The sequence below is a fragment of the Labrus bergylta genome, chromosome 3 (genome assembly GCF_963930695.1).
Source record: "Labrus bergylta chromosome 3, fLabBer1.1, whole genome shotgun sequence".
In the NCBI taxonomy this organism is placed as follows: Eukaryota; Metazoa; Chordata; class Actinopteri; order Labriformes; family Labridae; genus Labrus; species Labrus bergylta.
The window spans coordinates 27,549,792-27,620,383 of record NC_089197.1 but is presented as its reverse complement, the minus strand read 5'-3'; the positions used below and the strand labels follow the sequence as shown (position 1 = coordinate 27,620,383).

The 70,592-nt window shown below is 39.0% G+C and overlaps 6 protein-coding genes and 1 long non-coding RNA gene across 8 annotated transcripts; 4 read left to right on the top strand and 3 right to left on the bottom strand.

Annotated features, from left to right (window-relative positions):
• Positions 1-24,799: 24,799 nt before the first annotated feature.
• styx (serine/threonine/tyrosine interacting protein) lies at positions 24,800-29,595 on the top strand. The gene is made up of 11 exons (XM_020642692.3): positions 24,800-25,002; positions 25,392-25,424; positions 25,852-25,905; positions 26,259-26,356; positions 26,459-26,519; positions 26,603-26,639; positions 26,730-26,769; positions 26,966-27,016; positions 27,239-27,311; positions 28,528-28,621; positions 29,014-29,595. Exons 1-11 carry the CDS (start codon positions 24,841-24,843, stop codon positions 29,085-29,087), a joined length of 777 nt encoding a protein of 258 aa, XP_020498348.1. The 5' UTR covers positions 24,800-24,840; the 3' UTR covers positions 29,088-29,595.
• Positions 29,596-29,601: 6 nt separating this feature from the next.
• On the bottom strand, positions 29,602-33,423 carry gnpnat1 (glucosamine-phosphate N-acetyltransferase 1). The gene is made up of 6 exons (XM_020642805.3): positions 33,254-33,423; positions 32,213-32,376; positions 31,928-31,990; positions 31,586-31,713; positions 31,259-31,320; positions 29,602-31,093 (listed from the first exon to the last, which is right to left on the bottom strand). The coding sequence occupies exons 2-6, from the start codon at positions 32,364-32,366 to the stop codon at positions 30,946-30,948; spliced, it is 555 nt and encodes a 184-aa protein (XP_020498461.1). The 5' UTR covers positions 32,367-32,376; positions 33,254-33,423; the 3' UTR covers positions 29,602-30,945.
• Positions 33,424-33,858: 435 nt separating this feature from the next.
• On the bottom strand, positions 33,859-42,235 carry LOC109993364 (E3 ubiquitin-protein ligase AMFR). The gene is made up of 14 exons (XM_020646348.3): positions 42,078-42,235; positions 41,574-41,874; positions 41,389-41,481; positions 41,127-41,291; positions 39,656-39,808; positions 38,991-39,031; positions 38,379-38,511; positions 38,146-38,279; positions 37,928-38,038; positions 37,411-37,601; positions 37,223-37,326; positions 36,474-36,608; positions 36,067-36,257; positions 33,859-35,701 (listed from the first exon to the last, which is right to left on the bottom strand). The coding sequence occupies exons 2-14, from the start codon at positions 41,826-41,828 to the stop codon at positions 35,545-35,547; spliced, it is 1,863 nt and encodes a 620-aa protein (XP_020502004.1). The 5' UTR covers positions 41,829-41,874; positions 42,078-42,235; the 3' UTR covers positions 33,859-35,544.
• A 278-nt stretch (positions 42,236-42,513) lies between these two features.
• Positions 42,514-44,480, top strand: LOC110001749 (leukotriene B4 receptor 1-like). The gene has a single exon (XM_020657290.3). The coding sequence runs from the start codon at positions 42,568-42,570 to the stop codon at positions 43,708-43,710; it is 1,143 nt and encodes a 380-aa protein (XP_020512946.3). The 5' UTR covers positions 42,514-42,567; the 3' UTR covers positions 43,711-44,480.
• A 139-nt stretch (positions 44,481-44,619) lies between these two features.
• On the top strand, positions 44,620-46,332 carry si:dkey-148a17.6 (uncharacterized protein LOC108190685 homolog). Its single transcript, XM_020651248.3, has one exon. The coding sequence runs from the start codon at positions 44,894-44,896 to the stop codon at positions 45,977-45,979; it is 1,086 nt and encodes a 361-aa protein (XP_020506904.1). The 5' UTR covers positions 44,620-44,893; the 3' UTR covers positions 45,980-46,332.
• A 3,239-nt stretch (positions 46,333-49,571) lies between these two features.
• On the top strand, positions 49,572-70,358 carry esrp2 (epithelial splicing regulatory protein 2). Of its 2 annotated transcripts, XM_020639798.3 has the most exons (17): positions 49,572-49,714; positions 49,890-50,042; positions 50,503-50,631; positions 58,167-58,280; positions 58,770-58,884; positions 59,092-59,187; positions 59,864-59,918; positions 60,412-60,522; positions 60,717-60,849; positions 61,154-61,196; positions 63,499-63,800; positions 64,452-64,685; positions 64,900-65,098; positions 66,266-66,497; positions 66,587-66,782; positions 68,522-68,622; positions 70,125-70,358. In XM_020639798.3, exons 2-16 carry the CDS (start codon positions 49,911-49,913, stop codon positions 68,606-68,608), a joined length of 2,178 nt encoding a protein of 725 aa, XP_020495454.1. In that variant the 5' UTR covers positions 49,572-49,714; positions 49,890-49,910; the 3' UTR covers positions 68,609-68,622; positions 70,125-70,358. The 2 variants fall into 2 exon arrangements, with proteins under 2 accessions (XP_020495454.1, XP_029135052.1); XM_029279219.2 differs by having other exon boundaries at positions 49,704-50,042; positions 60,415-60,522.
• On the bottom strand, positions 57,259-61,858 carry LOC114920790 (uncharacterized). Its single transcript, XR_003809096.2, has 3 exons — positions 61,589-61,858; positions 59,972-60,034; positions 57,259-58,315 (listed from the first exon to the last, which is right to left on the bottom strand). It is a non-coding gene; the product is annotated as an uncharacterized lncRNA (long non-coding RNA).
• Positions 70,359-70,592: the final 234 nt, after the last annotated feature.

The following is a 70,592-nucleotide window of genomic DNA, read 5'->3' as shown; positions in this document are numbered from 1 at the left end:
TTAACATTGCATTACATGTGTTAGGGTTTTATTTATGACTAACAAGCAGTTAACAAATCATGATTTCCTCCATGACTGAGTGTAATGTCGGCTCTCAGTGGAAATTCAGCTGAGTTACAGCAACTTGACAGCTGCATTTCATAACGACCCGGCTACGCAAAGCACAATAACGCTGATTTAAGTCCCTGTCTGAAGCAGCCAACACACACACTGCAGCACTGTATCACTTTATTACACCCTGTATCCATCTCCCACTACAACACAAAGCTGCGGAATAAGCACAATACGAGTTAAGTGGTGCTAAAGTTAAAGAGATGTTGATTTGTTGCCTGGCTGGCAGTTTGTGTCAAGGGAAGTAATAATGAATGAAAACAGTAGGAATGAGAAGGTTAGGGGAGAGATAGTTAGAGGAACAAAGAAAGATTGGGAATAAATAAAGTTTTTCAAAAAGTACAAAGGAGCACAAAGATGGAATAATAAAGGAAAAGAGCAAAGAGGCAGACAGAGGAGACAAAAAGACGCAAGCAGAGAATGCAAATTAGAGGGGAGAGGATCACGGAAATGATTGCCCCTATTACAATTATCATTAGCATGTGTTGTTGGCAATAAGTCGTCTCATTATGGTGGATCCTATCGTCATGCTAATTGTGGAGGATGTAAGGTTTTAGCATGCAGGGAGCTCTCTGTTACAACAAGCAGGGTTGACATGCTCATGGTAGGTTCAACTAAAAGACTGACAGACACAAGCAGAAGCTTACAAATTTTCTCCCATTTGGTAGTTACAAATTATGCATTTTCAGTTCTCAAAGACTACATCTTTGTCTGAAACTGTTTGTCGGACAGCTCTCTCAACCAGTCAGCTATTTGTTGAACGATCATATAGCTGGGAGCAGAATCCATATCTTTGGGGGATTGAAGTTGTAAGATTATGAATTTCCAGGCAAAGAATTCTTTTTCACTGTGTAGGTCATTGTTTACAGTCCGACCAGCAACTTCGGGGTCAAGAATGCACTTTGGGTCGAGAAACAATGTGCAGAGTGTTGGCTTCAGTTGCAAGCAAATGTCTGTTTAAACACTAAAATGTCATTAGATGGGCGTATAACAGCTGATGGGTTCCACTTCTGTTGTTCTATGGACTGTTATTCTGCATACAGTAAAGCCTGCAGAAATGCTAGTGCGCTTATCTCAGGATGTCTTTAAATAACATAAATTGAAATTTATTGATTATTTAATTGATTGATTGATTGGTTGGTTGGTTGGTTGGTTGGTTGGTTGATTGATTGATTGAATATACTTAGACTAAAAATAGAATCCAGAAAACTTCCAGTACCAGAAGTCGAATTGATTGGGTCAAAATAGAAATATTGTATCTCAAGAACTTTTTGAAGGACACTGTTAAATTATGACCTCTGATGGTACAAAAACATGAATCTTTGAGGCATTAATGATTACTTGATGTTTCCTTTCAAGCCATCAGCAGATTCAAGTTGGTAACATTTTTCCAATACTTTGGATTATGATTGATTATGATTCTGAAAGCTTTCCCATGTACAGCCTCATATAGCTGCTAGCATGGCTCTGATTGCTGTTTTAGATCATTATTTTGTCTTGTTTGTTTAAGGAGGCAATGTGCTGACAATGATCTTAACGCACAGCTATACCTTCCTGAATCTCTGTTGAAATGTTGGGGATACTCAGTCAATAATGAGTTGGAGAATTAGCAAAACAAAATGTTATTTAGGTCTTCCCTTCAATTCTAACTTCTCTTAAGCATCTAAATGCAAAATTATTAAGATTTTCCTCATTTTTTAAAATTTAAAATAGATTTTCAAATCTTGTTTTCCATTTTCTCAGCACATTAAAGCCATATATTTATTTTTGAACTTTGTGAACAGCAATGGTCCAGATAAAATATCAACCAAAACCTTTAAACACACAGACGGACGAACATGTTTTTTCTTAGCTTAAATTTACAGCCTATATTTCTTCCTCTGTAAAGAAATTGTTTGATTTAGTATGGGTGATGATTTTTTTAAAAACACCCATAGCGTCTAATTCATTTACTTGGATTCACATGTGAAAACTATCAAACAGCAGCAGGGTTCAGGGAGAGGGTAGTTCCTCGCCTAAAGCGGGCATCACACATGCATGCCTTCATTTAAGCACGTTTGCAGTGTGCTGCATTTACTTTTCTCTAAGGCAGTATGTGAAAGTTGTTTTGGGAAACTAACTTATTCCAGCCTTCTTGTTTAAGGCCTGAAAGTTCAGAAAGTAATTTGCCCAGTATCTCCCCAAGGAAGCAACAGAGCATACCTTAAATGTTGAGTTTTCCAGTAGTAGATACAGTAAATGCTGAAGCAACTTGCACCGGGGGATTTTACATCTTGATGAGTCTTAGCTCTTTAGCCTCTAGCTTTGGCTGAAAGTTGTTCATGTTCATTAATATTAATTGACCAAATTCAGACTCAAGGAATAACTCACAGTTTATTAAATGTGGTGCCATTGAACTAAGATTACAGCAGTTTAGGAGTAGCATTTCTACACTCTACTTGTAGTAGAGCAAAAAAGTGCAGGAAGAAAAAAGCTACATTTGAATATGGAGTGAAGAAGCAAATCTATGGGCTACGTACACCTTGATGATGTGAGAGGCTTCATCAACCAAACTGATCGAGATCTCTGACACGCTATCTTGTCAAGTATAGTTCAGACAGTAGACAAATTACATGATCTTTAAAGAAAAATGTTGAGATGTTTGAGTAATGCACATTCTCTTGATATGAGAAGAGTGTGCTCCACTGTGCACCCTGTCATACATGTAATGAACAATAACATTGACTTTTTGTGGTGTTTCTGAAGTATTTCGTCTTTGGGCTTATTTAAGCTGCAGGGTATCAGCTGGTTAGAGTAGCTTCATATTTAATATGAATATAAATCTGAAATTAATCTTAAAAATGTTGGACTGTCTCCTGCTGTTGCATAATTGTTTAATATTTAAAAGTTTTTGTTGTTAGTCCCCTGCCTCTAATTTCAGCAACAACCTTTTTCTTTCAATTAACAGACACAAAAATATTGAATGTGAAACTGATGTGCACACTGACACTAGTGAGGGATATGGAATAGTCCAAATTATTCATAGTGAAATGTGAAATCAAAGCACATAAATCATTCACATGGCATGCACAGCTCAACATATTAAGTTTACATGAAATTTATTTTTCATTCTCCATGACAGCAATGGCCTTAAAGTTCAAGAAATGGCTGCTTACAGTAAATATTGGTGAGAGATCTTACAATGTCACAGAGTGTAAGTACAGGGGACAGAGCCTTTTTTCCTCTGTGTTATTTTTTCCCTCCTTCACTGGGCCTATCCATCTTCTGCGCTCAAAGTTTTGACTCTCACTATGCCTGATGCCAGCTATCAATCAAGCTAATGATGCCTCGATTCATAGTTCACGAGAGGAGAACAAAAACAGCAGGAAGAGGTTCAATTTCCGTTGAAATGCTTTACATCCTTTTGTTTTCCTGTCTGATACCTTTCTTATAAGTATGTTCTGAGCACATATTCAAATTAATTGTGAGAAAAATACACTGGGAGAACACTGGCATGCATGTATTAAAATGATAAAGGAACTAATCAGGACTTTGCTTTGAATTTTACCCCAAATTACTACCCCAAATATTAGTTATTTTCTTCATTAAGATACAGTAATTGCTTCTGTAGCGCTGGTGGTTAGGTGGTTCACAGGCCCCATGTACAGGGGCTGTAGATCACACGGACTGGGTTTGAATCCAACCTGTGGCTCCTTTCCCACATGTCATTCCCAACTCTCTCTTGCCCCAAATTCCAACTCTATCCACTGCCCGTCTCTCCAATAAAGGCACAAAAAGCCAAAAAAGTCAATCATAAAAAAGAGAATTGGTTCATAAACTTGAGGGACTTTTAACTCCTTCAGGTTAAGAGGCTTGTTAAAAAGGAAATTATTGGGGAGGGCATGTATAGCATGTTTATAAGCCTGATCACACTGCAGGGTGTGCTGTTCTATTAAATATCAGCACAGATGAAATTCAGCTTTGATTATTCAAGACTATAACAACCTGGTCTATAGTTATCTTGAACCTGAAGGTTCTAGCCAATCACAGCAGCAGTTGATTCCCCAGATTTAGGCTACAAAGCTAAGAGAGAAATGAGCAAATTGTTATTAAATGAGTGGATTCTTCACACTTTTGACTTATTGACTCTAAGTGTGGAAGCCTCCTGTTGTTTGGTTCAGCAGCATTTAACAGCATCAAGGCAGATTTTACTTTCACAGCCAGAAATCTTTGGCATGAACTTGCACCACCCGTTTATATAATTCTATTACAGAACAACTTCACAGTGTGGGTTCAGATGTTATCTGTAGGGGGGAGAAGTCAGTATGACTCACTGTTAGAAATGTACAAAAATGTGGGCAGGTGCAGAAAGGAGTGGGTTTGTGTGTGCGCTCTGTGTTTGCGCACGTGGCCTATAGGTGCATTTAAATATATGATTGGAGTGTGAGTGGGCAGTCACACATCTCCCTTTGGAAGGAAGAAACTAAATTGATCAGAAACTCAGCAACATGTCTCCACACCCAACATTCAAGGCCATCAGTGTTGTAGTGCAATTAGCCTTTTGATTGCAGCTACTGAGGAGATGTTGATGATGGACGCAGCAGAGTACTATATCTCTGTTATCTGTTATGTGCTGTATTTTTTCAGTTAAAGTGCCTATGGTTACGCCTGTGTGTGTACAGAGTATTCCCATAATATTAAAGATCTCTCATCTCACCAGAAATTAAAAATGACATCTCCTAAAGGTGTATACTGCCTCTTATTGTGAGTCTGCATACATTATGTGTGTAGCTGGTAGTGGAGAATTACTGTACTTTTTTTTGCCCCTTAGATATGCCCTCATTTCACAGCACTGGACTAATGAAAGCCAGAAAGTAATTGTGAGACTATGGCCTCCTCCATTTCTCATTTTAAATCTTTCCGCAATCAAGAAAAATCTCAGGTGGCAGTGGATGGGTAGGCGACTGTAAATACAACACCCCCTTCTAATTAAGTCTTCAGGTCCCTGACTTTATTGTGCTGTTCAGACTGTGCAGTGCCAGCAATAATAATTAAAGCCAAGCCCTCTTCTTTGGATGTGTTTTGTTCCCTGATTTAATGACCTTTATTAATCAGAGGAAAGATATAGAAAATAAATCTTAAAGTGAGTGGAAATGCAGTACTGCTTACCTATTTGTTTTTAGCTCCCAGCTTTAGTGATATTGTAAATTGCTTTTGGTGGAATTTTATAGATGTGATAATTATACATAAAATACAAGATCGTTCTGAAACAACAAACATTACGCAGACAGAGTTTGCTGGTTTGGGATTTCTCAATGACCTTTCACCATTAATTACTTTAATTCCATCTTTGAAAAAAGCACAGCATATTAATCAACAATACCAGTAAAAGAAAAGATAAGCCAAACGCAGTGGCCAGTGTTTGAACCTGGTGCATAAAAGCGGAGCAGAGAGGTATGCTGGTACACAGGGAGTGTGTGTGTGTGTGTGTGTGTGTGTGTGGGGGGGGGGGGTTCTTTAACTCTCTCCTGTTGAAACAAACAGGACCACACAGCTTATAGTCATGCTATCAGACCATTATTCATGATGTGCCAACTCCAAACAATTTCATTTATGAGGAGAAAGAAAGAAAGAAGAAATAGAGAAGAACAGAGGAGTAACACAAGCATGACCCTCATACTGCACCTGCCAGTCAGAAATCTGCAGCAGTCGCTTGCAGGAAGCAGCCTGTCAATGAAATTACTCCAAACATCTCAACAGTTGACTGACAGTATAGTCTGAACCACAAGAAAAATATATAAATAGAAATATAAGGGACATGCAATTGGTATTAAAGTCACAATAATATGGAAAATACCAGCCTGTAACCCATTTTTATCATTCAACATTTTTGCAAGTATAAAATAAAATGAAAAATGTATAAAAGCTGTAATGGGAAACTTTGACTTTATGTTGATTTTGGTACCCCGCTTCAGGGGTCATGCACAAACGGCTCTTTTTGAACTCCATGTTAAATGGTAGACCATTATATCATCACAATTTAACTCAAGCAAAGAAATTCAAACAATGGAAAATTGACTTACATTGACAACTGTCAACAATGAGACACTGATTGCAATGACGTAAAGGTAAGCTTAAATTTAAACTAAGGTTGTTGAATGAAGACACCACAACAGCATGCAGACAATACACAGATTTTGTTGTTCATTTCTTATACGATATAGCCACGCCCCCTTCCAGTCATTTTAATTGTTTGGGATGTAAATTACAGACAGGTTACTATTATGTTAGTACTGAGATCATAGTAGATTAAGTAGCAGCAGCATGGTTAGAGATGCTATGTAAGGTCCCTAAGTCAAGCCCATTTGGACAATGATGAGTTTGTCAGGTTTTAACTTCTGAAATCAGACTCATATGTCGCCAGCTGTTTGACAGGCACATCTGTCACATATCATACAGATGTGGGTAATTGCCTATCAGCTTATATTCAAAACTGTCTGCATTTGATTTGCCTGCAGCTGTGTTGACTCTGACACATGCACTCTGCCTCCATACCAACCATGTGCATACTGCATCTATCAATCATGTAGCATTAATTTTTAAGGACGTGCGCAACCGGCAGCCATCATGTGCACAAAAATAAATAGTTAAAAGCATGTATATCTCTATAGGCTGAGAAGAAATGCACAAGTCAATTGCAGTGCATACACCTATGGGATTCTTACACTGAGTTAATCTATCTGCCCTCTAAAATGAACTACTGAAAACATTTTCACTTTATTTTAAACAAGTTCTCTGGTTTTATCACAGTGGTAGATTTTTCTCCTTATAGGTAGGTTCAGAAAAACAAAGTTGCCTGACATTAATATTAATGAGCAAGGGGGCAAAAGCTAAACCACAAACGATAAAATGATATTCTAGTAGTAATAGGTACTTCTGATTCTGTAATGCTATGTCTAGCTAGATTCTACCATATATAATGCAATGCAGTGCAATGTATAATATATAATACAGCTCAGGATAAGAAAGGTTTTACCCTTAATCCTAACCTTGAACCAGAACGGAAGTGATCAAATATAAAATGGTTTGCTGTCTCTTATAGCTAGTACAATGTATTCATCATCGCTGCTGCAATATGTTGAAAGAGTTAAAAGTGCATTGAATAAAAAACTAAAGTGATCACGACACCTGATGGATGACCTTTCTTTAAAGTGAACAATAATTGTGCCAGTTTCATGCAAGTATGACCTACAATCGTGTGAAATCAAAATCCAACAGGGACAAAAATGAGCTGAAAGGAAGAAGACAGTCGAGTGTAGTTTCTAAAGCCAATGGTCTCTTGTCATCATGTCGCCCGGGGGGAGTGAAAGGATGTATGACAGAGACTGAAGGAGTGCAGCTATTTCCTCTAGAGAGGTGAGAGACTGACTTGGCATGAAATACATCATCCTGAAAACATGTATACCACACCAACCTCAAATATTGAGCCAATGCGCATGTTTTGACTTCTTTCTGCTTGCATACATACACAAGTGCATTTATGTACTTGTAAATGTGCATATTAGAAAAACATGCTTCATGTGTGTGTTTACATTTGTATTTACAGTGGTTAAATGTGTGAATATGATAACTACTTAAACCCACAGGGTACTAAACAAGCAGAAAAGTCCTTTGGTAATCTGCAGAGAGACCAGAATCAAACCAGACCCAGGATGAGCTGATGGCTTATTAATGCACTGGGACCTGGTGTGCACCAGACACATTCTGATTGTGCATTTAGCTTCTTGCCCCATTACGGGCAATATTAAGCTGAGGGGTGCAGGACCCATTTCCAAAGAGCTGGCCTGTAATGAGAGATCAGAGGCGAGGTTTTATCATAGGCAATAAAACATGAGAACTGTGTGTCTGTTAATAAGACCCCAAGAGGATTGTAGAGGGGGGGTTGAAAGGCGTGGGAGCGCAGGATCAAAGAAAAGTCTGCCTGGAGGAGAGGAGAGGAGAGGAGAGGAGAGGAGAGGAGAGGAGAGGAGAGGAGAGAAGAGGAGAGGAGATTGATACATGTATGAAGGAACTGACTTTTACAGCTCTTTCCTTCATTAATGTGTTGTAAGCTTTCTACCAGCTTCTCTTTTATTATAATAGCAGCATGGTCTTTGTTCAGCTTAATAAGTGTGCAGCTCAAGTAGCTAAGAAGTTAACCTCTCCTGAATTAACCATCATTTAAAATGATTATCATGCCATTGTAAGGCTGGCTTTACACCTTGCATTGTTACCTTGCAGATACTTTAACTAACTTGTGCACAAAAATGGCCTTGCCAGTCAATGTTAGTTTTAGGTTATTCTTTTTCATCTTAGCAACAATTAGGTTCCAGCTGATCTAGGAAGAGATCTTCTATGTAGTGGTTGGTGGGATAACTGTAAGATTAAATCAATAGAAATACAATGTTTGTTCTAAGCTTATCATGTGTTTTGCATATTAATGACCATGTGCAAAGTAACAAGACACCAGAGCGCTTAAATAAATGGTGTTAAAAGGATACAATGACGTCCTAAAATGTCGGATACTATACAAACACTCAAGTTCAGTACAAGCGCCTCAAATCATAACAGTACATGCATCAATACTTTCAATCATATGATTTCTTTATAAATTTGAACATCAAGACCAGCATTTGTGTTCTCATTTCAACATATTCCTGCCTGTATTATTTTCAAATCAAACCTTTTGTGCAAACATAAGTAAAAACAAGCAGTGGCACTTAAATAAGGGAAAGACCTGCCTGAAGTCCTTTTTCATCTCTCTACAGGGAGGTCAGAAATGAAAACGTGACTGTGGAGCAGCTGCACTTAATGTGACAGGAGCCTTCCCAATTTATTTTGATTGGCCTTGCTTTATGCAAGCTCGGGGTAGATTTCCCATGCGGGGAACTTTGACTTCTCGCTGGGAGACTGGGAAATTCAAAAATGTGTGATGGCTACAAGCAGAAACCAGATATGAAAGCAAACGTATTATCAAACAAATATGTTGATTTTGTTGCAGCCAGTATTCAGGGGCTAGTATCTTTATTTCCTGCCCACTGAGTTTAACTTTAATCATGTTTACTGTGCTTCTGAGTACATTATGTTATTACAATAACATGAATGTAGTGAGGACATGTCAATGCTTGTGAGTTATCAATGATGTTTGCTCAGTGTATTTACACTGTACCGATACTTTAGTTACTGTCATGAAGGAAACTCCTCGATAACAACATCAAAATGTTTCAATTAATGTTTCTCTTGGTTTTAACAGACTAGTTTTAGAATTGAAACAATTAGATAGGAAAAAAATAGGTGAAGACACTTAAATATGTGTAAGCAAATCCCGAGAGAAAAAGTGTGTTATTAATCAAATCAAAATGATAATGGCTTAAACCCTCACAGCATGCACTGTGCGGAGGTGTGAAGCTCAGTGTGATCTTCATCTGCAGCCTCAGCGGCACCCTGCTGGCTGTGTCATAGGGAGTCTTGCTAGATGGTATCCACAAACCATCTGATCAGTATAAACTGTGTAAAGATGTAAAAACTGGGTTTTTTTCAGAGACCTTAAATCTCTACATTTCCATGGTTTATAATTTCTTACCACCTTCTATGATCAAATATCACACTGTAAACATATATAGACATTAGCTGTATATACGATTCTACATACTTAATGTCAGTCATAAGACATCTTCAAGGACCTTGCAGAGTGTATTTTGGCTGTTTTTTTTAATTAAATAAATAACCCAGTAACCAGAATGACATGAGTCTATTACCTAACTGTATATCTAAATAAAACTTCTTCAGTTACTGTTTTCTGCCCATGAAACATAAAAACGTTCAAATTTGAGATAAAAAAAATGATCCTGCATGCCATGTATGTCTGGGCAATTAGAAGAGTCAGACAAAGTCATGGAGCATCTCTTTCCCATGAAATTATACAAGTATAAATGTTTGATCACATTACCCTGCAACAGGTATACTTTCTGATTGAAATGGTTGCTATCTGGCAAAAGATGACCTTCCATTATTCAATGTTAAAGGTGTCATAAAGTAGCAGTCTCCACTTAAGCCTTCATACCTATACCACACCTCTACCTCTTAGATTAAAATAAACCCCATCAGATGACAGCTTTATAGAATAAAAATAATTTATTATTCAAGGTAGAGGATAAACCATGTTTTACTGCTGCCATCTAACCTGCATCCACACACTCAAACATGTAAATACACAAATGAATAAGAATAATTTAATTATCAGGAAAAGATGGTCTTATAATTAAAATTATCCATGCTTATAGTCTACTCGTTTCATATTTTTAAAAATCTGTCGAGAAGCTACGATATCTTTTTACATGATTGCTTTCCTGCATGCATCCTCCATCAGTGGGAATTTAAAATTCATTAACAGGGCTGACTCCTCAGCCCACGTCGCTGAGCTGGAAGGCAAAGTCTGTGTTCCTCTCACTTCCTATCCTGTGTGTCCTTAATGAAGCAGGATTGATGGCACGCCAGCGGAAACACGGCTCACCTCATCAACGACCAGCCAAGGGAGGGATGCTTTCCAATAAATAGTGCCGTAAACACACAATTAAGGGCCCACATATCACTGTTCCGTTATTACATCCTACCAATTAAGCATTGGGGGCAACCTCCTCATTTGAATCGCTTTACGCATGTAATCAGTAATTTAGTAATGATGTGCTGAGTCTCAGCTGCAGACTCAATAACCAGTGAGAGGCTCAAAGTGGGTGGTGTGTTTCTACTTCCTGTGGTGACAAAGTTTAGGAAGAAAGAGTTTGGGTTGTTGCTGTGTTAAATCAGTCCTTTTATTGGCCAGAAAATGTGTATACACTGTCATTTATTTCTTAATCTTATTATTTAAAAACCTCTGTTAATTCCAAGCAGCCATAAGCAAAAAATAAGTTGAACTAATTGTCTGTAATATAGGCCAACTAAAACAGAGCCAGCATTCTCATCTGCACTGACACACACTTCATTATTGATAATGTTTCAAGCTCCTGCTTTTTATTTATTTCTCATCAGGCTGTACTCCAGAGCCCTTAGGCTGCAGCACAGTGTCAGAATGAAAGGTGCACTGGAGCGAGTGAGCGTGCATTTCTGACCTGTTTTTAGGGCAATGTCTCAAGCAAAGAGATATTATCTCCAAACAAGCTTCCACCACCACCTGAAGTTCCCCTCCACGGATAGGGACATGGAGAACAAATGCCGCCGTCAGTGCTTCTTATGGCTGCTGAATAGTTATGTTGGACTGCCATCTAGTGTGAGAGGTTTGTAAGTCAGGTGAACTTTATATAAGGTATACAACTGAATGATATTACGTTCCTCAAAGACCATGTAGAGAGGTCCAGGTAGAGCAAATCAACAAAAGGTAAATAGCAGTAAATCTAGACTGCAAATTGTGTTGATGGTTTAAATTAGTTATAGAATATGGATGTTGTTTGATTAAAAATTAGTATGTAATTCAAACATGCACTGTCACTGGAATATTGCACAGTATGAACAAATTGGAAACGGACTAAGTAAATTGAAAATAAATAAGTGTATAAGTAATAAAAAATTAAATTAAATAAAAGGCACAGCTGTGATAGTTGTCCAGTGTAAAGTCCCAGTGCATGTCTGAATTCTACATTGAGAGTTGGAGTGTGTGAAAGGGAGACGGGCTGTAGAAGGGAGTCAGTTTGACATGGTGAGGGTTGTAAGGCAGCAGTGCGTTAAGGAGTCTCACATGCAGCTTGGTGGAAAAAGCAGTTGCGGAACCTTGTTGTGCTGGTCCAGACGTTGCGAAACATCCTGCCTGATGAAAGAGGGACAGCAGTCTGTGTGAGGGGGTGGGAGGGGTCCTTCATAATGGAAGAGGCTACAGAGTGTGACTAAAAGATGTCTTGGATAGAGGGAAGTGTCATGGGCAGGTGCTTATTTTTGATGAAGCAACAATGACAAGTAATATAACTACAGAGGGAAGTGATTTAATGGCCCCAGGTGTATAATTAAAATGCATGTTATTAATACAGTACTAATTAATACAAATGCATACAAAATGTATACAATTCTAATCAAAATATCAGACATCACTTAATTAATATGCGTTTTTACAAAATACTTCAGCTGTGAGCAATATTTCTTTACTACAGAAACAGTTACACGCATCCACTAACTAGAGAGTTACAATTTAATTTAGCATGTGCTTTTGTCCAAAGTGGCCTAATTTCTGTAGCAAGCATTAGCCTAAGGAATAGCATTTAGCAGCAATAGCTTACTTTTGGTTCAGGAATTTTACTAACAGTATTAATGCAGCTTGCTCAGGCAGTCACTGTGTTAAGGTATGGATTACAAACACTGTTACTCCAAATGGTAGAGGTGGTTTAGGGAGATTAAAAGAACTAAAAATCTCAACAGCCCAGGAATTTCTCTTAAATATTAGATATTAAAAAATTAACATTCAAAAAAGACTGGACAATACAATGGAAAATCACTCATTCACTAAGGGCCAGTGCTCTTCTTCTTTGGGTTTTAACAGTAGCTGTCATCCAAGAAGTTGCATTTCTGCTTTCTGCTGGATTTAACTACACTTCACATGCTTAGATGGTTCTCAGCGGACCTCTTCTCAATAGATAATCAAATAAGCATCTTCGACCTTTCCCTCTTTCACCACAGTCCAGAATTCCTTTTTCAGATCTCTGCTTATGAGTTCAGTTCTCTCCATTTCTAATTGTTGAACTGTTTATGCTCGATTGCAAACCTCACAGAGACCAAATGGATATTTACCTATGATATGTAGTACTATTTAAATTGCTTTGACCCATTCTTAACCTTGTAAATGTGTCCTCCTTGCTTCTGTTGCTCCCCCTATATTCTACTCTATCTATTTTCTGAATTGAATAAAACATGTCTAACTGGTTCTATTTCTGTGTGATTTTACTCCGTATGATTATTTTCCCCTCTGACTTAGAACATTTGATGTTAATAGAAAACCCTCTCCTTTATCACAGCTTCCTTTGCCAACCTGTCCACCTTTTCAGGCATGTCACGTCTGAGCCCTGCCTTACTACCTATGAATGTGAAAGTATTATTTCATACGGTAAGTCTTGGTGACTGCTAGATGATCCTGATTGAATACTGTATAAAGCACTCCCTTAGTCACTGCAAATCAGCACTTTGATTCCTTTGATTTGTTCCACCCTTTCAAAAGCTTCTAAAATGAGATACAGCTCTACCGTATTAATGTTCAGGAAATCTGACATTCTCTTTACTGCTTCAAAATGATAGTGTGGAATTAACACAGCTGATCGTGTTGCGTTTGTCATCAAGGTCTTTATCACTCTGTGTATACTTGATCTGAATATCTATGCTCTACGTGTTCATGAAATTCACTTACTAAATCAACATTTCTTTATTTTAAAAACAACACATCTGTTTCAGATGTCTCGAGTATCCACACTTGAACTGTTAGCAATAATACAGTTGGACTCGTGTCCTTGTCATGAACTCCCATAACTCTCACCACTCCATCCCCTATCCACCCAAGATTGGATTTTTGTGTTCTCTCCTTTTCCCAGCATGCCTTTAACTCGGTTGTTGTTGGGTGTCTGTCTGTATGCCCTTTCCCCATCAGGTTCAGCCAATAAATTGCTGACAGCTGGTTCCTCCTTAAACACAGTGGCATCTCTCCTCCCTCAAACTGAAGAGTACATGTCGGAGATGACTTAACTGCTCCAATACATATTGGAAGAGCCTGGGCCTGAATTATTTCTAACATTACAAGTATTGTTTTTACTGCAGATCCTTATACTACACTTCCACGCTCAGTCCTATAAATCTGATTAATGGCACATATATATAAGGCAGCAACATCTGCTCCCTATACTCCCACAAGACATCTCATCACATTTACTACTTTTTTTTTTTTACATGTATCATCAATAATATTGTTTGTATTTATTGTGTTCCTTCCATGTTAAGCTGGCATCAACATATGCCCCACAAAAATGGATTGAGTCTACTCGTTCTTGGTTGTTTCCGTTCAATGTCAAACCAATATTCACCCCAATTTTCTTTCTTGAGAAGAACATTATTTATGTCTTTTCTACTGAGAATTTATAATCACCACTTTGATCCCCATGTCTCAACGGAACTGATCCCTTCCTGCATTTTATTTACAACATAATTGATATTCTTTCCTTTTTCCACATCAGGGCTCCATCATCATCAAACAAGGATTTTCCCTTATCGACTGGAATATTATCAAAAATATCATTCATTATAATTTACAATAATACTGGACTCATTCCCTGTGGTGTCCCATTTTCTACAACAAACCTTTCAGATGTTTAGCTCCAATTTTAACTTGAATAGGTGTCTTGTTCTTAAAGTCCATTAGCCAACTGAAAATTCTTCCTTTGACTCCTATGAGATGTAACTTAATCACCAGTCCCTCTCTCCAAAGCATATCATATGTTATTTCAACATCCAAAAAATACTGCAACTACTGTTTCTTTGGTAACTTGATCTTTTCTCACATCTCAAAGCATACCACTATGGATCATACATTAGTTTCTCATCCTTTTCTAAATCCACTTTGGCATTTGGCCATCATACCACATTTCTCTAAAGTCTTTATTACCATGTTTACAAATAAGAAACTTTAAGGCAAATCACCCGTAGTTTGTTCCATTGCTCTGATCATTTTCCTGGTTTCTGTACGGGAACACTCACTGCCCCCTTCCAACTAACTGGCAACCTTCCATCCTCACATACCTTATTATATAACATTAACACTGTACTGAGTGCTTCTGTACTTAAATGCTATAACATTACACAGTGTACCTCATATTTCCCTGGAGCACACATTAGTTGTATTTTGTCAATTTTGTGAGCTCTTCCAAAGTAAATAGAACACTCAGCAAATCCTCCATATGATCCTCCTTTTTCAGTGCCTCCATATTTTAAGATTTAGTTTTGTCCCTGTACCTTATTGCATCCTCATTCAATTATAAGAACTGTGTACCATAACAAAGATTTTAACCAAATTATTTTGCTTTTTCTTTATTAGTTATTGCACTACCCTTTCCATCTTTTAAAACCAGTCCATCCCCTCTCACCATTCAAACCATTCCCAAACTTCTCCTACTGGGAAGCAATAGTTTATACTTAATGGTTTAAATCACAACTAGCCTACTAGAAAGGATTACACAGTCTGTTCAAGCTATTCAAATATTACCAATATAAAGATTTCCAAAAGTCTTGAAAAGACAGAATATTTCTAAAAATATATATATACACATTAAACTAAAGTTAATCTTTTTTTTACCTGTATTCAACAAAATACAAAAAGGAAAACATCATCCCCCATCCCAATCCCAATTTGGTACAGTCCAGACTGCTAACACCTTGTGGAGCATGGGCATTCATGTGAGTGCTTTCATGAGAGAATCTTCTTCAACCAGGAAGTTGAACTCAGAGAGAATGAGTAACAATCAAAGCAGCAGGATACAAGAAAGCAAATACTTAAATAAACATGTAGTAATCAATTAAATCATTGATAATAATATAGGCCTATCAAATAACAAAAACAAAGCTTCAACTACATAACAAGCAAAGGAGTTTTCACCTGATTGTTGAGGGAGTAAATGACACTCCCTCACTCACAGTTCTTCTCATTACCGTCATTATCCTTCATTTGTGGCTACACATATCTCCACAACATTAGCAATTAGCATCCTCAATGCTGGAATTCATCTGCAATCATGACAGCCAGATTGTAAACTTTCCCTTAGTTTGTTAAAGATAACAAACATAGTGTGATCCATTATCAAATGATTAGCACTGACTTATTGTACATATCAACAGAAAGATTCCAAATATATAACTCCAGACAAGAAACTGTTGGAAACTGCTGCAGAATGTTAATGTTCTCCATTACAGCCAATCTGACTGTGAGGAAGACAACCAGGAAAACAAACCCACCATCCAAATATTACAACAAACAAACAAGAACCAACATCAAATATAGAAGTGTTTCAGTTTGAGGAGTGAAACTATGGAACAACCTTAGTGATGAGTCACCTTTGTTAATGTCTTTGTTGTATTGCTGATATTCTTGGTTACATTAAGGATTGTATAGGATAGGCAGAAATAAGCCTTGGGCTTCAGCCTATTCCTTTTTTGTTCGTTGAGCAATATCACTTTATATAGCAATTTATATATAAATATTTTCATCATAACGTTATTGGGGATGGGGGTCCTTAAGCCTTGCTATAGACCCTTCCTGTTTAAAGCAGTTGCACTGATAAATGCATGTTCAGCTTTGGGACTCACTTTCCCAAGAAAAGTTTATCTTAACCGACGCTGAAGGCATTCAATAGTCCATGATGTAGATGTTTCTGTAGGGAGGAAGGAAGCTTTTATTAATCTCTGAGGACTCTCATTTTTCTCCCAGAGAGATATGATGGGATATGAATATGATTGATGAAAATTTTGCCACCCTAGAGGCTCCTCAAAGCAAAGTTTGAGTCAGATATTTAGGTTTTACTCTACCTTACTCTCGCTGAATTGCGGAAATGCTACTTCTGCCTCTGTTGGCTTCATTTATCATGTACAGTAGCTCAGGCTTCATCTCTGCTGTCAGCGTTTTTGAGCTGTTAAAGCATGATTCACATTCTACCAGATCTACCTTTGAAGATAGGTAAATAACAAAAGTATAGCTCAGGTAATGTTTTGATCTGATTAAAGCTTCAAGAAACATTGAACATTTCAATAACCGAATCGATCATTTTTTATTTATAAAGCATAAAATAACAAAAAAAAGTTTTCTTGTGACAATAAACATGCATCAGGTATTGATCATATTAGCTTTAAGCTAATATGATCAATATTATGGTTACAATCCACCATTCTAAAGAGCATTTGGGGCAAGCCCGCCGCCTTGATCTCTAAGAAAGTTGGATGGAGAGAGAGATAAAGAGAGAGAGAGAGAGAGAGAGAGAGAGACTTTTGATTGACTTCTTTGTAATAATTTCTTAGTCTGCTTTGTTTTTTGTTCATCAATGGATGATCTTTCTTTTAAAAAACACAATTTCTTAAACACAATATTTCCAGTGTTTTAATCTGCCAATATAAGTGACAAAGTACACAAGGTATGGGAGGAAAGAATGAAATAAAATGTCTGAAAAACTAAAAAAAGTAAATGAGAAGAGCATTTCTTTCAAAATATTTCATAAAGCGATTAAACAAATGACTTAACCAAACAAGTGTTTTCTGCTTCGATAATGTTTCATTTTACAAGGTGTCGTTGCTGCCTTCACTTTATAAATGAAACGTGTATTCACAAAGAATACACGTTTGTGGTGTTACTTTATATCTTCAAATAAGCAAAGTCGTATTCGGAGTGTTTTGCTATGATTTAATAACGCATTATTGAATAGGTTAATCTTGTTATCGCCCATCCACTATGTAGCCGACAGGCCCCAGGAGAATACAACTAAACACAGCGCATGACTGTCATTTAGGGACACGGATGAATAATGTGACCAGACTGAAAAAATTAAGTAGATCAGCAAAGTGCCTGAAAAAGATCCCAGCTAAAAATGAGCTCAGCAGATGAAAACCACTCAGAAGTTTGTGAAGTCATGAATAAATCATCAGGGTCATCCCTGCCAAATGACATTCTTGCATCCTTCTAATTACTAGCTTGAAGCCATAATACTGTATCCATGTTTTGGAGTAAAATCAAAGGTATTCTATTTCTCCTTTTTTTATACCAGCTATGTCTGAGCTGCGCTTAGCAGTATCATCCAGCAGACGAGCATCAATGAGGACATAGGAATGATTAAAGTGATCCTTTAGCTTTACAGATGATGGTAGGCACCTTGTAAACACCACATTTAAACTGGGCCCTTCTTACAAACGTCCACTGCAGGTTTAGTGTGTACGTTTACTGCTTGTACCTAATGCAAACTAACTGCTGGTGTTTGGCACCTGCCTGTCCAGCAGAAAGCAGGCCAACTCCTCTCCTCGTCCGCGAGTGAAAGCCAACCCAAGGTTCACCCTCATTTTGGAACAAGCTCTATCCGCTTGGAGTTACGCCTCACTATGACTATATTTCTATTTTTGCTGCTATGTCCACGTCTGTCATATTCCCATGTTTGAATCGAGTCCGACCACTGAATTGTATCCACTCCCCAAATCACCTGTGCGCTGTTATTGGCTGGGGGACAAACACACCCACTCCCCGCCCAGAAATATCCCAAGTCAAAACATGAAAATCCAGACAGAGGACAGGGTCTCTGCTTTTCAATTTAGCTTTATTATTTGAATTCTGATCACTAGTTGCTTCCATAGCCTATAAGTGATTGAGCATCATTACTTTAGTTTAAGTCTCTTTCTTTTTTAGGAAAAAGTTACTGACTCTATATTGTTAAGTGGGACATTGTTTTTTTATTTGAGGAGGTATGTCTTTTTAAATGCACAGCACTTTGAACTTGACTCAGTGTCAAGTATATCTAATTTTTTTAACGTGTGAAATAAGTGAAATAAACTTGGTTACCACCTCAAAGGAGGCAATAAAATACATGTACTGTGTATTTAAAGTATTCTTTTTGTGTGGGACACTACTTTAACCACCACATGGACAGACGTTTGTTGATGCAGCATCAAATAGTCAAACAGACAGAGAAGGTTTATACCTGTGAGGCAGTGAGTTTAAAAAGTAACTCACTGAAGATATATTATCCTCATTATATTCTATAATGCAATAGATTTCTTATTTAGTACACATTTAAATGTTGATTTACTGCTATTTCATGTTCATGGTGGAGGTGAAAGAATCCTCTAACTGTGTTTTGTAGTTTTATCGTCCTCCCCGTGTAATGATTAAATGATATAAAGTTGTGTTTACATTTTGCATGTAGTTAAACAAATTAAAATATTAATTATTTTAAGTGGCAGTCAACATCAATAGACTCAGATTGTTTTAATTATTGAACCCAGATAGCATAGTACATAGCAATGCATTATTTCATTTATTTAGCAGAAGCATTTGTACTTAATTAAGCTTAAGAAATGAAAACACTTGAATTCATTTGCAAGTAAATTCAAAACTGTGTTTAGCAAGAATACAGTCTACTGTTTGAATAAGCATAGAGATTTACAATGTCAGCAAATGATTTTGTGTCTCTCTCCTTCTCTTAACAAATGGGAGTATTTATGGGAGTGGGAGCAGCACTATCTCCACTACTTAAGGTTTAAACTTCATTCAGACACACAAACCTATTACCTGTCTCTTGACCATGAGGGACTCAGGGTTAGTAATATGGGTTTTTAGTTTCTATTTGTGCGGTGATTGATTGTGTCATTAAGGGATTTGGAGTGTCTTTTGAGTTTGGTTTGTTGTGCTGTTAATGGATTATTAATGTCCAAATTAATCCAAAAGCCATTAAATGACCCCTGACTGATTAGCTGAAATTACTTATTTAAAAATTAAAGGCAGGTTTGTTTTTCTACACTAGGTGAATTTAATTAAAGGCAATACATTTCATTTTATCTCAAGCGGCATTGACCACGAGGACTTAAAGGATAAGACGGGAAACAACCTATATTTTATTCTTAATTGTCGACATGCTCATGAACACACCAAATCCAACTATAAATTGTCGTGATTACAAGTTCCTTGTGCATAGTCAAGCCTAATATAGCCCTTTTCTCCATGTCACAAAGGTGCATAGCTGTCCAAAAACTGATTCACAATGCTCCACTGAGACATGTCTCTCTATAAAATGAGCATGGTAGTGGTTCATCTTAAACATATCTACTACATTTGTATTTACTTTTTTAGACCTTGTCAAGATGGGTTTCAATATTCAACCAGGTAGGTCCCAATGAGATTAAGTACCTCTATTCCCAGGGAGACCTGCATGGCCAAGACAGGCAGCAGCAAAATTACAAAGTTGCAGACACAATGACGATAGGAGAATGGCAACAAAAGTTGTTAAAAACACACCTACACCCACACACCATGTCCCAAAACCTCCGGTCCTCAGACACTTGCCATGTCCACACCTCACACCCGACTTGGCACCTATGAAGACAGGGCCTTCAGTCTCAGAGTCCCCACCCTTTGGATCACATGTTTAAATATTTTTTTCTCTATGAAACTTCTTCTGCTTGGCTTATTTACTGTACTGCACATGTGATTTTCTCGTGGTTACTTAGTGATTACTTAGTGGTTACTTAGTGATTACTTAGTGATTACTTAGTGGTAACTTAGTGGTTACTTAGTGATTACTTAGTGATTACTTAGTGATGACTTAGTGGTTACTTAGTGATTACTTAGTGATTACTTAGTGGTTACTTAGTGGTTACTTAGTGATTACTTAGTGGTTACTTAGTGGTTACTCAGTGATTACTTAGTGATTACTTAGTGGTTACCTAGTGGTTTCTTAGTGATTACTTAGTGATTACTTAGTGGTTACTTAGTGATGACTTAGTGGTTACTTAGTGATTACTTAGTGATTACTTAGCGGTTACTTAGTGATTACTTAGCGGTTACTTAGTGGTTACTTAGTGATGACTTAGTGGTTACTTAGTGATGACTTAGTGGTTTCTTAGTGATTACTTAGTGATTACTTAGCGGTTACTTAGTGATTACTTAGCGGTTACTTAGCGGTTACTTAGCGGTTACCTAGCGGTTACTCAGTGGTTACTCAGTGGTTACTTAGTGGTTACTTAGTGGTTACTTAGTGATTACTTAGTGGTTACTTAGTGGTTACTTAGTGGTTACCTAGTGGTTACTTAGCGGTTACTTAGCGGTTACCTAGCGGTTACTCAGCGGTTACTTAGTGGTTACTTAGTGGTTACCTAGTGGTTACTTAGCGGTTACTTAGTGGTTAGCTAGTGATTACCTATTGGTTACTTAGTGGTGACTTAGTGGTTACCTAGTGGTTACTTAGTGGTTACTAGTGGTTACTTAGTGGTTACTAGTGGTTACTTAATGGTTACTAGTGGTTACCTAGTGGTTACTTAGTGGTTACTGAGTGGTTACTAAGTGGTTACTTAGTGATTGCTTAGTGGTTGCTTAGTGGTTACTTAGTGACTACTTAGTGGTTACCTAGTGGTTACTTAGTGATTACCTAGTGGTTACTTAGCGGTTACTTAGCGGTTACTTAGCGATTACTTAGCGATTACTTAGCGGTTACTTAGCGGTTACTTAGTGTTTACTTGGTGGTTACTTAGTGGTTACTTAGTGATTACTTAGTGATTACTTAGTGGTTACTTAGTGTTTACTTAGTGATTACTTAGTGGTAACTTAGTGGTTACTTAGTGGTTACTTAGTGGTTACTTAGTAGTTACCTAGTGGTTACTTACTGGTTACTTAGTGGTTACTAGTGGTTACTTAGTAGTTACCTAGTGGTTACTTAGTGGTTACTTAGTGGTTGCTTAGTGGTTACTTAGTGACTACTTAGTGGTTACCTAGTGGTTACTTAGTGATTACCTAGTGGTTACTTAGCGGTTACTTAGTGGTTACTTAGTGATTACTTAGCGGTTACTTAGTGGTTACTTAGTGGTTACCTAGTGGTTACTTAGCGGTTACTTAGTGGTTAGCTAGTGATTACCTATTGGTTACTTAGTGGTGACTTAGTGGTTACCTAGTGGTTACTTAGTGGTTACTAGTGGTTACTTAGTGGTTACTAGTGGTTACTTAATGGTTACTAGTGGTTACCTAGTGGTTACTTAGTGGTTACTTAGTGGTTACTTAGTGGTTAGCTAGTGGTTACTTAGTGGTTACTGAGTGGTTACTAAGTGGTTACTTAGTGATTGCTTAGTGGTTGCTTAGTGGTTACTTAGTGACTACTTAGTGGTTACCTAGTGGTTACTTAGTGATTACCTAGTGGTTACTTAGCGGTTACTTAGCGGTTACTTAGCGATTACTTAGTGATTACTTAGCGGTTACTTAGTGGTTACTTAGTGTTTACTTGGTGGTTACTTAGTGGTTACTTAGTGATTACTTAGTGATTACTTAGTGGTTACTTAGTGTTTACTTAGTGATTACTTAGTGGATACTAGTGGTTACTTAGTGGTTACCCAGGGCTTACCTCGTGGTTACCAAGTAGTTAGTTTCCCATTCTTTCCCCACTAACTAATCATTTGCTACTCTAAAACATGTGATGAGGAAGTACTCACTATCTACCCATTACTAAGTGCCTACTTAGTGGTAAGTTTCCCATTTGTTTCTCACTAACTATGCAAAATATGTGTAACATAATAATAATAATATCTTGCTTCTTCATTCCACTCTTTTTATGTCACTCCAAAAACTCCTCGAATGACAATTATCTTCACCCCCCCCCCCCCCCGCCAAAGGAATCTGGCATGGCTGCTAATATCTGATTCTGCCCGAGACAACAGAATATCAAAGAGCTGTTGTCCCAAGGATGTGGACACTACAGGGAAAGCATCTCACAGGGAGTAAACAATGTTCTGATATTTTCTTAGGCACACAGTCAAGATGGAGAAAATAAAGGTGACAGAAGATAAAAGTAAGTGCATGTAATCGCCAGTCTTCAAAGACTTACTCTTTGATGGTGTGAGTGATTTTTGAAGAGCAGCAGTAGGGGATGTATCTGCCTCAGTCAGTGATAAAAAATAACCATAGGGACACCTTTCAAGCTGACCAGTAGTTCTGAAAAGTTATGTGATGTTTCTCAGTCACGATTACATATGCACTGATAGAAAAACATCACACACATAAAGGCATTTACCGACTGGAACTGTTTTGCTGTGAGATTACATCTCTCTCTCTGATCTTGGAAAAAAGTGGCGTCCACTCCCACGGGCCAGGCGGTAAATACAAATCACAAATGCTACACTGTCACACAACAACAAACAGATGATGCGTCTGAGAGCCCAAACAAGCATCTACAAATTCATGCTCTCTGTTTTTGATCAGTGATATTTTTTCTTTCATTATCAGTCATTGTTGAAGTGATTATAACGCAGGGATGGCTGGCAGAGAGGGATGAGGGCAGCAACTATACAAGATTGAAGGGCTGTTCAGAGATTTGAGGAAGGAGACAGGGATAATGATGATGATGGTAAAAGTGTGTGGGTTTATAATGAATGCAATCTGCATTTAGATGATATCAGGCTCTGCGGTCACCCCCTGATGTGAATTGACTATCTCTGGTTACAACACTGTTGTTTGGAGGATAGCTTCTAAGCAGTCGTTTGAGCCGAGATGAACACTGACATATTCATACCTGCACACATACCAGTCATTTTCTTCTGTCACATGTTCCTATTGATCCCTCATAATAGAAAAATATGGTAGGATATGTCTTAAAGGATGGTAGATAACAGAAGCTCATTCGGTTCTGCTTCATTTCTAGAAAATAAAAAAGAAAACTGAGTTTATGGCCAAGCAATACTCTGCTGATAACAAAGAGTAGGTTAGGTTGGTTTAGTGCAGACTCATAAAAATCAGACATCAAAAAATTATAAAGCCCTAGAAGATAAAATAGAAGATAATTTGACAAGTCAAGAAAATCACACTTTTGTAGAAGCTGTTGTAGAAGCCTGATGTGAAAACAAAAATAATTCATCTATGTATTTGTTTATTTTGCAGAAGAATGGGTCGTGTCTGAATTCAGTCACTTTGTCTCTCCGCCATATTCACCAGTAAAGTGAATTCTGTCTAAAGCTGGAACTCAAAAGCAAAATAAATAACATTGGCCAACAGGTAAGCCAAATGAATGAAGAGGTTTATGTTACAAATTAAGAGTAGAGTAGTCTACATTATCTCTGCAGTACTGTGTACTGCCTCTCTTCTCTGCTGTTTTACATTACTCGCTGCTATTTATCATAACAAGTCACTTTAATCATCACTTGTCACTTTATCTTGTAATTCTCTGCAAATACTGTCTCAATTCCATGCATAGTTAACTTCATCATTCATTTTGTACTTGTATATACCCCTTATTTATATTTTTATTTATCTTATCTATTCTGTTTAATGTGTATTTCGAGCTTACATGTCTGTGCTGCTGCAACGCCCGAATTTCCCCTCTGGGGATCAATAAAGTATTATCCTATCATATCCTATTATTGGAGTACAACAATGTATTTGTGCTATTTGAAAACTGATCCAGTCTCATTTGGACAAAGCAGATGAATGTTCAAAATGCATTTTGAGATGAGAGATGAGATTCAACTTTATTGTCATTACACATATACAAGTACAGAGTAACGAAATGAGGTTTGGCATCTCACCAGAAGTGCAATAAGCAGAAAGAATCTGTGCTGTGTACAAGTAATTACAAAATGTACAGATGTAGACGAAAAATGTGAATTATTGGGTATATATGGGTGGCTGGATTAATGGGATGCTATAAATATAAATAAATGCTATAAATATAAGTATATTTTTAGGATTATCATATACAGATTAAGGTGCAGTGAGCATGCTATACTAGATTACAGATAAAATACAGAATATGGACTTTGTCGTGTGCTCTGTGTTTTGAAATGAGATTAATTTTTAATATCGCAGCAGGGATGGAAAACCTTTCATAAAATGATTTATCTCATCCAAAGTGCGCTTCCTAAATCGCCCGCGGGACGTCGCTGTTGCACCGTCCCCACTTTCAAAGAGCCCTGTTCGCTGGCTGCCGTGCGGTCATGTGACACATCTGTCAGGGGACAGCATGGCGGACATACATGTGGAGCCTCAAAACAAATTGCATCGATTGTCCAGTTAACCCCGCCGCGAAAACCATCGATACCGCGCGCAGAACCAGTGGTACCCGAAGAGACAGCAGGATGGACGAGGAGAACAAACTTCAGTTCCCGTCTCTGCCCGCGACCAAGGAGGAGCTTTTGGTGAGAGAGAGAGAGAGAGAGAGAGAGAGAGCCGCCTGCGCTAGCTTCTGTGTCTGTGTGGCTAACCTGAGCTAACCCCGGCTCCAGAGCCTTGTTTGTCTGGCAGCTCAAATATGCGCCCCGCTGTTATTTGTTTTAGGAAACGTTGCACAATTTTGTCTATCCAACATATCTCATGTCTTTTCCGACGTCTCTTAAATGTTAACTGTGCCAAATAGAAAGTCTCCAAGAATTAGCCACGTATGTACAGAACTTTACATATCTCACCCTGTCCGGTGGATTGAAAACATGCAGTATTAACTCTCACATCAACATGACAACTTGTACAAAAAAACAAAACAAAAAATGACCGCAGTTCTCACGATGCATATCAATCTCCCTTTCAACAGGACTGGGCTTATCCAATGAGACGGGACATGCAGGTATGTTAAATGATTCTGTCGTCTGTAGAGGGAAGAATGAGCCTGACAGGAGAAAGCTTTACTTCTATTCCTGCTCCTTCATATTGAATAGTGTTTTAAATATCTGCAATATTGTTCGATCTTCATCAACACCAGTGTCATGGTTTCTTCCATTAACCATTAAGATCAGCTCTAGTTCTAAAAGCCATTAAGTGTGCAGCTTATTAAACCAAACACTGAAGGCTAAGATGGCATAGACTGTCTTATTGAACTGATATGCTGACTGATAGTCTTTGTGTGGACGCTGTTATCATGCAGTCCATCACTAAATGCAAAGCTGTAACGCCCAAAGCAAACACATGAGTTATTAAAGGCATGATGTTGGTGTTAGAGTCATGCTGTCGATCATCGGTGTCACTTGATGACTTTCTGTGTTCGGTGTTTCCAGGAGATTTTGCCAGGGCTCTTTTTAGGTCCTTACTCTGCTGCAATGAAAAGCAAGGTAATGTGTTTACTGTTTTTTTTTTTTTACCAGTGGAGCCTGAAGACAGTGACACAGCAAAAATAAATACATGATATACTCTCTGCTCAAAAGCTCATGTTACAAATTTGAGGTTATTTATATATTTTGTATAATTTCCATGTTGTTATTCCTTATTTCTTTTGGATCTTATATTCAAAGACATTTCCTTTTTGATCTTCTTTGTGATTGTTAATGGTTTATTTGAATGATTTTTAAACCTATTTCCTCGTTTCCTCTTTGTGGTCTTGTGTGAAGCACTTTGAATTGCCTTGTTGTTAAAACGTGCGATGCAAATAAACTTGCCCTGCTTTTTTTTCCCCTCTTTTGTGTAGCTGCCAATTCTTGAGAGACAGGGCATAACACATATAGTTTGTGTCCGCCAAGATATTGAAGCCAATTTTATCAAACCTAATTTCCCTCATTCATTTAGGTAAGTAAAGGCTTCTTCTTTAACGTGAGCAGCGGCCTGTATTTGTCGTCTGAAATGTTGACTTTGAAATGCTGACCCATGTTCTAAATGTTGTTGTTTCAGATACCTTGTGTTAGATATTGCTGACAATCCAGTGGAAAATATAATAAGATTTTTCCCTTCAGTAAGTTTGAAAAATCTGCTCTTTTTGTCCTTCAATTAAATTTACATTACGCCTTATGTTCTGTTTCTTATTTACCCTAACAGACTAAAGAATTTATTGATAGCTGCTTAGCAACAGGAGGTAAGGAGGGATGCACTTTCTATGTTTCTAATCACAAAGTCAAGTAGGAAAAAAACATTCTTATCACTGAACTTTTCTCTGTGTTTTAAGGAAAGGTACTGGTTCATGGTAATGCAGGGATATCAAGAAGGTGCGTTGTTTTTGTTTTGTATCATACCATTTCATATAAATAAACTTGTTCATGCACTGTATCTAATCCACTGGCTTCACGTCTGCCAATTTTATTCTTGAAGTCTTAAATTCTCTTTGACTCTGAGTTTGGATCAGCAGAGAACCAAAATAATATTTGTGAAACCCAAACTGTCTCTTTTGATTCACTCTTTCAGTGCCGCCTTAGTGATTGCATACCTAATGGAAACATTTGGGATGAAATACAGGTAAGATTTTTTTTGTTCCCTCACATTAAGTTTCTCCACCTGGTAGAAGTGAAAATAAATAGTTTATATAATCCTATAAAAACATACCGGAGTATAATATGAAGTATATCACATATAGAGGTGCTTGCTACATTGACAGCTTGTCATCACTGCTGCTGTTTGCAGTGTTTTAACTCGATGTTTCTGAGGCTCTGGTTGTAAAATCGTATGTTCACTCTTTAGGGATGCATTCAGCCACGTTCAAGAGAGGAGGTTCTGCATTAACCCCAATGTGGGCTTTGTGCATCAGCTACAGGTAACTTTCACTTGAAGACATATACAAATGACATTAATCAAAAGAGAAAATAACTAACGTATATAATCCATAAATCCATCCAGTTCTAACTTGTGATTAGAGAAAATATGATGTCCCGAGCTCATTGACATTAACATGTCAGAGCACATATGACTGAGTACTTACAGCAGCATTCCTTTTGAAAAGTAAAGGAAAATAAGAGTGGATGTGAATAATATGGCTGTAGATCTTATCAGGCTTATTCCAGTGACCTTTTCTCTTACGAGTGATCCACTTCTGGTGTGATGCTGCAGATGTTATGTTCCAATCTTTAGTCTCTACAGTCTCCTTTGAGTCAAGCCTTGTTTTATGTTGCAGGCAAAGAGTAAATCTGACATCTGGCTGTCGAGTAGGCCTGCACAATCTGAGAAAAATGTGTGATAACAATATAAAGTGTGATAAATTAATAAATATCCAAGAGTGCTAATGAGCTGTATCTCAGCTTTTATGTCTATCTGCTCTTCTTCATGTTTTAGACACTATGGGTGTTCGTCACATGTCTCCTGCATCCAAAATAGATAGCAGTTGTTTTTTTTCCACCACTTAATTGGAAACAAATAGTCTGAGGGCTGCTAATAGCTATCTTGAGCTTCCTCTGACTGCATGAAAGCCATCCAGAGTGTCAAGTGTACACGTGAGTGAGAAAGTATTGTTAGTTTAAATGACATCATTTCTCTTCTTTATTGCCATTCAGACTTTAGTTATCAAATGGGGATTGATTTCACAGTCCTTCTTTCAATAGAAGGATGAGTTGGCTCTTTTGGATTTGTGAATTCAGACAAGCAAGAGACAAACTCCAGTAGTTAATATTTATTGTTAGATAAATGTTACATATTAAAGCTGTGTGAGTGTAAAACTGCACCCTGCTCACAGTGTCAGTGTAAACTCTAATCCTAATGAAATCAAACTGAAATATTCCTGTTAGTCATGCCAGTTTCCAGGGTCGGGTTTAGTTTGTGGTCTTTCTTCTGTTTTGCATGTATTATTATGTGGAATGTAGGTTTGATCTCAGGAATTCTTTGTTTTGTTTTTCCTGTTTTTTAAAGAACCATGCAGGATCGGGCATTGATCATTAGCTTAGCATTGACTTGCTTCATATTTGTCCCAATACAAATAACATGGTCTAAATGAATAAGAAGCTAACCTCCTTTAATCTAATGTGTGTTCGTTTTCCTAGGAATATGAAGCGATCTACTTAGCCAAATTGACCATAAAAATGATGTCACCCATGCAGTTAGGCAGGTCCTTCTCCATACAAGCTGGGATGCCAGGTTTGTACATGATGCACTCGTTAAGTTAGTTGTAGATGTTTGTTTCCTCAGTCTTTTCTTCCTCTCAGTAGGACAGGAGAAAACATGTGTGTTGAAGCTTTGGCTCTTTCAAATTCAAATGAAAGCAAATTACATTGTGTGGACCATGGAGGATTTCATAACCTGATTTTTTTTTTTTTCTCACCAACATGAATGTTTCTATTTAAAAAAAACTCAACGTTGTATTCAAAATTTTGGAGATCTAAAGATCAGCTGTAGTCGGTCTCACATCATGTTGTTTCGATACAGATCATGAAGTGTTCAGGGTCTAGTTCGTGAGCTTTCATCTAGTTTTCTTGTTGTATTTGTAAGCTGCATGTCTTAAGTTATTCTTTGCTGTGTTTATCTAACAGGGAGCCGTAAACGCAGCCTGGAGGAAGATGATGACTTTGGAGCAATGCAGGTCACAGCAGCGCAGAACGGATGAGCTTTGCGGATACTTTGCCGTGTGGCAGCGCAGTGCACTCAATACTTTATTCTCTTTTTTTTTTTTTTTACATTTTTAATGGGATTAAAAATGTACATATTTGAACTTTTTCTAAGGGGAAGGGACGAGGGAGGGAGCGGGACCACTCGTGTCTGAGACATGCAGTGGTGATGGGGATTGGGAATATTTGATAATTTCTTTTCTCAAGCTGTATGCACTGATGGGAGATTTTTTGCAGTTTTATAGTATTTAAAGCATTTTTGCATTTGCAGCGGGACAGTATTGCAATAATGCACTTTCAATACTTGAATTTGTGTAGACGACCAGAATGGGGCAGTCGACAAAGGAAAAGTAGCCAGGACGTCGCCCAGTGGAGGACATGAGAGAAGACTAGCTAATGCCTTTAACATGGGAGTAATAGGAAAAAAGACTAATATCAGACTCAATGTGGGATACTAAGGAATGGAAAATAACTCACTGCTTATTAAAAAAGAAGTCTGACTCCGTATTGTGCTGTGTTTTTATGTTCTATAATTGCTTCACAACTTGACATTCTTTACAAAATGTTACATTTTAAATTTGCAACTAGCAGTCACATGTAGTAAATATAGATTATACTACAGGTTCTTGTTCTTTAATTTTTCTGTAACTCTAAATGGAGATCTTACTGTACATGTTAACATATTGTGTGGTGATCTAAGGGACCATGTGAGTACATCGAGGGCTGAAATCTGTTAAGACTTTCGAAACATTTGGGGCAGTAAAAAGAGCAATGTAAAATCGTTTAAATTCAAAGTAACTTTAAAATATCATGAACAGTGTCTGCAGAACTATTGATCCACTTTTTACAATCAAAGCTGAACACATTTGATATATTTGACAAGTAGAAATATAAATGCACATGTCGTAGATCATAGAATATTTTGTCAATTAAACAACTTGGAAATAAATTACATTAAATATTTTTACCCTAATCTCCAAATACATAAGCATTATAAGCATCTTTATACAAAAAAAAACATTTTTTTTAATCTGCCACCCAACACGTTTTGATCCATGTCATGTTTGTGATCATTTAAAAATATCGATCATATATAAAACCTGTATAATGTCTTTACCCCTGCATCAGCATATGGAAGCTTTCTGATCACTAGAAGTGTTCTACATTATCAACAGACTTCTAGATAGTTCTACTTTATGTCTTATTGTAGTCCAGCCATACCACTTTCACAGAAAGGTCACTTTTCCCAAAGCAGACAAATAAGAAAAAAGATAAAACATGTAAAACCCGTTAGAAAAGTAACAACACAGTAAAGGAAGAGGCCGCTTTTCTTTGGTTAAGTGTTCTTGGTGACTAATGAGACAAAGCTTCAGTCTTGCTCATTAGTTATTACTTCAAGCATTCTTGGTTTTTCTGGTGAACATGAGAAGCTGTGGTCTTGTAGTGGATTATTAAATGACTATAAGCTTTGGAAACATAATTTCATTTGCTACCATTCATTCCCAAAGCAAAAGTATTCACCTAGAGTTAGTTGCATGGCAGTTGCAGATATGATTCATATTTATAATGAAACACAGTAAAACATTACAGTCACAGTAACTTCCTTTCTTCAGATGGTGGGGGGGGAGAGAGATGATGCCAGAGCTCCACCCTGCTGAGGTAGCCATGGTTACCAAAGGGGTGTAAGATGATGTAGAATTAGGTTGTCATTTATGTTTACTCAAGTATGCTGAAATGCTCATCCTCGCAGCTCTGCCAAGTCTAAAGACAAATTTGGAAATGCAACTTCTGATGTCACTGGGTGTGTAAACTTAGACTCCATGACCCCAAAGTGAAGGTTCAAAGGTCCTGTTGTCCTCAGTCGGAAAATCGACACTGCATGTAAGTCTCATCTGAGGCAGTGTAGCCAAACTTTTGGTAGAAGGTTACATTTTTGGTTGCGCATTCCAGAGTGATTTTATAACAATTCAGTTTTTTGCTGAGAAGAGTCAGGGTTGAAACTAACCTATAAAAAGGGACAGAAAAAAAGAGTTGAAAAAAGTATACAAAGAATGTCCATCTAATTCTGTTGCACTTATCATTTTCATTGAGACCAATAAAAGGTGTTGAATATTTTTAAAAAAGGGCAGAACAAAACGTTTTAGTGTCAGACTCCAGCAGGTCTACTTACAGTTTGCCGAGCTGCTTCCCTCTGCACACGTCACTGACAACGACTTCCTCCACCCGGCCTCTCTACAAACCAAACACAGAAGAGGGCGCTTCAATTCACACTTGATTTTTGAGCATTTTCCCGGTCAATAAAAAATGTATTGTAACCATGCAATTGTGAATGTGACCTCCTTTGGTTTATGGTGGTTAACTATTTATTACTGCTGTTCTAATAATCACCACATTAATAAGTAACATTTATGGCATCAGTTTTTCGTTGACATGTACAGTTCTTTCTGTTGTTTTCATTGTGAAATATGCACAAACTGCTCGCAGAGTTGGAGTTTACCTTTGCACAGGAGTGGATGAATTTGTGTTCCGTGATCAATGTGGCTGTGGCAACAATCTGTCCCAGATTTGTGTCCTCCACCACCACAACGTAATAGTCTCCTGTTGCCTTCATGTGCTCAAACTTTTCTGGAAGAAGACAGACACCATATAAATATAACTATTTACAAAGGTTTGTAATTTAAGTGATTTCTAGAAGGAGGGTTCTTTCTCTTAAATATGGGATCTGAGAAGTTAAAACACTTAAGCATTTAAAATACAAATTGTAATATTGATGAGAGTTCTGCACTATATAATCAAAAATCCCACTTACAGGGGCAGCATAATGCTAAGCATGACTTACTCGTGAACTGCTCAGGTGTGACGTCACCTGCATGAGTTAGTTGAGATAAAACTTTGAAGAATCCTGAAACACAGACCAAAAAAAAAAACGGCGAAATGCCAAGAAGTTAGACTCCATATCTTTTCATATCAGTAGTTTCTATCTGTTTTCAATATATTTATGTATTTGTTTTTTGTCAAAGACAAACACTATGACTTTGACTTCAGCGCTATCTATGTGTTCATCAGATTCTGATCCTGAGAGTACCAAAACATGAAGGTATTATTCCTTCCATCTCTGACTTACCCCTGTTAAAGTCTGCTGTACAGAGCGGCCTGAGCACCAGGCCTTCTCCAGGGCTGGACGGGGAGAGTGGGGGTGAGAATGAGACCATGTTACTACTCCAGTCTAGCTCCTGAAGCAGGGAGGGCTCAAAGAGAGGAGTCTCGTCCAGCAGCATTCCTCAATCTCTGCGTACGAAACAATCAGGTAAGTCCACACATACAAACAGGTAAGTCCAATGACATACACACCCAAAAGTGTGCGTAAGGAAATTTTCCACATTTAATTTAAAAGCTTTTCTCTCCATCTAAGATACAGTTTAAGCATAAATGGTGGTTAACATGGTCACAGAGTCAAGCTGGATTGGCATTATGTTTGTTCTAGCGCAGAACTTTGACCTGACAAATACAGTTTCACTTGCTTAACAACAGCCAATACTTAACAGGACACTTGATTTTAAAACAATTTTATTACAATGTTCACCTTTTGATTTTTAGGTTTTAAAAAAATCTGACACCATTCTATCTTGTTCTTCACTCATGATTTCCTTTTCAGGATTTGTTCCAGGATATGTAATATGAGAAGAGTCCTGGATAGGTCAACAGGTAACATCATTAGTGAAGCTGCTGATGACTTTAAGAGCTTTATCAACACTTGTTCTTGTATACAGACCTATAGGCACAAGTTTTAGACGGGTCTTAAATCTAGTTACCATGGCAGCGAAGCGTAATTACACTACAGTGATGTCATCTTTTCCCGACCGTACAGTCTTTATGAGGCTGTTTAAAGGGCTTGTTAAGATTAAGATTATTTCCTTGTAGAGGACAGTGTTACATTTGACCACATAATTAAACACAGACCACAATATGTCAGAAAGGTAATGTTTAGCGTTAGCAGCAAACCATTAATACTGTGACAGCTCACCAAAGCAAAAGATCCAGCCCCAGTGGTGTCGTAATTAAACTCAAAAGTCACATTAAATCTTTGTTTCACCTACTTCTGGGTTGCCTGACATGCTAAGCAGCTAGCCGGCTAGGTAACAGACATATGCCTTTAAATACTTACCAAAAGAAGAAACGAACAAGAACAAGTGAACGAGTCCCAGACTGAGGTTTCGTATAATGACAACTGAGAAATTCTTCTACTTTTGAATGAGGTTGGGCTTCATCATTAAACTCAACAGCGTGGGTGTTTCCGCCTGGCATGTGTCCTCCTGTGTGACGTGGCAGAGACGCTGGAGGTGAGGGGCGCAACCAAATGACGTCAATACGTCGTTATAGTTTACATCCCAATTTAGTACACAAAGGCCCAACTGGGGACACGAGTTGGAAATTAGCAATAGCTATATACTCTTTATGCAGCACATCAGTTTCATGCTTTGTATTGAAATGATGTTAAATTGCATTGTCCCTATTAAATAAATATATGCTATGTATGACTCTAATCAGACTAACACATTGATTATCTTGGTAAATAAATGTCGGTTTTAATACTGCAGCTGCATACATCGACTTACCTTTCAGTCTATGCCTTTGACAGTCCAGGACACACACACACACACACACACACACACAGCTCTGGTCCCTAGATCTACAGAAATCTCTGTTTGCTCGGAGAAAAAGTCAGTAAAAAAGAGAGATAGGCCCCCTAGAAGAAATATGAAATAACAGTTTTTGTTAAAAAGCTTTAAAAGCTCTGTTTATTGAGTCCTTTGTATTAACATATCTTACAAAATCTAGATTTACAGAAATTATCCATAACTGAACCATTCTTGATTTAGGCACAAAATACAAGAAAGCTTAGTCAAAATTATTAAATAAGTAATGCTTATGAAAGATACCCCATGAATAACAAAGTAATTTGTGGTAACTTTTAAATAGCGGTTGGAAAAAAAGAAAAAGAAAACAAATTGTCCAGTTTCTTTTTTGCACTATGACAAAGTGAAATCTGAAAATAAATCCTATATATCCTTTCCAAACCCCCCAAACAGAGTTTGAGCAACAGAAAACAAACCAAAATAAGATCACAACACTTCAGCTTTGAGTGGAAGGGTTGTGTGCTGCTCTTTGGGATAAAGTGGAAGGAAGCAAAATCAATTGTCTAGATTCATGCAAATCTCACCCGAACTGCCCTTATACTGAAATAAGAAGTGAAACAATCCAAACTCCATTTGTGGTGTCCGTAAATATGTCTCCATCAGATAGGGATTCAGGAGAATTTGACATTACCAAAAATGTTTCAAGGGCCTAGTTCATGTTGTGCATTGCTGTAAATTATTAAATTAAGATCTTAGAACAAAGGATGATTATTTTCGCTGTGATTTTGAATTAGAAGTCCTCAGTGTGAGTAGACAAAGGCGCACATATCAAACACTCTCAACACATCATTATAAAGGCTCTCAGTCATTCAGGCCATAAGACCAGGGAGTTCATTGTTATACTAAATTATTTAGAGGGAAATAATACTCTTATTCAGACTAAAACGTTAAGTAAAACATGGTAGATTAAGAAAGACTGAGAGGAGGACACCTCTTGTACTCATTCAAAATGTAATACATCCCTCTTGATGCCTATGCCTCTCAAGAGGGCAATGTAAGAAAAACAAAGTCTGACATGCCCACTCCTCCTCTTGTTGACAAACAAAACGCAATGGATGATATTACACACTAAGTACAGGAAAAACCCATGGGGGCCAAAACACTTTTGTTTGCAGCATAACTTTGATAGAAACATTCATATTTGACAGAAAGGCTGAACAATACTAAAGTGACATTCTCTTACTTCAAAGTAAGAAACAAAAACAAACTGTTATTTTGCTTACACTTAATTCACAGTTGAAAACGTGTAAAATAATAACACAGATACAGATCAGATGAGCTTCATCATCTGACATAATGTAGCTTTCCATAATGAGCAAAACAGCAAATGAAAAGTTTTGATAAAAAACAAAAAAAAAAAGACCCAAAAAACTTCAGCTAGTGATGAAACCTTTGAAGACATCTCATACAAAGACTCTTCTGAGTGGAAAGCATGCTTATTTTAAAAAAACAGTTTCAACTATGGCAGATACTGATTCCCCACTGAAGCTGGTGGTTGTAATGTGTGGCACATGAATAAAGGGTAACATAACCTTGCATTTATTGACTTGCACGCAAAAAAAATGTGGACACTCCAAATACTCCATTACCATTCACAGTAGCCCAAAACAGTCCAAAGGCCATGTTTGTTATGCTTTTTAATATATTTTTTTGAGTTGATGACCACTGACTGTACACGAAATGGACCAAGGGGGTTGGGCAAATAGCTCTATTGGTGCCTCTTGGGATGATGACTCCTCTGCTGAAGCCCAGCTGTGTCTCAGGGTGCTGGGTCTTGTTGATTTTGCATGCGTCTCTCTGCAGCTGCTGCCATGGTTCTACGTCTCAGCATAGTCAAGTCCAATCCAGGAATAATGTCCTCCTCCAGTCCAGGCAAATCATCATCCTGGTCCTCTGGACTCTTGTTGAGATATATCCTACACAAAGTAATAAACAATAAATCATCATGCATACAGAAAAAGCAAGATAATGGGAATAAACAGGCAACCAAAAACCTCTAGCAAAAGGGATCATATGTACTGACGACTTGTTAGTCAAGTATGAATCAACCTTTAAACTGGTCTGACAGCTGAGCAAAGAAGACCTTTAAACATTATATTTGCTCAGCCTTTGTTCAAAGACTGATCTCTGTGGAAAGGTCTATTTTATGCAAACAAAGATGAGCTGTGATGCCAAATTTATTAAGACCTAAAATACACACATGCATACATTTTTATCAACTTCTCACCATTAACACAATTTGACATGCCTGCCATAGGTGGAGAACAAGTAGTGTACAAACCTGCGAGCTTGCAGAAGCAGCTCTTCTTTTCTCTGCTTTAACATTTTCTGTCTCTCCTCTGCCGACTTAGAGAAGCGACCTCCTCTGACCTCCATGTTGTCTGGCTCACTGAAGCCCTGCTCGTCTGTTCCACTGGGCCCTTCCTGCTCATCTGATGCAGAGCCCACCTGTATGGGGCCACGCTCTATAGCCTGAGAGAGGAACACAGACTAAATATGTGACAAGAATTTTGCTTTTAACTTCAAGAAAAGCCATAGGAATGTAAACGACATAAAAAGATAAAAGAAGAACTGACTTGGAAAACGGCTATTGCAGAACAGTTTAAACAAGTTCATTCTTACAGATGTCTCAATAAAATAATTTAGAAAAACATGCCAACAACCCCCCACGTTGACTTATGTGCATACCTGTGTGGGGAAAGGCACCTGGATGCGTCCCTCCAGAATGTTGTCAGTGGTGACCTCAACTGAGCGGGTCAGCTGCAGGTCTTGCATTACTAGGTAGGAGGGCACCTGGGGGAACATCTCCTGGATCTGATGGGCCTGATGACAAGGAGGTGCATCAAATGCAAAGAGAGCAAAAGATAACTTATTTAGGCACAAAACTAGAGGCCTATCTGTGGGTGTTAAAATATGCTTTGCATCTTCTCGAGTATTACAGAGTTTCTGTTGGTTAAATAAAACATTTATCATTGTATTGACAAGCATTAACCTAGTACTCAAAAACTATTTGAGAGCTGTGTTTTGTCAATAATCTGGTACACACATATAAAATCAGAACTGAAGGATCTAAAATTGTATTCATGTCATTCCTGCAAAGACAAAGTCATAGTCATACTTTTTATGCAGTCTGAGCAAAGGGATTATCAGTTTTCCCAATTCGGTTTATTATAACAGATACAACCTGACAACTACAAGGTCAGTATTTTCTAACACCCCTAGAGCAAAGTAAGGACATGAAGAACATCTTGGCATCATAGACAACCAAGGAGCAGCTACTCAAGAATATTAGGAGTAAATATTAAGGTAAAGTGATGATGGAAACATTGATTTTATGCAAATCAAGTAAAAAAGAAACTGTCAGCAAGTGTCCTTAAAATAGCTATAACGGTGTCACTTTTTTCATGGAGTCAACACCAGGGCAAACACGGACTCACCATGGCCATGAGCTGAGAGTTGTTGGCCTGTGCCATTCCCAAGATGTTGGTGGTGTGCATTACTTCCACTGAGAAACTGGGCAACCAGCTTGCAATGCGGGATCCTGTAAGGGATTGTATGGATTATATAATTTGCTCTCACATCAATAGGATCTGATGTAACCACATGTCTTTTCGTTTAGACTCACCATCAAAGTGGAAGAAGTGATTGTGTTGGTTGATATGTGGTCTAGCATCTGCAGCAGCTCCTGCTGGGCCAATATTGTCTTCCCCACCCTGTTGCTGGCCTCTGGCCTGGCCCCCGTCCCCATTAATGTTCAGTGATTTCCTACATGTTGGACATGATGTGTCCTGCTCCAGCCAAGAGCGCAAACATGAGCTGGAATTACAGAGAGGCACAAGTTATATCTTATCTATCTCAACCGTTATGGTAGAGCTCAGAACAAGTCTGTAGTATCTGGACTTCAGGTCAATCTCACTGATAAAGGGGTATTCAGCAGACCGCAAAACTTTGTCAAATAAATAAATCAAGTCAACTCTTCTGTTGTCAACTTTACTGTAGAGATATATTTAGCAAGCAATTCTTGCAGTTGAGCCAGCTAGATTCTGCAAGTAAAATACCCTGTTTATGGTACTTAAGGTTATGGTTTACTTAATTGACTCATTGTATGGAAAATACTCCGGCTGATTTAGAAAACACCTTACTTGTGGAAAAGATGGCCACAGGGTAGTTTGCGTGCTGTCAACATAGTATCCCAGCAGATGGCACAATCATCATCATTAGCTGCAAGCTCTTCGGCTGTAGCAACGGCAAATCTGCACAAATAAAGTTCAGTCATTTAATAACAGAAAAGACAAGCTTCAAAAGACAAACCGTGCAACAAAAACACGAGGTAAACATTTTGATCAAAATATTGTAACACCTGGCCTCCATGTTGTTGATAACGCGTAGGTAGTTCTTGTGCCTGCGTACGCGACGCTGGACCTCATGGAAGAGATATCGCAACTGCATGAAGATAACCAGGCTCGCCATGGACAGCCAGATGTTTCCAAAAAGCTAATGAGAGAAAAATGAAGGGTGAAGTTGAGAGATTAGGAGAGAGAACAAATACACAGAATAATCAGATATCCAACTCCTGTCCCCCATGTGTCTTACCAGCATATGGATATGGTGCATGAGGTCCAGGAAGAGCATCGCCAGCTCCATAATGAAGTCTGTGTAGTAGACATATGTGCCCTTACTCTCCCAGGTCCCTGGATGGTTGAGATCCCACAAATGAATGGAGTATCTGTGAGGGGACATGCAGTAGCAGCTCATTCAGACTATGACAGGCCCAGGAAACACATGTCAGGTGTTGCTGATGGTGTGGCTATTTCATGGATGAATCTGTGGACTAGCTACATAATGAGAAAAGAGTTCACTATGTGGGAAGCATTAGGCCAAAAAGCTTCAAAAATAGAAGAAAACCAGTGGTAAGTAACACGGGTTAAAAGAAATCCCTGGTGACAACACGGGAGCAATTTTTTTTCTTAACAACATTTTGCTGTCCAGCCCCAGAGCTTTTTCTGACAACAGTTAACACGACTTAAGCTTCTGTATCTGATCAAAGTTGTTCCTACTGCCTGTGTATTTATAACCATCCTCTTTGGAACACAGAAGCCTTTCACACTGATGTTAATGTTACTTAAGCCCCTGAATCTAAATCTGAGCTAGCTGTGCCATCCAGACTTCTGCTGATTGTGCATGTGAAGCTTTAAAGAGACTTACCGCATGATGACATGCCCTGTGCGTACCGTCACCAGCAGACACTGAAGAAGAAAGTATACAGGGGTAAAACAATGTTATTCTCGTGTATTATGAAAACAACCCAACATAGAGAAAAAAAAAGTAGTTATTTAAGCAGATGTCTGAACAAAATTAAAAATGTATCTTCTGTGATATAACTGGTACAAAGAACAGTTACATGACTAATAGCCAAAACCTCCCCTTTTTATGAATGTAATCCTAAATATCAAGTATAAACATGCCCTTGTTTTCTTAGCAGAAAAAGCTTGACTGTGAATAAATATATTAGAGATGTTTCCAGTCCCCAAGTGGTCAATGCCCAAGAGCCAGTAGGCACTGATTCTACCCGACCTAAAAAGTCTCTGCATTCTTCTAATAAGCTTCACAACCAGAAACAAGGTCAAAAAATTATGATTAATATTGAAGATGCTTTAGAAAAATGAAGAGAGGTTAGAACGCAGAAACGTTTCAAGACCTATGCAGAGCTGGCTAAACACTGAAGCTTGTAAATAGCAAAAAGAAAATGGGAATCAATAAAAAATGTAAAACTCATTACTGACCCTGCCCTACCTAAAATACAAAATGCCTTCACCCACACAGAAGGCTCCCATTTTTTTTTTTATACAGCTGTGGCTTAAGGTTCTCACCTCTGCTGCCATAAACGAGAGGGTGTGCATGCCATGGGAAGCTCCCAGCAGACCGCAGACCACGGCCAAGCCACAGCAGTCCAGCAGTAGGGAGACCAGCAGACAAAGTACTCGCACATGACTGTTTATGGGAGTGGAGGGCGAGAAAGACAGCTGTGGGAAACAAAATGCACATCTTCAGTGGACTGCACCTCTCTCATTTTAGATGTGTTACTTTTGACCAAGAGCGTGTGTTCCGGTTAAATGCTCAAGTAGAACATATTACTCTGACACTTTAAAGAATTACTCACACAAGGAATACTCGTTTTTTTAAAAGAATATAAAGGTTTTTTTCTGTAGCAAACACACAAGTTCACACAACAGTGTAAGTTATATGAATGACGATATCAATACCAACATAGAAGCAACTAATGGATTCTGTAAAAACCAAACTTTTTTTTTCCCCAGCACACTGACAACAGTATTTTAACCTACATTTCGTTTCCTCTTTAGCAGTTTGACCTACATGATTGTAAACCTCAAAGCTAGAACCCGACTAAAAAGGGAGACAGGAAGGAAGACAGATGGTCTAAACCCAACTGACAGACTCAAAAGGAAATTTCAAAATGTAGATTGACAGTCAATGCTGAGAGACTATCACACAGTTCCACAAACACAGAGCTCCTTGAAGCTCAGGACATTCACAGACACCACTGTTAGCACTAATAACCTTTAGTACACTAAGCAAGTCTGCATTACAACAAGGGCAACATATCAATTTAATGCTTGTTTTAAATTTCATTGCTTGCATGGAGCTGTTTAAATATGATATTTTGTTTACCCCAACACGCAGGGCACTGATACAGGGTCATGTCAATGTTGTGACTGAAACTGTATCAGTGGCCTAACAAGCCAATACAAGGAACTATTAATAGGACCAGAACTAAATAGAGTGCAGTTGCTGTCAGACACTCACTCATCTTAAGTTTAAAAGCTCATTCATTGGATGTCTTCAAATATCAGCTTTTTTTTTGATAGCGCTTGATTATTCGAGGCACTGATGAGAAACATGGCAGCCACAAACAATGCAGGTGTAGTTCTATCATGTTTCAAGAGCATCATACGTAGGACCAGGTAATAAATCCTATCTATCATTAACCATACAATATCATAACAAAACATAGAAACAATATCATCTCTATAATGCTTCAGTTTCACCAGAAACAGCTTTACGATAAAAAAAAATATATATATCTTTACATTCAGTGTCTAGCCAATCATATCAGGTATAATGTCCCTAACTTTGTTGAAACTATTTTAAGTGGACTTACATTGGAAAATAAATGATGAGAGTTTTATAGGAACAGAAGCAGATTCATTGAGGATTATTGGACTGCCACACGTCTCCACACAAGCAAGTCTTAGATGTACGCTTTTACGGCCCTTTAGGAGAATATAAAAAGTGAACTTTTAGTTTTACTTTTATACTTACATATTCAAATCGGTCTTTGCAGAGCTGCACCATAAGGTGGAGAAAGACCAGAGCAGAGAACCACAAACACCACATGACCACCTCCTCCACTGTCTGCACGTTCAATACTCCAAAGATGAAAATGAACTTGTAAAAGATGAAGTTCCAGAACTTGTCCTTCAAATGCTGGGGGACCAAAAACAAAAGGAACGTAAGTTGAACAATGAAGGTAAATAACTTTGAGACATAATAAAACAATTTCAAGAGGAGTAAACAGACTCACCTGCTTCTCACTGACTCTAAGTGGGCCAAAGACCACGTATTGAATCATCTTAGCTATAAGCATCAGAGAGCAACAGAAAGTGTTGACTAACACCTAGAGGGGTATAGAGAATAAAGTGACACTTGGTCTCTGAAAGGACAACATCTTATTGGGCATTACAAAGTCCTTAAGAGGATGACACTTACCCACACGAAGAGACTATCAGTGACAAGATACCACAGTACAGTGGTGGCCAGTTCTGTGCTGCTGATCCCACTGTCAAGATGGTCCAAGTCCACATCAGTGGGAGCTGGTGTTTCCTCGGCCTCCAAGGCACCAAAGCCCGGGTCTGTCACAGTGGTGTAGGCACTGAAGATACTGCCAGCAAGCAAAGCCACACTCAGTGCCGTGTAGGTCTGCAGGCTGGGCCACGGAAACCTCTCCAGGAACAGCAGAGGCATTTCCGTTTCTTATGGTTCAATTCTCAGCTTGATGAAATCCAACAACCTGTGAGAGCAGAAGTTAACAAAAAACATTGAATACAGTGGGGCTGTAGCCATGTTAAAACCCGAGTAGTGCTAACAGCAGTCAACGCCCCTGACATTAGCTGTACACCTGGCTAACGTTAGGTAACCCAACACTAGCTTAAGCTACGTAGCTAGCACAGATAGCAAGCACTACTCCTCGATTCATAATAAATCATTACTTACAGTTCGTCACAAACCTTGTCGACAATAATTTATAACGCCAGTTGTTGTGTTCGGTGCAATAGTTTTAATACGACTGCACTGAGAACATCGTAGTTGTCAACATCGTCATGTTTACTTCACCGGACAGGGGGAGCTAGCTGACGGGAAGCTGTTTCTTCTTCTACGATTTCTTTTAAGGTTTAAGGTTTGTGTCCTTTACTGCATTACCGCCATCCTCTGTCGCTGGTTAACTATTGCAGTGGGGTTTGTCAGTCCTACGGGTGTACGCACTCTGTCATTTTGAAAAGAGGAAGAATAAAGACCTTTGACATTTGTGATAGATGCAGAGTTAATCATTACATCACACTGGCATAAACATAGCAATGAGTCCACTGTCTTAAAGTTGCAATAATCAAAATGAAACCGACTGTTTGAACAAAGGGAGAACAGATTTCAGCCTACATAAAATCATAAACATTCTTTCCTGACCTATCACGTCTGGGACTCTCTTATGATCCTTTTCAATGTAAAGGGAAGTGAAAACTGGCTGGTGCGGCACTTTCTTTCTTTTTTCAAGCAGACTCTATATTCTATCAGCACACACGCTTGCACCATGAACCTCTCAACAGAGCAGTCTTCTTCAGAGAAAATGCTCATTGATGGATTTGAAGGCGGGACAGCAGTGGCTTGTGTGATCCTGGGCCTGTCCTTCCTGGTAGGAGCTCCTGGGAACCTGCTGGTGATCTGGACCATCTTGAGACACGTCAAGCAGCGATCCCACACTGTGGTGCTCATCCTGCATTTGGCTAATGCTGACCTGCTGGTCCTCATCACCCTGCGTGTGTGGATCTACGCCCTGGCTAACTCTTGGGTGTTTGGTGAGGCTTTCTGCAAGGCCTTAGTTTATGTAATGAGTGTGTGCATGTTCAGCAGCATCTTCTTTATTACCCTGATGAGCATTGAGCGCTTTTTAGCCCTCTGTCATCCATTTTTAATGATGCGCTGGATGACCAAAAGTGTTATGAACAGATGTCTTGTACTTTTGTGGATCCTTGCTTTGATTCTAGGATTGCCTTCTTTACTTACCCACCCTGAAAGCAAAGCAACCAATGAGTGTTTCATCAAAGAATTCAGCTCTGTTACTCAAGCAATTGTTTTGTTTAGTCTGGAGACTTTTGTGGGCTTTGTTGTCCCTTTTATCATTCTAAGTATCTGTTACTGTCAAGTAGCGGCACAGCTCAGGACAATGAGCCTCAGCTCCAAACAGAAATCCATGCGTCTTGTGCACACTGTGGTGATAGCCTTTATATTCTGCTGGTTGCCTTACCATGTCATCAATATCTTTGATATGTTCTGCATCCTAAGACCAGGCACAGATCATGAATGTGTGCCAGAAGGTGTTGTCTTTAGCTCAGGTGCCCTTGTTTTCATCAGCAGCTCAGTGAATCCTGTGTTATACGTCTTCTTTGCGAGGAGCTTGAGAGGGAGTCTCGAGGAGTCCCGATTGGTGCGGCTGTTCCAGGAAATGGTCACTCACACCACCAAAATGAGGGAGCTGGTAGTACAACATCAGAGCAGCCAGATGGCAGCAGAAAGATCTGATGTCCAACTTTGTGAGAAAAATCAATGTCACAGGGATGTTGTGGAGATGTGACAATTGTATTAAGCAGTTTTTTGAAGGACTAAACTTTATCAAGAAGGAGCAGATGATCAACAGCACTGAAAGCCTTTATATGACATGTAAAACAATGCTACAAAACTGTAATGTACAGTTATCCATGTAATTATTCACTCCCCCCTACTATCCCAGTTCCCCATTTTCCTTTAGATGTCAAATGAGAGCAAACACATGACTGCAATGTTCATGTGTTTACCAAATGTTTTAATAATTCTTTGCTTTATTTAGGCAGACATATTCGTACAGTGGCCATTTTCCTCTGACATCACAGTAAGAGTGGTAAGATAATATGAATAGGCCTATATGCCAATTTAAAGTTCTTGTTTTGCATTTTCAGGTTACAAATTGTATAAATGTATACAGAAAAAATGGTATACATTTATCTTCTCACTGTCGAGCAACTGAAAAGACGCTGATAGGGAAAATCCTTTCTGATGTAAGCCATATTTTAAAGTAAAACAGCAAATTAGACAAGATACCTCTAGACGTTAGCTCATATGTAACCACTTCCTAGCCAACATCGTTGTTTGATAATGTGACATGATAATATTGTGACTGATTCATCTTGGAGCAGTTTAAAACAGGTTTTTTTTGGTGAGATTATTTACTTCCAATCAACACAGCAGCTCGACTTTAAAGCAACATTTCAGTTTCCCACCCTGAGCATGAAGTCAGATAAAAATGGCTACCTTGTAAATATGGTGAATTGTTTATATTTAAAAAAAACTAAAACATGTGTCACCCTCTTTATAGTGTGATGTTTTCTGTACAAAAAAATGAACGTGTCTGTTTTCTGACTTGAACAAAATGATAATATTATTTAACATTGTACATTATTAGTTTATCAATCAGTTGACTTAGAAGACTTTTAGCCTCTTATGGAAAAATATTTCTCTATCTTTTTTTTCAGACATTATTTCGTTTTTTCAAACTTATTTTCAAAAGTTTTTTAAATCACTTTGACGACAATTTTCTTTTTATACCCTTATTCGTGATCTTATGACGCATACATGAATCACCACACTGTGTCTCTAATAGCCTGGTGAGGAAACCCCTTTCCTGTGCCGTCTATTCTTAAAGGGAAGTGAAGAGTTGCTTGTGTAGCAGTTTGTTTCTCTTTTCATGCAGACGCCCTTGTCAGCACACACACACTCACACCATGAACTTCTCATTTAAGCGGAATTCTACTGAGGAAATGGCTCCCGAGGAGTTTGCAGGTGGGACAGCGGTGGCTTGTGTGATCCTGGGCCTGTCCTTCCTGGTAGGAGCTCCTGGGAACCTGCTGGTGATCTGGACCATCTTAAAACACGTCAAGCAGCGATCCCACACTGTGGTGCTCATCCTGCATCTGGCTGTTGCTGACCTGTTGGTCCTCATCACCCTGCCTGTGTGGATATACTCCCTCGCTCACTCCTGGGTGTTTGGAGAAGCCATGTGTAAAGCTATGGTGTTTATGATCAATGCCTGTATGTACAGCAGTGTTTTCCTCATTACTGTCATGAGTATAGAGCGCTTTGTGGCTGTGCGTTATCCTTTTGCCTCAGCCGGCTGGAAGAGGAAAAAAGGTTTGAATAAGGTTCTGCTGGCTCTGTGGACTGCAGCTTCCTTGTTCAGCATACCAATCATCCCAACACAGGTGGTAGCAGATTATTCTGGTGAGGCGCACTGTCTGTACCGGTTTTACACCTCTGTGGCCCAGGAGCTGGTGTGTGTGCTGCTGGAGACGCTAGTGGGCTACATATTGCCTTTCTCAATCCTGGTAGTCTGCTATGCCTGCCTGTGCAGCCGAATCACTCAGATGACCTTCAAGTCTAAGCGCAAGTCCACCGTCCTGATTGCCAGTGTGGTAGTGGTGTTTGCTGTCTGTTGGACGCCTCATCACATTGGAAATGTCCTCTCACTCATCATCCTGTCTATGGGGAAGTCTTTCCCTGATGAAGCAGCTTACCTGGAGGATGTCAGGGGCACCATGACCTTTATTGCCGGGGCCTTGGTCTTCATCAGCAGCACTGTCAACCCCATCCTGTACATGTTTGCAGCTCGCTCCTTCAGAAGCTCCCTGAGAGACACAGGCATCCAGAAGCTCTTCCGCCACATCTCCAGCACCTCCCCAGGTGAGGGCAACAGAGAATTGTCCTTTGTGTCGAAGAGGCACAGCAACCAGACCAACAGCTCCCTGTGTGTGTCTACAACAAAAGACCAAATGGATATCTTAGTAAAAATGTGTGAAAATAACCCATCCTGATTCTTCATGTTTTCTATCTCTGTAAAAATAGCTGTGTGTAAGTTAGTTTTTTATTAGGAGGATATTTTGCCTGTTGTGAAGCTTGTTTTCTTTGAAATAACAACGGAGAAGTGGAGAAAGTGGGAATCAATTGTCCAATGCTGTAAACAACCTGTTTAATATCTTTTCTAAACATTTTTTTTCCAAAACTGAAAACATATTTAAAATATATTGTATATACTGTACTTACATTTATTCAATATGAATGGTAAAAATATATTCCTTAAAACCTGTCTAAATGTACATTTCTTTATGAAGACCTTTTTTTTGGCATTTTGTTGATGTTATTCTGATTAAAAAAAATGTTCCTGTTGGAGGTATGGTAACATGATTGGTCAGGGCGCAGTAAGTTTACAGCTGGTTATTCTGTGGTTTCCTCTGCCACTTCTTATTTTTTTAACACTTTTGAAACAGAGAGATTTTCCCACAGCTTGTCTTGTTTTTTCTTTCTGTGTTGGGAAATAATAACATTGATGACACAGTCCCACTCTTTGATATGAATTAATTTGACAAAATTTCTTATTCAATTCACCTTGTGCTTATTTATCTATTTTAAAATCAAGAATAAAGATCTAGAGTAAATGAATTATTTCATGACAATTGAGCATACAATTGATTTGTTATCCAAAGACAACAGTCAGTTCTTTTACTTCCTCTTGGAGAAAAGATTGCAAAATGAAAAACTGCATGTTTCCTTTACAGAGCATCAAAAAGAGGAATTGTGTCTCAATGTTTGTCACAGTCTTATAAAACTCAAGTCAGCCCTATACAGTGGGAGGGTTCAACAACAGCTTATCTAAATGTATATGCCAGCTAGAAATGTTTTATTTATTCATATAATAGCATATTAAGTTTTTGTGTTGCCATGGTACCTCTCACCAACTGGATGACATTGACATCAGCTCAGTGTGGATCACGATCCTGTTGTATGGTTATTTATAACTATTTATTCAGGTTTTTCATAATACGGTCATGAATTTAAAATTTTATTTTCCAAATAAAAATAGTGACAAACATAACGTACAGAACTTTGAAAATACAGAGGCCTTTCTATCAGTAAAAGAGCATTTCACTTCACTATATCTATTTCCCATTGAACAATGAACAGTAACAGGCAAATGGAGAAAATACAAAAAAAAAAGATCATACAAAAGACTGAAAATAGGTCAAAAAATAAATTGTGTCACTTCTGTGTATTTTTCTGAATGCATCCATCCAGGAAATGATGTGAGAACAGTTTGCATTTACACTGGAGCAGTTAAAGTGGAAGAAGAGTTCAGAGAGGACTTAAAGTGGACTGGATTTCTTCACATGTCAAGAAGACATGTACTTTTTTGCTAAAAATAAACTTAAAACAACTGGAATAGTTGACACCAATGCCTCAAATTATGCCATGGTCATTAAAGATGTGTTGATTAAGATTGCTCAGTATGAGAAAGACACGCACTATGGAATGAGTAAACTTACTGTGACAGCACTTGTCACCTCTCTGGAGCCTCCGAATATAAGTGAGTCAGGATTATTTAAACTGTGGAAAATTACGGAGAGCAAAGGGCGTGACGAAGAAATACAGGTCAGACGAGAGCACACAAGAAAATACAGCGGACACTGAGACATGCTAGACCTTTTCTCACAATATGAGGAAGCAGCAAGTATACATGAAACCAATCAGCCGTGTATCAATGTGCATTCAGCCAATCCCATGCCTTTCACTAGGAGTAAACACACTCTCTTATTAATTCAACACCTTTACGTTCTGTAGTTTTTTAAGGTCGCAGAAATAATTTTATAAAATAATACAAGCCTACATTAAGCCTATACTCTTGGAATTTAACATACTGACATGTTGAGGTCACAAAAAAGTGATTACTTTATAGTTAAATCCAGATTTTCAGTTCTCCTTCAGTAAGAGTATTAGTGTTTAAGCCATTGAAACTCTGCAGACTTTTTTTTTTTACCTGTAAGGGTATTTAAAAGGCATATAAAAAAAAGTTATTTTCACAAGTAAGCCCATAAACTGAAGAAGTTAAAACATTGAGGCAAGAAGTGGTGGTCAAGGATTACCATCTTACTGAAGGCCAAGCACTTCAACAGGGTCGGGGACTGAAATTAAATTTTTGTTACGCACAAATCTTTAAAGCCAACTCTGAAAACACAAAAAGCAGTTGGTCTTGGTTATCCCTTATTTGCAATAGAAGTTTTTTCCACTCAATTTTTTGCCACTGACTTGGTAAAAGACCTGCACAAAGATGTCCACCACATGATACCAGCACTGACGCTGACACAGTTATGTTCTGGGTACAGTGCTGGCTCTTACAGGTTGCAGTCTAAATTACACAACATTTTCACCAATTGCACCTGCTGAAAGATTTTAGCCCGTCATTTTGGTGCCACAGTCAAGACAGCATGTTCGAGCATGCCTGCTATGAGCAACTTGAAGACAAATGTGCTTTACTGTTGTTTTTGTGGAAATATCATTATGTGTCTAGGATTTCAGCTGAAGTGTTTCCCAGCGTGTTCCTCAACTGATCAGACTGGTTCAGCAAGAGAGAGTGGGTCCACATAAGGAAGGCGACACAGAGAATTACTCATGGCATTGGGGGATTTAAATGAGTGAAAGGAGATGAAGAAACAAAAGCCTCACATTCACTACAGTCTGCTGGCCCATAGTGAGCAAAGCTGGGAGTGTCAGCAGCAACAAAACACAGAATTCTGGGAACCAGGCCAAAGACTAGTGAAAACTTCAGCAGGCCAGTAAGGACCTGTTAGGTTATTGAAAACTTTAGGTTTTTTTGGTCTTTTGAAGTGACATGGGTCTGTATGTCTTTCTCTTTCTATTCTCCTTTCTTCATTTCTGTTAAGCAGTCCCATCTTCCTTTTTAAAAGAGGAAGATGGGACTCAATATAAACCACATTTGAATTACAGGAAATCTCTCCAATAATTGCTAAACATCCAGGAAAACGTATAGCTATGCATCGTTTTAGCAGATTAATGTATATTAAACCCATTTGCCAGTTATAGCCAACCAGGACAGAGAAAGCACACTAAGAAAAAACACAGAATGTTTTCATAAGATATTCAAGATGGGACAGGCGAGAATATTGAATTACAACACAAATGAGATGTGACTACCAGGCTAACTAATTCAATGTTGTCTGAACTCTTTTAAAACCTACAGTAGCACTGAATTTTGGAGACTATTACAAAATCTGCCTGGCCTTAAAGAGGCCTATGATACAAAATAGGATACAAATTGAAAGATGACCCCATGTCTTGTAGTTAAATACCTATTTTTATTTTTATTTTTTTATTTTTCGCATTTAGCTGTTGCCTAGTCTTATGATGATTTACTATGTTTTGTCAATTGAAAATATCAGTATGCCTATGCCTCATGGACTATAAAGTCCTTTTCCCAGATGAGGCTTCTTCCTGATTCAACAGTCCTGACCAATCATATTTCAGCACTCACCCCTGCCTCCCGCCCTCACCTTTCCAAACCAGCCAATTGACGGAGGCTATCCTCGAGCAAAGGCTGGGCCATACAGGTAACTAAAAAAATAGAAAGGAGAGGAGAGGGGGAAAAAAAAAACTCCAGGGCTTGTTATGGAGTTCGTGTGAACGAAACACGGATTTCCACCCTTCTTTACCAGTTAAACCAGTATCTCTGGATAGAGCACACTCAAGTACTTCAACAGGTAGAGTCTCTGACCGCAAACTCTTCCGTGGCTCCTCTGAAAATAATCTCTCCCTCCGTTTTCTATCTACCGTTTACCTCAATTGAGTTTCCAGCCCTTTTGTTCGCTCTTCTTATCACTTGGAAAAAGGTGAACCCTCGTGTTATTTTTATTTTAATCTCTGCTTTAATTGTAGTTTTTACCCTTGTGGTCCCTGATGGCTTCGCACAGTGATACTCTGGTGGTGTTCTTTGGGGCAACAGCTGGTGCAAATGGGGGTAAACTGGGTTCGGATGAGAGGGAAATAATTCTCTTGGTGTGGCAAATTGTGGATCTACATGAGAAAAAGGTACGGACCTTTCTGACCTGTTCGTTGTACGGTGTCTTATGTAGCAACAGTGTTTGTGGCATAGTATCTACCCGTAGTAGAACAGTAGTGTGACATTTAAATCACCATGGTGTGCTCTCTGAAACCCTCTGTAGCCTGCTTTTTCTCTTGTGCTAGCTAACGCTACATCAACTCTCTGTCCACCTCACCTTAACAGGTGTGCGACCAAAATTTAACAAGCAGGTGAGGAGTGTAACTAAGGGAGATAAAACACCTTTTTGTTTTTGGTTTGGCATGTCAGCTTGTTAATAAAAACAACGCTTTATTGACAATTACTGGCTTTTTGCAACTATATTGTCAATTGTTTGTTTGACTTTTAATAAGAACTAATTTGCTGAATTATATAGCCGACTCTGTCATTAGTCATAGCCATTTATTTCCCGCTGCTTTGTACGCCATGAAATGCTAAATCCCTCCACAGGTGGGGAAGCTTCAGAGGTGTCTTGTCAAACCAGACACTTTGGAGCTGACAGATCAATGTAAAGAGGAGACAGGACTGACTCTGGACGAAGTCGCCAAAGCTGAGCCCCTGGACAAAGTTCTGCAACAGGTGAGTCTAAAAGGAATTTGAAAACAAGTCCATGTTCGGAAAAGGGCCTTAAATGTTGTCAGCTTTACACCACTTTTTAAATATCTCACTGGTGAAGCTGCATAATTTAGGAAAAAAAATCTACAGTGTTTGATTTGATATTACTTTATTGTCAGACATGGTCACAAATTCGTCTTGCATCAAAGCAGCTCCATTTGCAACATAAAAACAATACATTACAGACAAGATACAAACATCACTAACTATCCACTGGTGAACATAAGAGTCCGATCTTATTAAAACGTTGGACCCTGTATCTCCGGTTTGATGTGAAATTCTCTTTAACCACAAACTCTTCCTGAACCCTGTTTTCCTTGCTCATCTTTTCCTCATCATTCTCATTTGTCGCCAAATGTACCCCAAATTGTTGGTATACAAAGATGGTATGTTAAAGCGATTTGTAGCTTCAGCTGCAAGGCCAAATGGTGGCAATGCTTGGTAGATGTTTGAAGGGAACAATCAAATGGGTCAGATGCTTGTATTCTGAGTGCTAAAGTTTTTTTGCAACATGTATTGAATTTTAATTTAAATGAAACCTTGAACTGGTGAACTCTTACCTAAAAGAGAGAAAAAAAACAGCAACAGCTTTTAAAGCTCCTTTGTCATCGGTTGTGAAAAATTCAGAAGCTAATTAAAACCAAGCCAACTTTCCTCTGACAGTTTTTGCCCACAGCGAGATCAGATGCAGCAAGTCTGACTTGGTATTAAGCTGTACATTAATGTGAGTAGTGTCAAATTTCCCTGATGAACTTTTAAAAAGACGGTCTTCCACCTGGATGGGAGATGTCATTGGTCTATTCTTGACAGTTTAACTCTGCTGACAGTTTGCAGAAGCTCTGGGCGTAGGATAGGCAGAGCCAGAGGCATGTGGAGATAAGCAGGAGTCGCAGGTCTAGTCTTGTCCCGTCCTGATGCGTTCTGCAGACATCTGGAAGGCGGAATGTTTACCTGGGACCGCACCTCTCTTGTAGGCTGCAGGACAGGCGGGAGTGAGTGGGTGGGGGGGGGGGGGGGGGCGTTATGATTCTCATCAGCCAACCTGCAGTTGGTTACAGCACATCCTAATGACCAGGATGCGGATTTAGTTGCTGGTGCCTCCCTGTCAGGAGGTTTGTTTGTGCAGAAAGTTGTGATGCTGTCAAACAAGTTTTCCAACCAGCCTCCCAAGCGTGTTAGGTTGAAGTTGGTGCCCTTTTGTCTTACAGTTTTAACCTCTCATTATGATGATGAAGGTTGGTTTTGGTAATCATTTCCGCCTTCTGTGCTCCACTGAATTGTTTTTATATGGCACCCTAAATACAAAGCCTAAACTGCTTTACATGGGAACAAGCAGACAGAAAATATGGAAGGGAAGAGGGGGCGAGGGGTACAATAATTGACTAAACTTAGGAAAACTTGCAAAATACATCAGTAAAAAACAATAACATGTTATAAATCAATAAATAAGAATCAGTAAAAAGATAAACCAGGTGTCAAACGTCTGGGACACTTGAGGAATGTTACCAGAGAAGCATTTGAGGACTGTAGCGATAATTGAATGAAGATCTCTGATGTTTGGATGAGCAAAGTCATTAAAAGCTGCGCGGGGGTTTTGGTCTCAATGCTCGTCATTTGAGCCTCATACCTGCCCGGTAAGACTTCAGCTCTAGGGTAGGTTAGTTTGTGTGCTGAACCTTTAAATATTAACCCAAGCAATCAGTTAGTGCATTTCATACCTTTGTCTTGACGGTCACCTTCTCTCACTGTTTCAGACCTCTCAGTGTCCTCCCCAACAAATGAAAATAAGGGAATGCATATTTCTTGAGCTAGTTTAAAGTTTTGCTTAAAACTACAGTTTTGAAGCAGCTGCTTAAAATGGTCTAGCCGATGCCAAAGTATCCAATGATTGAGAGAAACCAGCAGTTGCCTCTCAGTAGTATAGTATTGATCTCTGTGGCCTGAGCCCCCGAGGACATTTGTTAGTTTTCTATGGTGAAAGATTCGTCGAGGTAAAGAAACCTTGAGAGATTAGCAATGCTGTGTAACACTTGGCCTTCTGTAATTTGCCAGCTAAACTTGAGTGTGGATGCACAGTTTGTAATATCGTGAGCTTCTGTTGCACATGTATGAGGATTAATGTGTGTGATTTTATGTGTTCTGTGAAACACTGTTACTCTGACTCGGGGATGGTTAAGCTTCTTGTTTTGCATAATGATTTAATCCTACACACCATAATCCACAATGACATTTGACAAGTGTGCATATCTGTAAACGAGCCAATTTCACATAGTCGAAGTGAGCATATGTTCAGTTCTATGTCTGTCTTTGTTCAAACACATGTTCTGCTTAATGTGCAATAAAAATACTACACCGCAAGGCGAGGTGACAGATATAAGATGAATTGAATGAAAAGTGAATGTGCAGAAAATATTGAATTTATTACTAGTTCCTTTAGTGTTTTAAAGTCAGCACATGGCAGGTAACAAAGTTAAAAAAAAAAATGTAGTATTTTAATACTGAAGAGAGTGAGTGGATAAAGCTCCTGTAGTTCACTGTAAATGACAGAGACCAGCACAACAAGTTGTTTACTGGATAAGTGTATCAAGATAATGATGCTGTATATGAATGCTAAATTACACGTTAGGGGACAAGTCAGAATATTTGATAGATGGTAACTACCGACAACACGATTGTACCTGAACATCTGTGTTTTTTGTCTGTTGTTTGTGTAGCTCTTTTATCACATTGTTGAGCCTGCGCGTCACACTTGCAGCACAGTCTAGATCCGGAAAGCGGCTGACGGATAGTTTCGATGTTGTTGCTGACTGCACTATTTAAGACTCAACATTGACAGCATGTCTCAGTCCGTAGATCTGCACACAATGTGAAACCTCACACACCTTGTCGTTGTTGTGAAACTGACACATTGCTTCTCTTATGGTAATTGTTTTTCAACTGTTTAAGACCACAGCCAGAAGTGCTGAATACAGGCTTTGGCACTGAACTTATTGATCTTTGCTGCTTACTCAGAACAGCATCTGTATTGTGACATGGTTAAGATCATGAGTCTCTTAAGAGTGAGTCACAAAAACCTGGAGTTGAACCATTTGGGGAAAAAAGCTGCATCAGGGCGATGCACACAAATCTGATGTGTTGGAACCCAAACCTGTGATGTTCAAGTTCTTGTAGCTTGTCAATATAGCCAACTTAGTGTGCTCGGTGTGTCTCAAGATCTCCAAGACTCAAATGTAAGGTGAATGCCTCCACACAGCATTGTGTGTTGTTTTATGTGTGCCTTTTTCAGAAATGACTGTGTAATACTGGAGTGTAGTGAAAGCAAATTTAAAGCAGAAACCACATTTTGCAAGTGTGGAAAAGTTTAATGTTTGATACAAATACGTGAAGAATACTATGACACTGTGGCTTGAAAAGTTTTTTCAGTTCTGATGTTGTAATAGGTAAACACACTCTGCAGTAGGAGAACAGCATCTTTTATACTCAGTCATGGTCTTCTCTTGTTAACTGTGGGAACTTCCTTTTTGGTTTCAGTTTTAGACTCGATTTGAGCTTAAATGCTCTACTTTTTACCTTATTATTCTCACATTCTTATCTACTTTCCTTTGTTTCGAAATTCATCTGACAATGTAAAAAACTTTTGAGAAACAGGGTTGAATAAAGGCTAGGGGTAAGGTTTTAAAAGCAGAAATCTGATTGTATTACCTAGATGTTTAAAATCCCTAACATTAAAAAAATAGTCAATTTCTCATATACACACTGATTACTAGAGAAAACCAGCAGCTTGTAATTGTAAACTCATTGATAGATCTCCTATCTTATTTTACTCTTGAATTCTTAATTATTTTCACAGATACATTTTGCATGAAGCACATATTTTTCTTTCTTGATCTCAGCTCATTTTAGTGTATACATCCTGGGTCTTGAGCCAGATGCTGTGGCAGCACTGTGTTTTTAGCATTAGCTGCCCTTAAACAGTTAGCACAGGGACTGTTCTGCCCCTGACACTCCCTGCTGCTCTTATCGTAGCTTGTTTCAGCCACCCTCACCTCTGCACACAAACAGTCCGATTACACTGGAGCGCAAACTCTGATAGGGTCATGTTCAAAGGCCACTTCCTCCCCCTCAATTGTGGAAATGCCTTCCAGAGGGTAGAGCGAGACGAAAAGTTTAACAGAGAAAAAATGAAACCTCCATAGTTTGTGTGTGTGAGGCCTAAAATAAGGAGAATCCGATGTATAATTATTGAGCTAAAACAAAGCTTCTGACTTCCATTGGTAAAATAATATTTTATATCACAATATAACTCAAAGTGAACATCCCCTTTTTACACCAGAGCCAATTGTGCCAGTAAAGGTCACTTAAGATGATTATTTGAATGTTATATTTGTTAATGTATAGTCTCTACAAGTAGGACAGCCGGATGCTTTTGTCGCCCTCTTTAGCATGAAGTTGCAAACAGTAGTAGAAAGAGGAACCTGAATCATGGTTAGTTGTGTCATTAGCAGTTCTTCAGTAGCTTGTTGTCTCTTACTATATACATTCAGTGTAAGATTTGTCTTCTATTTGTTGTTTGCTCAATTTAAATGGCCAGGGCTAGAGGAGAAAAGAGAGACATTTGCTTTTCTCAGTAAACACCTTCAATAATTAGCCCAAGGTGGAGCTGGATGCGTTCTGTTATCACTGTAAACATGAAACAGTGCAGTGTGACTATGCTTAAAATGTCCTGCTGATTGAATTGACACACACACTTTTGAATACCACAGTTCTGGATTGGTAGTGTTGGCACAGTAAAAGCTTCAGGTATTAAATAGGATTAGAGAAGGTACTTTTTTTAGTATTGCAAGCTTTAACACAAATACTACTCGATCTTAGAAAAAAAACAAAAAGTGCAGCAAAAACTACGGGTGACTTCCAGTATGAAAATGCACATTCAATGAAAAAGCTTTGGGTGTATTTGTTGTATTCAGGGACTTTAACTCATGTTTTGTTACAATATCAACTTAATGAGTGACTCTGATTTTAGGGCTTTCATACAAAATGTGCCTAAAGATTCTCGATAACACAAAATGTTAAATACAACCAGAGCTAAACTAAAACATGAGGGGCATAAAAATGATTGATAAGTTGACAAAAGATGTTTAGCATCATATTTAATAATAGATCTGGAATAGATAGAATATAGTATGAGGACAACCCCTGTTGAACATCTTGTATACTAAAAATATATTTTTGAGCCACTGTCTTCACAAGCAGTTTATTTTGTTTACCTTAACATGTTCGCCTTTTTAAGTAGGCGAAGCCAACACACTAACATTGATATCCACTTATTGATTAAACAAGACGCAATATTAATATGTATATACTGCCGTGCTTATACTTGTTTTCTTTGGTCTTGTGTATTTAAAATATATTCTGCTGCAAAGGATTTGTTTTTTCTTCCAAAAAGTCGATCAACAATATATCCAGATATTCTTATTTGACGCGACTTTCTGCATCTCACTTGCTCAATGTAAGACCAGCATATGTAAGTGCTGACTTCCTTTTCACCATTATGCAAAGCAAATGGCTGAGGTTTTTTTTATTTTTGACATCCAGCTCAAGTTTTCACAAGTTTTTTTTGACCTGTAAAACTACTGAAAGGTTTACAGAAAATGAGAGCTGAAGGGCTTAGTGGAAAGACTTGTAATGACTTAGACACAGTTTTACAGGAAGATTATTGTCTATAAAACAACATTTTAGTTTTAAAACAGTCAGTGTCAAATCAGTGATCTGTGAGCTCATTTGGGGTTCCAGGTTATCTCGAGCACGCTGAAAATAACAAGCTGTTTTTTCTCAGATTAATGACTCTGTTGGGTTTCTGTCCAGCCATCCCCAAATCATCTAAATCTAACCCTGAAGCATTTCTTCCCTCATCAGCAGCTGGTCGGTGTTGCCAAATAGCCGTGCTTTTCTATCTGACTGTTACGGAGCTTGCCTCAACACGCACCTCTATTACTTTCTCACTGTCTGAAGATCTGTCATATATAGCCAGTGGCCATGTGAACCTTCTCAGACACTGCGTTTAAGGTGGTCTCACACCCTGATGGTATTTTTGCTATCACAGTAATGACTTTAAGGGTTCAGGGAGGAAGACACAAAACCAACAGAATATTTTCTAATGTGGCTAAAGACAGAAGAAAATAGTCTGAGTTTTGTACGTGAACATTTAGCAACAGATGAAAGCAAGCGCTCAACAGAGAAGTTTCAAGACCTCAAAATGATGTAAATGTAATCTGTTTGACCTCTGCTCTTTTTATAGCCCCTGCTTTCTCTCCAAATACCCTATTGAAGAATCTTGTGTGGCCTAAATAGACTACTAGATGTGTTGTCCAATGGCAGTTAGATGGATGGAGAGACGGGTTTGAGATGTAAAATCTTGCTGAGGGTTAAAATGTAAAACAGGGAGAAGAGCTTTCCCTCAGAAGTTTGATATACATATGAGAAGTAAGAGTTCATTAATTTCAGAAGTTTATTTACATTCACATTATTTGGTCCAAAGCAGTTCTCACCAAGAATCAACAACTTCCACTTGTTTTGATTTGCCTCTCTGTGTTGTTGCCTTGATCTTAGTATGTGCTCCACACACTGATTGTCTGACCACTTGGTAGATCTAGCTGGTGCAAAAAGGTGAAAGAGAATTTGACTTGATTTCATCAGAGGACTTGAACTGGGTGTCCATGCAGCACTGAGTGCCCAAGATGTTGGTTTATGAAGTTTTGTCGTTGTTGTTGTTGTTGTTACAAATTTCCAGCAGTCTACATTTGAGTTATTGACCTACCATAACTGACTTGAACATCGCTTAAATTAAAATCATGACCTCAGATGTCATTAGCCTCACTGTGTTGATACTGAAGGGATGGACTCTGTTGCCAATAACACATTGACACAACAAAATGAATGGGCTCATTTAATGTGGTGGTTATAAATAAACATGCACACATGTGGGAGTTGCTGTTATTTAGGATTGGGTGATGTGGCCAGCGTCAGCGTTAACGTCGAGATGAGACGGGCAGGTTGGACTCGTATGGGTTGTTTTTCCTCTCCTCTGGCTGGGAGTGTTGGTCACGCTGTGAGAAAAGTGTGATCCTGGTGATTAGGGGTGTGATCATTCCTCTCCTTTTGTCTGCCTCATTCGCCACTAAGCAAACACAAAAACCTGTTTTACAAGCCTTGTTCCTCATGAGAAACAAACACAAACAGTCAAATGTCAAACATGACACCACCTTCACTTTTGTTGCACATGAGTCTGATTGTTTTCTTAACTTATACGTAGGTCATGGTTTTTGTACGGTAGACACTTGAACAATAATAACCAGGTTTATTATAAAAATGAATAGTTGTTTTTTTCTGGAAGTTACATATTGTATAATACAAGCATTTGATCTGTAGAAATTCTGACATATTCTTCTAATAAAATGAATGTTTCATCTTTTGCCCTTCCCCTCTGTTTCTCTGTGCAGTTCCAGCAGTCGGTGTCATCAGAACTGAAAACTCTGGGCAGAAGCTCTTACACACTTTGCGTCGACAGCCCCCTGATCGTCCGACAGGCCCTCCACCCAGAAGCCTCCAAAAAAGTAATAGTTTTTTTTCCACTGTCTGAAGAGAGAAACTGTAAAAAAATAAAAACATTCCTATAACTGGTGTTGTGAAAATATGAAATATAAGCCCTTGATTAAAAAGAAAATAGAAGTTTGAATATAGAATAACAATAATCCTATTTCTCGTACTTTGTTCATAGCTTAAATTACATACTATCTAATAAACAACATTTTAGCCTTGAGGGTTTAGAATTCATGATAGTATTGAAATGTGTTAAATATAAGCTTTTTCCCCTCATGATGTGGGCATTGAGGTCAAGAGGTCAGGACTTTATGATGGATGTTTTCCTCCTTTGTTTGTCCCGGGTTGTAACACGGGATGATGTCGGCATGAACAAATCTTTTCGTCTGCATCTTCTCTGTTTCATCTTTTTGATCGTTTGCTTCCTGCTGTATCCAATTTCCATGTAAGGTCGCCATACTGTGGAAACTAAATTCTTTGTGTTGTTCCTTCTTTCTTCACAGAATCTTGTCCTTCCTGAATGTTTCCTTTCATTTGTGGACGTGAGGAAGGAGTTTCACAAATGCTGCCCCAACGCTGGCCCTGTGGCCAAGCACACACCCGCCTCCATGTTGGAATGTATCTTTTACTTGCTTGTGTACTAATGTTGAATGTATAATCAAAATGTAATTTCTAATGAATGTATAAACTCTCCTTTCATAGTTCAGGTTAACTTATTATTTCCTTAACAGGAAAACTAACCCTAGCAGCGTTCACATTGCCAAGTCTTACACATTACAGTGTGAGGCAGCATAAAAAGGTCTTTATCCTTAACTGTTTGTGCAGTTGTGGGTCTCCCTGCTGTATCAGAGGAGATGTTTGGGGTGAGGGAGGTGAGAAGCATGGTGCAGCTGACACTTCGCATCCTGGCTGATCCTTACAGTAAGTAACAGTCGCTAACAGATATTAGATTCTCTATTTTGTTTATTGTCAAGTAGATGCATACTGATACTCATAGAACTAAAATACATACCCGTGCAGAGAAAGCAGAAAATACCATGTCAATATAAAGAACATGTGGTGAATGTGGCGTTCACAGCTAGTAATTACTGTGTATCAGCCTTCTCTGGCTTAACTTTCTATAATCAGCATGGTGACTGTAAAACAAAAAAAACAACCTCTCGCAGGTTTTTTATATTAAAGGTGTGGTAGCTTTTAGAACCCTAAACAATGTCTCTGATTATATAATTTTTACTTAAAAAGCCAAAATAACTTCAATCAGGCATTTTTCATTGTTAGCAGATCATTGAAATGTGTTTTAAAGCAACAAACAGTCTTCTCATCATTACTTGATTTTCTGTCATTGGTTTATGAAAGATGACTCCAGATATGTTAAAGCACAAATAAGTCAAACCTTGATTTAATGTCTTCGAGCTGTGGCACTTGTCTCTAACTTTATCCTCTTAATAACAGGCAAGTATGTATTTGCATGTGATCGGTAACAGGAATGCAGAGTGCTGAAAACGCATGCTGCTTGGCAGGGTGAACCTGTTTACTACAGAATACTGAAAACATTGTTTTGAAACTTGAATGTATATCCTCCTTTGTTTCTCTTTAGATCACAAGTTCTCCTGTGTTGAAACCGTGAAGTACAAGTTTGATTCTGGCACGTGGTATGTATGAACTTTTCAATAAATGTACATGTGTGTATGTGTCGATGCCACACCTGTGAGCCAGCAGTGTTGTTCACAGACTGAAATCCCCCTCCAGACATCTTCAGACCTCAGACCTTTAGCATTGATTACAGCAACAAGGAAGCCAGCAAGTAAAGCATGTTATTTAAGCTGTCCAACTTTGCCATCAAGTGCTTACCTGGGTTATCTTGTAGCAGAGCCTCAGATCCTGCAGTCAAAAGCCTGTCACCTTGACAACCCCCTGACATTTAATCATGGTAGTGTGTTACTGTGTTGAGCACTTACTGTGAGTGGCCTCTGTGTCTGCTGGCTGTGGACAATTTGTTCAATGAGAACAAGGTGTTGGGGGGTGGGTTTTTTTTTTCTTCTAAAAGCTGTAATCACCTGCGGAAATTGTTTTTGTAATCTGTATGATCTTCCTTTGTAAATAAGCTCATAATGTCTGTCTTGTTTTTTTGTTTTCCCTGATCAGCAGTAAGACTGAGCCGGTGGACAGTGAGACGGTCATTAGAGCTCGAGGGCTGCCATGGCAGTCATCAGACCAAGACATTGCTCGCTTCTTTAAAGGCCTCAGTATTGCAAAGTATGTTTAACTAGATAAGCTGTCAAAAGCCCCTTTATACTATAAATACTTTCAACATAGGCTATTTGAAGCAATTGTGGCTATTTCCCCCTTTTCTTAAATTATAATGGATATGAACTTGCACTTTGACCTCAGCTACTACAGCTAGCCTGGCTCAGTATACTAATAGATGTATCTGTGCTCCTGTTTTTCAGAGGCGGCGTGGCCCTGTGTCTCAATGCTCAGGGCAGGAGAAACGGCGAGGCTTTAGTTCGTTTCATCAACTCTGAACACAGGGACCTGGCCCTGGAGCGCCACAAGCACCACATGGGGAGCCGCTACATCGAGGTTAGGCAGCATTAATCTCTCGTTCAGGCGTACAGTTTTACTCTATGTTGTGTGTTTAAATATATATGCTTAGCTGAAAATGAATCTCCCCTTTAAGATCTAAAAGATGCATGTTTAAGTCTAGTGAGAAGAGGAAGAGGAAGAAATCAAGATACATTGCAATAAATTCCCTCAGAACTGTTCCTGCTGGTTTTGTTTGGTTTATCGGACTGAAGATCTATCACTTGTCAGTTTGAAGAAATGAAATCAACACTTCATGAATCATGTTGTTGTTTTGGCTAAATCCATTCCCCCTTGTCTACAGGTCTACAAGGCTACAGGAGAGGAATTCCTCAAGATCGCTGGAGGTCAGATTTCAGATTTTGTTTCTCTCCCCTCTCTTCTCACCACGTTTGTCTGCTTCCCGTGGTGAAAGGCTTTCTGTTAGTTAGGGTAGACTTCTATTACATGGATTTCCCGCATCTCTGAGGAAAAACAAGACTCTTCCACATCTGTAAAAGAGCAGCTCTTTAGTGACTGTAAAAGAAGAGCTCTCATTTGCTCTCCGGGTCTCTCTCCTGTTACCTGTTTCTCTACCTCATCACACTGACTCTCCAGCAGCTTATCTTGGGCTAATAAAAGACGCTTTGTGAGGAACTTCCCCCACTGCTCCCATCCCTTTCCTCACCCCTAGTTCCCCAGCGTAAACCATCAGAGGCCAATAGGAGAGACATTTCCCTCTCAGCTAACAGCCGCTCACCTGTTCAGTTCTAGCCTGGGGCTGTACTCCCCCCGGGGAGAGGAGGCTGACGGTCAGTGAAAGGAGCAGCTCAGGGCTGGTACAAAGGGGGTGTGAAGAGACAAAGGCAGGGCCCGAGGCCTCCGGACCACAGAGCAGCAGCCCGCAGTCACACAGGACAGAGATAGCAGACAAAGACGCACAGTCACTCGCAGCAGATAACTTACAGTGGCTGCCGGTCTGACTGTGGACTTTACTCATGCATGACGATTGGTACAGGTTGACAGCACATTGGACTTTAAGCAAATTGTTTAGGCAGACACTAGCTGCTTTATCAATCAAAGTGAAAGAAGTTCAGAGTAAGCTTGTGAAGAATCAGGAATTGTCGTATCTGTAACTGTTTGATTTGAGGACTTTTGTAACCTTTTACCATCTAAGGGAACTGGGCCATTAATTACTCTTCTGAAATACTGGATATTTCTGACTCGAGAGTGAAACATTTTTATTTTACTTGAGTTTTTATATAAAAACAGTGACAACTTTAATAACCCTGTTTATTCCTCTTTCCTTTTGGTTGGTCAAGGTCAAATACAAACAGGTCATGTTAATGCGCTGCATCAGTCTGCTCTCATAACTCTCTATATAGCTAATAGCTAATAAAACATTTAACAGCAGTTGGTTTAACAGCTCGAAACCAGATGGGCTTATTTCTAGACTGAAGTGTTAACTGAGATACGATGAGAAAATGTGTCTTTATAACCCTTATTTGTAAAGTCATTGAAGTTGAAGCTGTAGCAGAGTCAAGAGGAACATGATATTAATAAAAGGAAATCAACTGGAAGGACAAGCAGGTTGTTGTTCGTGGGAACTGGCAAATTGAACTGGAATAGTGACATCATCTCTGCCTCTGCACACGTCAACTTGCAAAGCCACTGGAACACTTTTTGGTCACTACTAGCCTGACTTCTGCTTTTGTTTCTGCTGCTTTGCTGCCTTACACTTATTCTCACCCTTCTGTTTAAAATGTGATTCTTTACTGTTTTCTAAGTAAATCAGAAATCACAATTTAAAGGTTCATTACATAAAGAAATGTTTGCTGTACATGAAACAAGAACAAATACAACAAATAGGATGCAAAATACATGATTAAAATAGATGACTTTGGAGATTATTTAAATAGAAAAGAATGTGTCCTCTGCAAATCTTGACTTGAGGATCACTGAGATCGCTTTTTTTTATTTGCCAGGTGTGGGATTTGCTGTATCAGCAAACCAAGTTACTTGTGAGATTGTGCGAGGGATGCTATGAATCTTGGGAAAGCATAACAGTGATGACAAAGTCACTACTTTGTTCCAAATATCACAGGAACTTTTGGATAGGATACCATGTATTGCATCTGAAGGAAGAATTCCTTATAGGATTCCCTACATTTTTAGGGCTACAACCAGGTCAAAGTTTTCTAATGCTGTTTGTCAACTTCTGTGAGATGGATCGGCACAAAGATTTATTCAAGTGCAGACACAGGAAGGTTTCTTATCAACTGTCTGAAGTAAGTACAGCACATTTTAAGAGTAGATTCATGTTGCAAGGAAGAAAAATGTAATAATCCTATGATTTACCATCTAATGGTAGAAATGTTTTAGTATTGTGATTGTTACAATACCTCGGTTAACGACCAAATGCGTGGGTTTGCTCACTGCACTGCTGATCTTAGGTGTAGCCTCAAAAAGCTGCTAGCATTGCTGTAGTCTCATAGATCATTGATATGACAATATAAAATCAGATGCATCCTGATAGGGGATAGTGGATCTTCTACTGCTTTGAAAGCTCAGTTAAACTGATTCAAGTATAAACCATGTTCAGGAACAAAACAAAGAGTGTCTCAGAGGTACTGTTCCAGGTATTTAATCAATGCTGTCTTCTGACACCAGGTACGTCTAATGAGGTGGCCCAGTTCCTGTCCAAAGAGAACCAGGTGATTATCCGCATGCGGGGGTTGCCGTTTACCGCCACGCCTCAGGAAGTGCTGTCATTCCTCGGTCCGGAGAGCCCAGTTACAGACGGTACAGAGGGTCTGCTGTTTGTCAAGTACCCGGATGGGCGGCCCACCGGCGACGCGTTTGTCCTTTTCTCCTGTGAAGAGTACGCCCAGAACGCCCTGAAGAAGCACAAGCAGATCCTCGGGAAGCGGTATATCGAGTTGTTCAGGAGCACTGCTGCTGAGGTGCAACAGGTACATTCTTTTAAGTAGTGTGAGCTGGAGAAATCTTTGAGTAATGTAATGATATAAAAACACATCATGTAAGATTTCCTACAGTTATACTGGAAACATGTGGTTTCAGGGTATTTTTGTAGTGGTTAGACTTTTTTTATGTAGAGGAATTAATTCAACACATGGTTGTACACGATTGTTGCTTTATAAATATATTGTGTAATACAGAAAATACCTTTGAAAAACATTACCAAGAGGGGAAGTTGTGGTTTTGAATGAAAACAAGAGCATTGCGTGTCTCAAGGAGAAAACCAGAGTACTATGTTATCATGACATATACAGTATTTAAAAAATCTAAGATTTTAATTTTTCCACCCATATAGGTTTTGATTCTTTTTCATCAACAATAATAAACAAAACACACGTTAGTCACTTCTCCTGGTTGTGTTTGACATAGAGCAGAGAGAAAACAGGATGTCTCACCCTAAGTGTGTGATGAAATCAGAACGTTGGTGAAGTTTGCACAACGGAAGATTACATGTATAATACTGCCCAGTTTGGATGTGGTCTATGTGTTATGAAACCATCCTCCTTCTAAAGTATTCATGTGTTTGTGTCTCAGCCCATGGAATGGCAGATCATGTCGTCATGTTTTTTTTCTGTGTTTTCCAGGTGCTGAACCGCTACATGTCCGCACCTCTGATCTCCACACTGCCCCCCTCACCCATCGTTCCTGTCCCGGTCCTTGCCACGCCTCCATTCCTTCCAGCAGCCAGCAACACTAGAGACTGTGTACGCCTCCGTGGCCTGCCGTACACCGCCGGCATCGAAGACATCCTGGAGTTTATGGGAGAGCACACAGTGGACATCAAACCTCATGGAGTCCACATGGTCCTCAACCAACAGGTCAGACTGCAGGGGGCTCAGTGACAAACATACCTAGAAGACTTCATCCCTTAAAAGTGTAAAATGCCATCATGATTCATGTTATTGAACATGAACACAAGTAGCCAGTTCCGAATCAAATCTCAGTTAGATCAGTCATGTAACTTGTGTAGTAAAAATCCCAACTTCAACTCAATGATATCTCTGTTTGTTTCTTCTTTTCTTCCCTCTGCAGGGCCGACCGTCGGGTGACGCTTTTATTCAAATGAAGTCATCGGAGAAGGCGTTTATGGTTGCCCAGAAGTGCCATAAAAAGACCATGAAAGACCGCTATGTGGAGGTGTTTCAGTGCTCCACAGAAGAGATGAGCATCGTGCTGATGGGAGGAACCCTGAACCGCAGCGGCCTCTCCCCCCCGCCCTGCAAACTACCCTGTGAGTCAACTTCACTGGATGGTTCATTGGGGCCTTCTCTCCTTTTGTCTTAATTATTATTATTTAATTAAATAATGTTTAAGTATTTCCTGAGTTTCATATGCTTTACAGGCTGCTGGTATTCATTTAGTAACAAAGAAAAAAGGACCTGTATCAAAAAGTAAAGTTCAGACTGGACTGGCTGCAGCTCGAACTGTGTACTTTGCTCTGTTGTGGCTCATATCTGCTTTTGGTGTTGACGATAAGATTAGAATGGGCTGCACTAGAGCCATAGATGTCATTACAGTTAGAGTTTTACTGTGTAATTGTGTTGTCATTTATTAACAAATCATTTTATTTTTCATTTTCATGAAATAGTGTTTTGGTCTTGCTTTTTTTTTACTTCTTGCTTACTTTTTTTCTAAAGAGTCAAGGTCATTTCTTTGTATCGATTCACTGACCAGTCTCTCTATTGAAGGCATTAAAACCCCAAAAATAATTATTAAAAACTAACAGTGGAAACACTCTCACAAGGTCAGCAGTGTTGTGTGTCACTGTGCTGGCGCTAAAGGACACCACGGCTGCCCACACCCTCACACTGATAACGGCTGTTTATATGTAAATACAACCACACTTTCATTTGTATGTGTGTGTTTCTATTGTAAGTATGACAGCCTGAAGGACACAGTGAGCTTGGTGCACAGAAAGTGTTTTTTTGTGATTCTGATGTTCTTAAAGTGTGTCAGCTCTTGCTGTCATGGTTTTTTAGGTTTGCCTGACAGAGTCTTTGCATGTGTCAGACATTTTAACCATATCATCAAAACCTTTAATTTGCAAGTGAAATACAAGATGAATGTAATCGCAGTGAATAACACAGAGACATGTAGAGATATCAGTATCAGTATTTAATTTTAACTCCATAAGAGTCACACTGTGTCCCTCAATCTCCCTCAAAGACACAAGTTGTGTTTGTACAGTATGGATAAATGTAAGCGCTCAAACATGTTCTTTAATTGTTGATTTGTTTACTATTTTGTTGTTTGTTGTTAAATCAGTAGATAGTGTGTGCTGTTAACCATCTGCAAACTTGCAGGATTGTTGTGTCGACTCTCGAAGGATACATTTCAGTTCTGTACAAGTGAACAACCCATCACAGTGTTTATGTTTTTGTCTTGTGTTGTTCCGTAGGTCTGTCTCCCCCCACAGCCTACGCTGCCTTCCCTACCCCGCCTGGTATGCTCTCTGAGGCCGCCCTCTACCAATCCCCCCTGCTGGCTGCTCCCAGACCTGCTCAGACAGCACACAACCCGGCTCACACACTGGCCTACTACCCTCACCCTCACCCTCACCCTCATCCTCACCCTCACCAACCACACCTGTACATGAACATGAACATGAACTACACAGCTTACTACCCTAGGTAAGTTCATTTTGAGCTAGAGCTAACTGCTAGGACAGAACACAAGTATCACACATCTCATTTCTTGCCTTATTTTCTTCTTTCTCCAGCCCTCCAGTCTCTCCCTCTACAGTTAGCTACTTTGCAGCTCCTCCTGGAGCAATGGCAGCAGTGGCAGCCCAACCCCACCACGCAGCAGCCGCAGCTTCTTCGGTTCTGCCTCAGCCCGGGGCCCTGGTCAGGATGCAGGGTCTACCCTACAACGCTGGAGTCAAAGACATTCTCAGCTTCTTCCAGGGATACCAGGTCAGAAATGTAATGAAGAAATAGGCCTGTTTACACCTGGTATTAACATGCAACCTTGGTGATCGTTCACAAGTGGACAGCCTTATGTACAAGTGTAAATTCACTAAAACACATTAAGATACCATCTTGTTTTCTGGGACACATTTTTCCACATTTGTGAAGCAGCGTGTATGCGATTGTGTTTTGGGCCAGATCAAAGGATCCCCTACTTTCTATGAAGGGCATTAATAAGACCTGATATGACATTTACTGTTCTTTGATGTAATAAGTCTCTGCCCTGTCGCATACATCTTTTTTTTTTTTTCATGTTTTCATGTTACTCTAAAAATGTGCGAACATAGTATACGCATTAAAATGGGTTGGCTTGAAACATGGAACGTATCACACCTGTTGATTCAGTAAGATTCAGTGTATTTTATTTTTCTATAAGGAATGATCACTTTCTGGTAGGAGGGAAACGTGCAAGAAAGAACGTGTGCAGATGCACTAGCCTGATTCGACCCAAGAGCAGTTCATCACGGAGTATGTTTATGGAGCCCAAAGCAGACCTGCATCGACACATTTTATTTACTCCGTTTTCCAGTGATATCAGGTCACTTCTGGTTGTTTTCGTGATTTTGCTGACATCTCATATCCACAGAGTTGCAAAAGCACAAAACAAACATTGAAATAAGTTAAGCAGGATGAACACGGGCAGTGTGTGTTGATATATGCTGTAGAGTGGGAGCTCTTTATACACTCCACATGTCAAAGTGAGGAGCTGTCTGACCTCTCAGCCCTACAGCTACTTAAGATTTACCACCACTGCTTGTTATTGCAAAATCACACCACTGTAGTGTCTCATTAGGGGACATGTGTGTACTTGTTCTCTCCCCTATTTTTTGGCTGGCAGTCTAAATGAGGTGGAGTCTTCTGAGGGAGGTATAAACCTGATGGTTTGGTAAGGCGGAGAGGGGGTGGGGTTTTAAGTGGAGGGGTCAAGCTGCTGTTGTGGGGTCGATCTTGGTTCTGATTACTCTAAACCTATATCTGTACAACCATGTGCTTTAAAAGTGTGTTTTTGTGTGTTTGCCAGCATCAAATTCATAACAAGTAAGAGCAGTTTGACATACTTGTGTGTTTGAAAGAGAGAGAGTAAAGCTGACTCCTTTAAGGCCACCTGAAGCTGAACTACACTAATTGTACCCTGAAATGTTTGGCTGTGGGTTTCTGTTGGAGAGAGGGAGTGTGTGTGTTTTCCTTGCTACAGTAGCATCTCTCACACTTTCCCTGGGTGAAAAAAAAAAAATCAGTTCACACATTTGGTGTCTGTAACAACACAGTCCCATTCTTATTTTTATTTTTTAAAGATTTATTTAGCTTGGTTTTTTTTGCCCTTTATTGTAGAGATAGGACAATGGGTACAGTTGGAAATCAGGGACAGAGCGAGTGGGGAATGACACATGGAAAAGGAGCCCCCGGTCGGACCCAAACCCGGGGCTCCCATCCAAAGGACCAAAGCCTCCGCACATGGGGTGCATCCCCAACCACTTGGCAACCAGCGCCCAAACTCAGTCTCATTCTTGATATAATGTGTTGTTCACATGAAGCCTGTTTAGCGTGTGCGTGTGTGTGTGTTCATATGTGCATTTTTTTGACTGTTCATACATTTGTATCTGTTGTGTATCTAACTCTTAATATGTGACACAATGTGGAGGCCTCCCACCCTGACTGTGCGTTCATTATTATGCTGTCTGTAGTATGCGCCTGACGAGTACAGCGGCATGGTTCAGATGAGCGAACAGGCCAGGAGTCTGATTCAGCCCAAAGAATGGCTCTGTCTTTAGTGGCTCCCACACAGGTAAGAAGAGGCTGCAGAACAGTGGAGAACAGGGTGGACAGAGACGGCATTTTCTACACATTAATAACTTATCTGAATTACTAACTTATATTTAAGGCTAATGCCAATATGCATGAGTGAACCTGTACCAAACTACCCAGAAAACACCAAGTAGGTCATATGATGGTACACACATTAATGTACAGTTGAATATTATTTTAAGGAAAGGAGCTTTTTCAAAAGTCAGACTTTAGACTTTAAAAACATTTATAAAACATTACCATATAAATGTAGAGGCTGCATGCCCGTCTTTGAAAATGTTAATTTATCCAGAAGTGAAACAACACAGTTGAAGACTGTACTTAAACCTGAACATCTAAACCCATGGTTAACATCCATATAAGCGAGACCACTAACTCAAATCACATCTCAAAGTGTCCAGTTTAGCGGGGAAAAAAAGGCCATAAATACACAAGTTAATTTTTGCTGTTGTAATGTGCAACTCTTGCAGTAACTTTAAATGTCACACCTTATTCTGCCACCTCTAAATAACTTGTGGGACATAAAATGGAAAAAAAAAAGATTCCAGTGAAGAAAAGTTTCTTTAGCATTTGAACAAATCCCCATAATGCACTTTTTCCTCATTATGCAGTTGATAGATTATACTTTTATAAACATATCTTAATAGAAATGCCCAATCTTGCCATCATGGTTCTGAGCTTTTAATCCGGCATGTTGGCTCGCTTTCTCAAACACATCTGCGTCTTATCTGCTGTCTCACCTGAAGGCCTGTTAGGAGTGCTGGACTTCTGACACACTCGCTTTGACATATGTTCTCAATATATCAACATTCCTAATGAAAGCATTCACTCAAAAGGCCAAGCACTACTCACTGATCTGCACAGAATAACATCAAGTAGCTTCATGTTGACTCTGTTATTATAAGTGAATCATTCAGGATATCGATCATCTAAAAACTGTAGCATCAGTCTTCAGCACTCCTATTTCAAGTCCTGTCACTTAGGACCTACTTTAATACTTTGATCTTTCCAAGTTAACGCTTCTCTGCTTTCATTACCCCACCTCTCTCCTGCTCTGACATGTAATCCTCTAACATGTAGACTTAATGGTTTGTACTGCTTTGTATGCAAATGGGGTCAGGGGTATTTCATAAATGTAGGTCTTCCGAAAACTCATTGTTATGCATCAAACTTGATCTTGATGCATGATGTGAAAGCATGTAAACTAACAGATAATCAATGAGCGTCGACAAAACTCTTCTCGTGGCTTTCAGGTCCTCTGGGAACAGCATGTGCTCTGCTTCTTTTTTTTTGCTCTCTTAGCTCTGCCCATTTATCTCTTTTCTTTTTTTCTACCTAACTGGACCGGTTTGATGAGTCTTCTTTTCCAGGGATTGTTGATCCTATGCATGGTGTACTCGCCCTGGTGTTTAAAGTGCAGCTCCATCAGATAACACTGTTAGTCTCATGTGTTTCATTCTTCTCTTTTGTTTTGTCCTTCAGCTGCAGCCAGACGCTGTTCTCATCTTGTACAACTTCAGTGGGCAGTGCAGCGGTGAGGCCTTGATCACCTTCCCTAGTGAGGAGATAGCAAGGCAAGCTGTAGCAGAGCGCTCCAACCATCCCTTCTACGGCCAGCAGGTCCACCTGATCTTCTGTAACTGACCAAGAGCCCTTCATCTGTCTTCTCCTCCCTCACTTTTACCTCCTGTTGCAGCAGCCATTTATCCGTACAGTGCCATTAAAACAGCTGCTGAACCTCCCCCTTTTCCATCATCTGTCATTTATTGAAGATTGTGACCCTGCTGGCCCTGACACTCCTGAAGCGACTTGTGTAGTTTGGACATCTACTGAAGTCGTCATAAAAGCTTAATTTTCGAATGAATGCCTCTGTGGATGTCAAGCTACAGCATTTCTTTGTGGAAATGAGATGGTGTGGAGCCTGGACAAACCTGTATCACTGGCTCTGCA

Bases quoted from the DNA above. Each gene is read 5' to 3' on its own strand.
- styx (XM_020642692.3), top strand. From the start codon at position 24,841: ATGTGGAGCCTCAAAACAAATTGCATCGATTGTCCAGTTAACCCCGCC. The intron at 26,520-26,602 runs GTAAGTTTGAAA...TTACCCTAACAG, and splicing joins TAATAAGATTTTTCCCTTCA to ACTAAAGAATTTATTGATAG. The intron at 26,770-26,965 runs GTGCGTTGTTTT...TCACTCTTTCAG, and splicing joins AATGCAGGGATATCAAGAAG to TGCCGCCTTAGTGATTGCAT.
- gnpnat1 (XM_020642805.3), bottom strand. From the start codon at position 32,366: ATGCTGCTGGACGAGACTCCTCTCTTTGAGCCCTCCCTGCTTCAGGAG. The intron at 31,991-32,212 runs GTAAGTCAGAGA...TCTGTGTTTCAG, and splicing joins TACAGCAGACTTTAACAGGG to GATTCTTCAAAGTTTTATCT. The intron at 31,714-31,927 runs GTAAGTCATGCT...GTCTTCTTCCAG, and splicing joins CACACCTGAGCAGTTCACGA to AAAAGTTTGAGCACATGAAG.
- LOC109993364 (XM_020646348.3), bottom strand. From the start codon at position 41,828: ATGCCTCTGCTGTTCCTGGAGAGGTTTCCGTGGCCCAGCCTGCAGACC. The intron at 38,512-38,990 runs GTAAGTCTCTTT...GTCCCCTCACAG, and splicing joins ACAGGGCATGTCATCATGCG to ATACTCCATTCATTTGTGGG. The intron at 38,280-38,378 runs GTAAGACACATG...TTCTCTCATTAG, and splicing joins TGCACCATATCCATATGCTG to CTTTTTGGAAACATCTGGCT.
- LOC110001749 (XM_020657290.3), top strand. From the start codon at position 42,568: ATGATCCTTTTCAATGTAAAGGGAAGTGAAAACTGGCTGGTGCGGCAC.
- si:dkey-148a17.6 (XM_020651248.3), top strand. From the start codon at position 44,894: ATGAACTTCTCATTTAAGCGGAATTCTACTGAGGAAATGGCTCCCGAG.
- esrp2 (XM_020639798.3), top strand. From the start codon at position 49,911: ATGGCTTCGCACAGTGATACTCTGGTGGTGTTCTTTGGGGCAACAGCT. The intron at 58,885-59,091 runs GTATCTTTTACT...CTGTTTGTGCAG, and splicing joins ACCCGCCTCCATGTTGGAAT to TTGTGGGTCTCCCTGCTGTA. The intron at 59,188-59,863 runs GTAAGTAACAGT...GTTTCTCTTTAG, and splicing joins CATCCTGGCTGATCCTTACA to ATCACAAGTTCTCCTGTGTT.